Genomic DNA, 72,089 nt, shown 5'->3' on the forward strand with positions numbered 1-72,089 from the left:
ACACCTGTGTTACCCAAGGCTGGGAACCACTACACTAGTAGGTCAAAGATAGATGAGCTCTAGAGGTCCAATGCCCATGCTTGGAGAGCTGCATCCCCTTCCATAATCCCCAGCCTCCAAGCCATTTTCAAACAAAAATGGTTTGTCAGTTTCTTTGTTTAGTGGGAAAGCTCTCTTTTGTCCTCTAGTGGTCACATATTAAATGAATTATGATCTTTCAGAAAACCTGGACCCAAGTCATATTATAAGTCATAATCAACACTTTGAATTGTGCTTAGAAATAGACCAGTAGCCAATGAAGTTGTTGCGCCAGGGGAGTAATATATTCCAACTGGTCTGGCTGCTGGCATTTTAAATCAATTGAAGTTTCTGAACATGTTTCAAAGGAAAGTGCACATAGAGTATGTTGCAATAATCCACACAGGCGATAACTGAGATATATGTCACTATAGCCAGATGAGGCATTTTCTGGAGTGGGTGCATGTGACACACTAACTTTAATTGAACCAATGACCTCCTGGACATTTTTTTTTAAAAATCTGGAAATCCAAATTCAGCAATGAGCCCAAGAGTACACCTAAACTTCAAACCTGTATTTTGGAGGGAGTTTAACCCCATCAAACATCCCTTCAGGGAGTTTAACACCATCCAATTTGGGTTGTATGCATATTTCCTGATCTGTATTTCAACTGATCAGGATGAGTACTTCTTTTGTGTCCAGGTTAAGCCTCAATTTGTTTGATTGCATTGAGTACATTACGGATCATAGACTGTGGTTTAAAAGCAAAACAGTTTCTTCAGTTTTAGCTGCTGAAGCCCAAATCTGCATTCAACTTTCTCCATTGGATGGGGAGCAGACTTTCCAGACCTTTGTTTGCTCAGACCTGTTCCAAGTTTTCTTCCAATGTTACTGTAGTTCTTGTCCCATTTGTTTCATCACCACCAGCTCCTTGGTAAAGCAGGTGGCTAGTATGTCTTATTTTCATGGGAAGGGATATTTAATAGTGACGATCTCCATTGTTCTGGCTGTTTTCCTATTCTAGGTCTTCGACAAAATTGCCTGCCAAGGTTATGGTAGATTCCCCAAGGAAAGCATCTTCCATCTCAGTGAGTCTAAGCCCCACCAGATAGTGATTTTTCTATGAGATCACAATTGCTGAAAGATCCTCTACACTATCATCCCATTCAACACAAATAATCAGGGAGCCAAGGGACCAGAGTGCCAGGATAAATTGTGGGCTCCTCAGGAATTGCCCAGGGTGAAATGGGGTTGGAGGGAGCAGGTGAAAAGGAGGCAAAGGGTGGTGATGGAGGAGAGGTTTAGCAGGTAGTGGGCCCTGATGATTTGGGGTTGCTACAGGTGGAGTGTAAGGGTCCCAGCCTTGAAGACAGAGGAGGGGAGAGCTGTCAAGAAACCATTAATCCCCAAGCAAATTAGTGTAGTGAAGACAGTGTGAAAGAAAGTCCTAACAAGTTTTGTTTGTGAGTTCACTAGAGCCTCTATTATCTGTAAGGAGGTTCTGAAATTTTCAGGGATGTGTTTTCTCCCTATGTAGCCCTGTGTCTCAGCATGTAACAGTTCTGTGCCTCTGGCCAAACTGCTGAGCAAGCCTGAGAAATTTGGACATTAACTCCCACTGCTTTATTCCTTTACTTAGTCCACTGCGTGAATTAGGAGTCTGAATTTCCCAGTTTAAAAAAAGGAATTAATGAAAGAAAGGGGGTTGTGCCTTGAGGATGATAGACAGAGAGTAAGTAGACCACTCTGTAGTATGAATGGGGTCAGATGCTACTTGGGGAAGCCGAAGGATATCATGGAAGATGTGAGATCCTGAACCACTCTTAGAAGGATTATCTCCTCATGGATATTGAAGCCTCTCAGCACAACAAGCCAATGGGACTGTAGTGCCACTTCTAATACCAGTCAAATAGCTCAGGAAAAAATACTGTAGAGCAGATGGGCAGGTAGTACATCAATAGAAGCCCTCTTCTCTTCTGGACATCATATTTCAGACACTCAGACTCAGCAGACTGTGGTAGAGGCACCTAGTGATAGAATCATGGTGTAGATGAAATCATGGTAGACCATTGCAACATAACTTCCCCATACCCCAGGTCTTGCTGGCTGCCACTACACAGGTAACCTCAGCTGACGTAGGTGTGAGAGAGCTGAATCTCCTGTTTCATCTAGCTAGGTCTCTGTAACACAGGTCAGAAAGGCATGCTTGTCCAAGATCACATTATGAGCGACTTGAGGCTTTCCATTCAGCAACCGGGCATTCAGCAAGGACAGGAATCTTCTGCCAAGGTTACCCACAGCTATTTGAAATGGTGGATATTTGGGGGCAGCCAACACCTGGTTCCACTCCTTTCTCCAACTGTACTGATATGCCAATGCCTCATTTTGCATCATCCACCTCCCTCTTCTATTAACATATCCTCCCACTGGCAAGCAGCAATCTCAAACTATAGTGCTCCTTAAACACATAAAATCAGGCGTATACAGTATGCAAGTAGCAACACAGTTCTTCCTCATCTCTCCCTTCTATCAACTGTGTTGTCCCAAATGAGATGACACCAAAGGGCAAATGCAGTGATAGTGGGCCAGCCCCCAGAGATGCTCACCTTTTATTCCCAGGTCCAAAGTGATAGTGCAAACTAGGACTAGGAGTGGCTTGGCACTTGGCATTAGCCAAGAAATGCTCAGCCATACAGTCCATGGGTCTGCTCCACCAGTTTACAGATGCAGCTTATTGTTCCAGGACTCCAGGCAGTAGCAGAAGCTGGATTTCTGCCTTGCAAATATTAATCTGCAACGTCCTGTGTTTGCAAGGGTATTGTGTTAAAACAGAACATATAGCTATCCTTGGTGCAGGGTGCAGAGTGCAGGGTGAGGGAAGTCCTTTTTAAACAACGTGGTGGGATTCAAGTTTCCCTGACACAGACATTATGAGATGTTCATGACTGAGAAGCGATGGCAGTCCTGGGCTATCTCTACCACTAGGCATAGTGAGCTGGCTGCTTCAGGTAGCAGACGGAAGAGGGCAAGTGAAGCTAAACCTGTGAGTGATTCTCTGCCTCCCCATAAGCTATCCTAGTGTTCTCAAATGCAGTAAAATATTACTCCTTTTGCAGTGCTGAAGAAATATCATTCCTGCTTGTTCATATCATTTCAATGAGGACTCAAGGTGGCTCTCTAGGTTGACTTTTGTATGCTACTTTATCCTCTGTCTCATAAATCCAGTCTTGACTAGATGGACAGACAGCTTGTTATGTTGCACATACTGTCAAGTCCTTGAGGTGCAAACATTAATTGTGCTTGGAATCACAATGGGCAGCCCTCATAGCTATCTAATATGGCCCACCGTATCACATGCTATCTAGGCTTGTCTTCTGAAAGACAAATAAGGCACATACAGTATATCTTCCTTTATCTGTTTCATATAAGGTGTCTTGGGTCTCCCATTTCTTGTTAATTCTATGCTTGAGTCCTCCATTTCTTTTTATTAAGACTCCTACCTTGACACCTTCCTGGGCAGGAGGGCCCACTGTAATAAAAGGGCAGTGGGAGAAAAAGATGGAGAGCTAATCCTGGTTTACATGTTTATTTAGAGAGCTTTCTAGTTTAGGTGTCTATATGTGTTTATCTTTTTTTGATTTCTGTGTTAGTGATTACTCTGTATATTTCAAAGCCTACACTTTCTCCTTCGTGTTGCCAAGCAAAGAGCTTGGGAAACATGTGTTTTACATGCTAACCCCCAGCACAAATAGTGGCCTTACTGCTGGGAGTATTCAGGGAATTGTAGTTCTCACAAGTAATTTTTCCTGAGCTCCGGGCAAGAAGATTGGGTTTATTTACCATAATAATCAGCATTTGCCAACAATCTACTCACATATACATGTGCTATATATGACAGCCTGCATGCAGGGTTGGGGGACATGCAGGGAAAGGCTCAGAGATAGAGACATGCTTGACATAGAGGAAATATTAGGTTCAACTCTGACACCAGTAGCTAAAATGATCTGGTAGTTTCTGTGTAGTTTTGCATAAAGTATATGTATAATCATGCTGTCCAGAAAGTTTAAAGTCAAGATAATGTACAAAATCACATAAAGATATTAATACTGTATAAAACCATGAAATCATGTTTCTTACACAAGTAATTAGAAAGACCCCTCTAGATTTGAAACTGTGGGCAGCTGACACAAGTCAGAATAGGCACCACGGAGTTAGACAGGCAAATAGTATGACCTCAAATAGTAAGGCAGCTTCCTGGTTCCAACATGACAATGGCTTCCAAATCAGAATTGTGTGAGTCATGTTAAAGGGCCTTTTGTTGAATGCACATCTTTTGAATGTTGGAATGAGGGTGCATGGTGTCAGTGAACAGATTTGAACAGTGCACTCTACTGTGCTGTTGTATTCTCTTGAGGGATTTCATGTTGTAAAGGCTGGATAGAAGTAGAACTGTACCAGAAGTCAGAGCTTTGCCTTTCTGCTTCGAGGCTCTGAGGCTCCATAGTAGATGAGATGCTGTGTGACTGACTGGCTGAGGTGAATTTACAATAGGGTAGATGACTGGAAGAGATGAGGTGACGCTGTGGGTTAGCATGCAGAAGCCTCTGTGCTGCAAGGTCAGAAGACCAGGAGTCGTAAGATCGAATCCACGTGACGGAGTGAGCTCCCGTCGCTTTGTTCCAGCTCCTGCCAACCTAGCAGTTCGAAAGCATGTAAAAATGTGAGTAGATAAATAGGTACCACCTTGGTGGGAAGGTAATGGTGTTCTGTGTCTAGTTGCTCTGGCCATGTGACCACAGAAACTGTCTTCGGACAAACATTGGCTCTATGGTTTGGAAACAGGGATGAGCATCACCCCCTAGAATTGGACACGACTGGACTACATGTCAAGGGGAACCTTTACCTTTTACTGGAGATGACTGAAGAGATGAGAACAACACTATTATAGCTTCCTGGCAGCTTATCATTGCCTGGAGTCATTCTAATAGCAAAGCTTGTAGTCAGTGCCAGGCGGTGAGGGCCTGAAACAGAGATACTGAGGTCCCTTAAGTTTTACTGAGTCAGCAGGTGCTGGGAACAGTTGGCACTAGTAACTCTCATCTCATTTCTCTCTTCAAAAACTGTGGTTCTCTGCATGCCACAATGATTTTCTGTTTGAAACAAGGTAAAATACAGCATCTTACCCTCCATGTATACATGCAAACTGGGTTGGCAGCTGAATTCAGAATTAAAGCCCTTCAGATTCAGAATTTGCAATTTTAAAAAATGTGGAATTTCTCGAATACTATATAGCCATTATTTTCCCCTTTAAAAACACAAACAGGCACAATAGGTTTAAAGGATTTCCCTGTGCCCTATGATACTTTCCCAGGAATTGTGTCAAATAAGTACACACCAGCAGCCAGCATTGCCTAGGTATTAGGAAATGACTGCAGTGGGCATATTGATTGAACCCTGAACAATGGGAATGCCAGCAGGAAATGCCAGCAGCATTGGATAAGCAGAGGACAGGTCAAACTGGAGACTGGGCAAATACTCTGGGCAGCACTAGCAAGCAGATGGGAGCAGCAGGCAGCCTGTGGGGGGTGGGTGGGTGGAAACTGTGCCATCAACACAAGGCAAAGCACAGTTGAGTGAGTGAGCATAATCTTGGAGTAGCAGTTGGAAGAATAAATGAGACAGAAGGATGGGGTCAGCAGACTGAAGCATACCTAGCACTGTAAGCAGAGTGTGCCATCCTCTCTTACTTAAAGGGGGCTTCAGAGAAGCCCAGCAATAGCAGGGACAAATACATTTTGCTATTGATCCAGATTCCAGATGTGAGCAATGTGGGCTGTCAATGTCCCCTGCCTGAGAGGACACTCTCTCACTGGGCAAGACTGCAGTCCCACTTGGTCAGACCTCCCCAAACGTACTTCTTCTCAGCCCAGTTAGACAAAGAATCAGTCTCTTTTGGCTTGCAGGGCTTCTGTATGTATGCCTCTTCCTCTGCTTCTTCCATGTCATTTTTCTGGAAGGCAGGGTCTTGCCATGCTTCTTAAGACACCGTTCCAGAAAGCTTTCCCTGTTCTGACAGGGGTGAGAGATATGGATTCTAGAATACTTCTGGATGCTATGAACACTGCTAGTTTCTTCTTGCTGTTTTACCCCTCAGTGCTAGCTGGACCTTCTACACTAAATGCTACAGTATGTGATGGAAAATTGGCTGACATTATTTGATGAATTCCAGATATTTCCAAATCGGAATTCACATAAATAAAGAAATAGTGACAAATATGGCAGTGTCAAGGTGATTTTCTGTCTGAAGCAAGGGACAAGACAGCATCCTACCATCCGCATACAAATAAACACTAGATTGGCAATTGAAGTTTGCTTCAAGATGGCTGATATTCTCCATTGTACGGAGGGCAGCTGGTACCAAGGACACTGTTCACTGGGCTGATGCAAACAGCTTGGGGTACTCAGGAGGAATGGCTGAAGTCCAGAGTTCTGTCTCTTTTGCCATTTGAGAAAACTACCTCACTTTGCCTAATGAAAGGGCTGGTCTTGATGACACAGAGGAAGATTTGGATTTATCTATCTGACTCCATGGTGCCTATTCTGACTGGCATCAGGCATCCAGAGTTTCAAATCTAGAGGAGTCTTTCTAATTACTGGTTGCCAGATGATTTTAGCTACAGACAGCAGGGACTGAACCTGAGATTTGGGTTCAACAGAACCCAAAGGAGGCAGTCCTCATTTAATTTCTTTGCAAACCAGTGGCACTTGCTTCTGCTATCCTCTTAGAGTATGTTATAATTTTTTTTTCTGCATGACAGCACAACAATTTTAAAAACCTGAATCACTGAAGGTTCTTTTATTCTGAATTCTTTTACTTTCATCCTCAGCTAATATACAATGAAGTGAGTCAGTATGACGTGGGGGCAAAAAACAAAGAGGTTCAAATCCCAGCTGAGTGGGTACTAGTATTTACACTTGCAAGTTGTGACAAACAGCAAGTGTGTTGGTATTTTTGGGTAAACATAATGGCCAAAATCCTGTTCATGTAACTTTGCATGGCAGAGGCCAATGATGTCATCAGCTCCTGCTGCCCAAATTTATTTTAAAATAACCAAATGCTTCCTATCCCCTCATCTTTGGTTCCAAGGCTCCTTTTTGCCCTGGGGAAAGGTTTGAAAGCCTTGGGATGGAGGGGGAGAGAATGCTTTAATTACAAAAAATCCCTACTGGATCATTATCCTCAGGATCAGGACCACCGGGAGGGGCAATCCAGCAGTGGTTTTTGGTGATTAAATGCTCCTATTCCCGAGGCTCCCAAAGGCTTCTCCAGAGCAAACGGAGAGCCCTGAGGAGCCACAGAACCTAAAATGAAAGAACAGGAAGCATTTAATTATTTTAAAATAAATTTCAGCAGTGTAAACATTGCCACCTTCCACCACACAGAGTTAGGTGGATAGGGTTTGAAACAAGGAAGAACAAAGTTTTTTCCATCTGTTTGCTTCAGAAGATATTTATATTGGTCAGTGTGGAACAATCTGTGTACCTTTCCCTCCTCCAGTGTGGGCAGAAAGTGAGGGCTTAGAATCATAGACTCAAAGAACTACAGAGTAGAGAGGGATGCCCTGAAGGTTATCTGATCGATCATCCTATGGGTCCAGCAACTCCACAATGAGTGCATCCCTGGCAGATGGCCATCCAACTGCTCTTTAAAGCCTCCAATGAAGGGGAGTCCACTACCTTTTGGGTTAATATTTTCTACTGTCAGGAAGCTCTCTGAGCAATTCACACCCAACTCCCTTAAATGTTCTTCACAAGGATTAATTTCCAGACATTATCATCTTTGTTGCTCTACTATGGACATATTCCAGATTGTCAGTATCCTCCTTAAACTCTGCTGCCCAGGCTTGTTTGGCAGCTACATATATGGAGCCAGACGTATATACTTAGGGCCCTCTTTTCTATTAAAGCTCTTCTCCACCAACCTAGTCCACCTCTTAACTTGAAGGAAGGAATGTTGGCATGGTTCTTTGCTTGCTGAGTCCTCAGAACATACAGCCCTTGCTGAGGGAAATCTTGCCTTTCATTGCTTCTTCTGACCCACTCCAAACTAAACCAGAAAAAGGAATTGGTCTACTCCACTTTTCCCATTGTTTCCACAAATAAGGTCCCCTTTCTATTTCCAACCCACCCACAAAGTAAGGCAGACTGTCATGTAGTTGTTGTGAAGGTCTGCAGAGGCAACTGCAAAGCGCATGAAACCAAATGTACTTACAGTCCTTCCACGATCAAGAATTGTCCCTACTCAAGGAGTGCTATAAGGGGGTTCATTTGGATATGCTCATAAGCACCTCTACAGATCCTTGTAGAGCGGAAGATTTGTCTTACTTTTTGGTGGGGTGGGGATATGGGAAGCAGGATTTATATGTGCCCGCAGCATTTGTTTAGCTCCTCACTCTTTCGGGCAGAATTCAAGCCCAGAATTTTAAGGTCCATTTGTGTCTTGTGCCTAGGACTTCTCAATACTTCTCAGTCTTGGGTCCTCAGATGTTCTTGGACTACAACTCCTGGAAATCCTGGCCAGCACAGTTAGTGGTGAAGGCTTGTGGGAGTTTCACTTCTAGAACATCTGGGGACCCAAGGTTGAGAACCACTGGCTTAGATGAATGATTCTGTCCATTTCAGTGTCCCACACATTCTTCTTCTTTTTGTTCCTTTCCTACATGGCTATTTTGACTTTGGATGTAGCAAAAGTGATGGCCTAAAGCTGAAATGACATAAATGGCAACTGCAGCTACCACTTTCTCACTCTGAAGTAATAGATCACAACCATTTAACTTTAATGTAGGCCAAACAGCCTGCAAATGTTCCAGGTGCTGCTGTACATTTTGTTTACATTTTTCCCCCAATCTCCCTTCCTGTTTATCCACATAAAAGCTTGAAATGAAAGTCCAGCCTGTCGTTACTATGTGGATTATGAGCATAAGAAGTAATGCAGGTGTTTATGTGAAAGAGAACCTTCAGAGTTTATGAATTCACTTCATCTTGCTTTGCCCTGCACTTGAAATTAATTATTTTATATCTGCTAGTTTTTCACACTTCTGAATCTCATCTCCCACCCACTCAAAATCCAAAATGCAAACAGCGAGGCAGAGCTCAAGGGGGGGGGAGATTACATTATACGTATATAGCTAGTATGTGCTGTGGGTGTGTACATATTATATATATAAAATCTCCATAATATAACAGTACTCAACATAGTTGCTCTTTGTGTGTTTAGTCTTATTTATACGCCACCTTTCTTCTGATAAGGAGAAAGGCGAAAAACACATAACCATTCAATAATGATTGAATCCATGTAGTGGTTCCTGGTGCAACCCCAACTCTGCCCCTGTATATGGTGTGATGATTCCAGTCCAAACACTGTCAGGTTTCTGGAAATGGCAAGTGAGACACTTGTTGCCATGGTGATCCTTAATAGTTCTGACTCAGATGTGAGGTTGTCATGGCAACTGCATCCATAGCTCCAGGGAGGTGGTACAGGCTTCTTTTTCTATCAGTAGAAGAAAAAAAGGCTCTGAAGCCCCATCTGGTTTGCCACTTGCTGCACTGCCGTGACTAAGCTTTCAAGGCTCTTTCATTATTCAAAGACTGAGGGAAAGAGTCCCTTTTTGATCCCATATGGAAGAAACAGAATCTTTAGTTGAGAGTATAAATGTTTCCTCTGTATATCAGACATACCACAGGCATATTGTCTTCAGATTCATGCACCTCTATTCTCCTCTGTTCATACCTGTGCACACATACACATACACAGAAGCGTGTGTGCGTGCACACACACACACACACACACATACACACACACACATACACAGAGAGAAACATATACTTCATTATAGAAAGCAAATTGCTTTGTATTTTTCCTTTGATCACCACAGTCACTACCTGTAAGCCAATGAGAAAGCCTAGGGCTTACAACCATCAGACCTGCTGCCAGCTATCCATACTACATACAGAAGAATTTAATACTGACTAAAATTGCAATTATCTGTCCACATTATATGTTTGAAAGAGCTGTATTTCAGTGGATAAACATAACATATAAGAGACACCTACGTTTTGAAGGGGTTATGGAAGTGTGTGTGTTTCTCTGTACTGTATACAAGATGGTGGGTGAATTTTTTTTTGCAATAAGTGTAGAAAACAACATGTATGAGTAGATAGCATACGCAAAAGAAGATTGAGGCGAGTATTTCTGCATGAATATTCAGAGCTGGTAGTAACATCTGACATCCGTGGGGAAACTGACAGGGTCTCAGCATACTAGAAGGCCTGCCGCCAGAGATGATTCTAGAAATTTTGCTTCTTGAGGCAGAGCAGCAAAGGATCCCTTCACTCAATTCAGGGTGTATAATAGTTAAAGCTAGCCAAGATATTTCAGCAGACAATCCCATGGAAACTTCTCCCCATCCCTCATAGTAATGACACCATAATTAACAATTTGCTGCATTTTTGTGACACTTGATTTCTACTGCCTGAGGTGACTATCTCACTCTGTTTAATGGTATAGCTGGTCCTTGCCATGGTTGATGCCTGCTGTGGACTCTGTTCTAAGTTCTCTAACCCAGCTTGGCATTTTGAGGACAACCAAATGACTCAATGTTGGAGTCCACTAAACAGTTAGTTACTGAATTTTAATTCCATGTTATCTGCCATGGCTTCATCCTAATTGATACTGAGATTTCTGAGTTGGTGAGGACTCTAAACTCTCTGATGAAGGGTTATAGGGAACTTCTCTGATCTTCAACAGGGAACTGTAGCTACTTCACCATACTATAGCCCCCAGGATTCCATATGATGGCGCCAGGATAATTAAAAGTGGCATTGAATTCCTGTAACTTTGCAGTGCAGACAACCCTGTAGCCAGTTTTCCTTGTTAAACAAGACAGCCATATTTCTGAGAGCAAATATCCTCTCCTCAGTAGGGGAGAACATAAGAGCCTAGGCCAGGGGATGAGAAAAGCAGTTACTTTATCCCTCACTTTTGCTCCATATAGATATAATATGTTGATTTACATAATGAGCTACGTAAAATCAAGTTAGAAGGTGGCTACACTCTGATTTATTCCCTGTTCTGAAGCATTTATGAAGCATTTAATGAAATAATATTTATAATTTTCTTCTTACAGTCAATGAACTTGAATTCTTAATTTGGAAAATATTTACTGCCAAAGAAACTTCCTTCTGTAAGCCTATGAAAATGATTGATAATCATGAAATTGTTTATTTTTTGTGCTACTGAATTGATAGTGCAAGAGCCTTTGTGTTCTGTTTCTTCCATCTTGCAAAGCCTTGAAAACAATGTGTTTGTCTCTAGTGAAATCTTCTAGGAGCATACACTGTGGGACATCAGAAGGATTTCTGTTTATCTTCTTGAACAACTCATGCCATGATGTCTAATAGTTTCAATCTGCATTCCTGCAGATTACGAATTTACACTTCCTGGACTATGGTTCCTCATTTTTCATATTTCATCTTTTTTGAATATATATTTAAATATATTTCTAAATAAGCTGTACTTTTCTTTTTCTTCAGTGTAATCTTGACAGAAAAAATATTAAATCATCATCATCATCATCATCATCATCATCATCATCATCATCATCATCATCATCATCAAAACTTCAAAAAGAGCTATTTGCCAAAGCAGGCAGTTTATTTAAGACCATGATCATGGAATATCATATAGACGGCAAGTGGCAAAGGCATTTCTTCCTCAAAACCACAGTTATTCATGTCTTCGTCACAACACATGTCAGTCCCAAACTTCATTGGCTTTTCATGTGTATATTACCGAATTACATTGTGATCTACAAACTGGGAATTTCCAGCCTAAATTGCAATATATTTTGTGGTCTGTGGTTAACGTCACAATTCCGAACCTCTGTTACAGTTCTTCTTTTTCACTCCTACAGCTAGGATATTACTGAATATTGCTTAATATCATCTAGCTCAGAAGTTCAAGCTCCAGTCGCAACCTGAGACTTTTATGCTTTAATATTAAAACACTGGTATTATTTTATTGATTAAAATGATTAATATGGTTAACTAGCCTAGTGGTTTAGGTCTTGCAGAGCAAGAGGTTGAGAGTTCGATTCCCCAGTCTGCCTCCTTGACAGGGGCTGAACTCAATGATCCATAGGGTCCCTTCCACCTCTGCAGTTCTCAGATTATTATTATTATTATTAAAATTATTTTCTAACACTTCCTCTTCTTTGCTATTTATAATTAACCAACCATTCATATATTCTGTCTGGAAAACCAAGAAGAATATTGATACAAAGCCTTTACAGTGGTGCCTTGCAAGACGATGTTAAACTATTCCCCGGAAATCGCTGTCTTGCGAAAACATCGTCTTGCGAAACAAAATTTCCCATAGGAATGCATTGAAAATTAATTAATGCGTTCCTAGGGGAATTTTTTTTTTAAAAGGAACTTAAGGGGTAGGGAGCTGGGGAAGCACCATGAGAGGACTGGCGGGGGGGGGTCCCCTCGCTGCGATCGCCAGCTTTGGAGGTCCCTTGCCAGTCCTCTGATGGTGCAGGAAAAGCCTCCAAAGTGCTCTAAAGCCAGTGTGGGAGATTTCGCGGCACCCCTGCCAGGGCTCTGATGGTGCAGGAGAAGTCATCAGAACCCTGGCGGGGGTGCCTCGAAACCACCCGTGCCGGCTTTCAGGGTCCCCCGGGGCTTACCTTGCAGCGATTGCAAAAAAAGATCATAAAGCGATTTCATTGTCAAGCAGGGCAACCGTCTTGCGAGGCACCACTGTATATTGATGTTAAGCCTATACTTATAGGCTTCCTGCTCATAATCCTATCATAACCTATCCTATTACAGTGGTGCCTTGACTTATGAACTTAATTGGTTCCGGAACTCTGGTCATAACTCGAAATGGTCATAAGTCAAAGCACCATTTCCCATAGGAGTGTATTGAAATGCAATTAATCCATTCCAGCCAAAGAAAAAAATCACCCAAAAAACACAAAAACACTGCAAGACCCATTGGAAACACGATTAATCCATTCTGGCCAAAGGGAAAAAAAGAAAAGAAATTGTGCAAGACCCATCAGAAATGCAAAAAAACCAAAAAACAAAAAGCAAACAAACCGTGCAAGACCCATCGGAAATGGGGAAAAAAACCAAAAAAAAAAAAAAGACTGCAAGAACCATCACAGCACAGAAAAATAACCCCCCCAGCCCAAAAACACACTGCAAAACCCACCCAGAACCATTTTTAAAAAGCAGAAAACAGCACCTTACCTTACCAGGCAGTCAGAAGCCTCCTCCAATCGCATACTTTCTAACTGCTGGGATGAAAGTGCTACAAAGAAGCAGCCTCTTCGCCTACCAATGTTAGCAATTTGAATTCCCCGCCTTTTTCTCCTGCCTTTTTCTGCTTGTAACTCGAATCTCTGGCCGCAAGTAGAAGCAAAATTTTGCGGCCAGACCTGGTCGTAACTTGAAATGGTCATATTTCGGGACCTTTGTAAGTTGAGGCACTACTGTATTCTTGAAACACAAAACATTCCTCAATTTAAGCTTAAGAAAGGCACAGATACTTAGTTTCAAGAAGCATTTCCCAACTTAAGGTTGAAAAAAATGTACAACCACTCATTATGCAGAGTGGGTAATTTATAAATAGAGATAGACACAAACCAGCTAAGCATGAACCACAAACCATGAACCACCATAAACCCACAGAAATCCAAACTGGTTTGCAGTTCATTTTTCTGGTTCATGGTGGGTGGATGGGTTCCTGCTAGCTGCCTCCTCTGCTGCTGCCATGGGTGCATATGCTGAGAGGCAATGGCAGGCTCCTGGCAGGGAAGCTGGGCATTGCCTTTGACTGTGCACCCACCACCCAGTTGATAGACGGGTGCATGCAGAGAGGCAGCAGCTGGCTTCTGGCAGGGAGGTCAGGCCCGCTGCCTCTGAGGATGGCATCCACAGTGGTGGAGGCAGTGGTGGCAGGAGGAGCGGATAAGTGGAGGTGATAGAGGGCAGCGGGAAGGGGGCACATGTGCATCGCATGTTGCTGAAGCAAATGAAACCCTAAAGGGAAAAAAGTTCTGATTGCTATGTTGATTTTTCTTCCCAGAAACTCTTGTGCTGATTTGTATACATTTGGGAAATTAGACCTGAGTTATAACCTAGGTGGTCTATCAGCGAGCTCACTGAAGTATGCACAGCAGCATTTCTGTCCCTGTTTTTACCATTTGCCATCAAGTATTCAAGAAAGAGAACAAAAAATAACTACTATGTCTAGTAGGATAATGAGTGCATTAAAAGTGTAATGAGTAACTTAGGGTTAGATTTTTTTAAATATTACATTATGTCATCTATTTTGCCATTCATCAATAAGTACCCAGTCCTGTTCTATTTTTTTCTAATAACAGCAGAATAAACAAACTCTTCTGGCATAATGTATGCAAAGAAGCATGCTTCTTTAGTGGCTGGACAAAGAACACAACTGAAACTGAAGAGCAATGCACAGAATATTAAGTTCTAGTACTGAAGTCTTCAAGCGTCCTGTTGCTATGCATGATACTGTATATTTTTATCATGATCACTTCAGTAATTAGGGTGTATAATGAAATAATTAAAATCTAGCCTCAGTCAGGGAATGTTTTCTGAGGATCTTTCCAAATTAGACGTCTTGTGCAGTTGCCCTTCCTTATTCACTTATTTTTCCCCCATTAATTGCATTTTTAAACTGCCCCTGTTCTTTTAAAAAAGATACAATTCTTTAAATGGAGGTTGTCTTATTATGAATTAATACTGTTTCATATAAATAAATCCAGGCTGTGAGAGCAAAGTGTAGCTTGGGGTGGGGTTGGGGGGCTGTGCATCCATGTTCCCTACCTTGCCTAATGGGCTGAGTGTAGGTATCATTTTACATCCCCAAAGTGCCCCCAAGGTAGTGACAATTTGGAGTATAAATAGCAACCAGCAGCCGTCTATGTTGCTGGCTGCTCCTGCTTCTAAGAAAACCCACCAACAGAGAAAGGTTCAACCTACAGTATATAGGGCTGTTGAAAATCTAGAGCCAGCCTGTGAATACACTGTGCTTTACGTCCTGTCAAGTCAGAAGTGACTTTGTTGTTGTTGTTTAGTCATGTAGTCGTGTCCGACTCTTCGTGACCCCATAGACTAGAGCACGCCAGGCCCTCCTGTCTTCCACTGCCTCCCAGAGTTGTGTCAAATTCATGTTGGTAGCTTCGATGACACTGTCCAACCATCTCTGTCATCCCCTTCTCCTCTTCCCTTCACACTTTCCCAACATGAGGGTCTTTTCCAGGGAGTCTTCTCTTCTCATAAGATGGCCAAAGTACTGGAACCTCAGCTTCAGGATCTGTCCTTCCAGTGAGCATTCAGGGTTGATATCCTTTAGAATGGATAGGTTTGTTCGCCTTGCAGTCCAAGGGACTCTCAAGAGTCTCCTCCAGTACCACAGTTCAAAAGCATCAATTCTTTGGCGGTCACCCTTCTTTATGGTCCAGCTCTCACTTCCATACATCACTACAGGAAAAACTATAGCTTTGACTATGCTGACTTACAGAACTGACTTACAGTGACCTTAATAGGACTTTCAAGGTGAGATGTTTAAGGAATGGCCTTGCCAGTGCCATTCCTACTAAGTGATTTTTCATGGCCCAGTGGGATGCACAGGGGTGTGTGTGGTGGAATCTGGGCAATGTAGCTTTCTCTCCCCACTCTTTTCCCTTCTACTATCTGATTGTCATAGAGAAAGGACAATATTGCCTGAGGGAGAGCTGAGCCTTCACACTCTGAGGAGCTGAACAACAACAAAAAGTAACAGTAGATGGAGAATTCTGCTATTCTGTGAATTTGTCAGTTTCACACAGGTATTTTTTTAAATGTAGTATCTCTATAATCTTGGAACATAACATATTTTTGAGGATATGTTGTTGGTTGAAAAAGTCTGGGAAGCAAAGTGTCATCTTGGAGTGGAAAAGTCAGGTAGCGTTATCGGAGAGTTTGAAAAAGATTATGTTCAGTGACTTTGGCTTTTCAAAGGTAAATTCTGGTAACTGGTAAGCTTGTCGTGCATATTTCACAGTGGCTCACACCATGAGCTTGGGCCAAGACAGAGATTGCAATAGGTCCTAGAGAGAGAGAGAGAGAGAGAGAGAGAGAGAGAGAGAGAGAGAGAGAGAGAGAGAGAGAGGAATCATATTGAGAAAGAGGATTACAAAGCAGGAGTAGGTTTGCCAGGTCTCAGGCCACCTGCTGAAGTCTGCTGAGGTCCAGGCAGGAAAATAAACATGAATGTGAGCAGCACTAGAAGAGGAGAAAGAATGTTGGTTGTGTGCAAACTTCCTTTGAACCCATCAGTGCCCACTCATTCTTAGCAGATATCAGGGCTTACAAGCTCAGCATAAAAGTGTTTGCATGTATACTGTGTTTGTGCAATATCTGTGCACGCAAAAGGTGGGGGCGAAGGGAGGGTGTGAGGGGGACACTCTGCCTCTCTTTGTCAGGATATCTGCCCATGCCCCTCACCCCCTGGTAGACTTTATGGAAACCCCAATGACAGGATGGCATAAGACATAGAGAGGGAGAGGGAGGTCCCAGATGGGAGGAGGAGGAGCTGCCCTTAAGTGAGGGGATGGAGGCTGGGCTGAGCAGGCAGGATCCTGAAGAAGGAGGAAAAGGAAGAAGAAAAGACTGGTTCCTTTCAACAGACTCTGAGAGAGAGGAATGGGTGGAGGTGGCAAAGGAATCAGACCCTGTATCCTATGCCCTCAGGAAGGATTGGCTGCTGGTACTTGAGAATCCCTGGACTGGGGAACAATTCCAGCTTGCTAAAGGTGAAGACTTGGGAGAGGTGTGCCGCTCTTTGGTCTACTACCAAAACTAATCCCCCGGAGACTGAGACAAGCAGCTGGGTACCCCATCCTTGGCAGAGAAAGCAACAAAAAGAGTGCTTTCAGTAGCAGCAGGACAGACTTGGAAGACACAGGAAGCTGTGATACTGATACTGCTCAGCAGTATTGGCCCTCCTTGAAGGGTGTCAATTGGCTGAGATCAATGTGGAAAAATAGATCCCATCCACACATTATGGACTGTACTGGTCCAGTGATGGGACTAGGGCTCAGTTGAAAACTGGAAGCAGCACGAAGCTAGTGGAGTTAATTCAGTTCTCTCTGTGGATTATCAGGATGGGGTGTACCCCATTTCCCCACCTTAATAAAAACCAGTTTGAACAATACTCAGAGCCTTAGTTTCATAGGACCTATGGTCAAAGAGGCCTTTTTTGCTGCCCTCAGCTGAGGTGAGGATGACAGAGGTGGTAGTCACAGATGGACTAAGGAAAGAACCAGTGGGTGAATGAACTTCGACCCACCATGCAATTTGGAGCATTGCAGGGGGTGGAGCACCAGTGTTGCAAGTGATAAATTAGCTTGTTGCAGAAGCTTTGGTAGCAATAGCAGAAGGCTAAGGGGGAAAAATCTATTTAGGTTAAAATCCTTTTGGGCTATCATGGAAAAAGCATAATAGCATAATAAGCACTGTAGGCATTATCTATTACATACTGAGGCTTGATCAGATGAGCATTTCTCTTGCTAGTTGGTCCACTGCAGGTACAGTTTCGTTCTTTTTTTTTTAAGTGATGCAGTGCCTCCTCAATAGTCTACCACAGCCTTTAATTTTTTCCCCCACTTCCCCTGCCCCTCCTCTGAGGAGCAGAGGAATTGTTCAATTTTCCGATATCCTGAAATGACTCATTTGTTAAACCACTTCACAATATCAGAAGATGCCGGATCAAATACAGTCACTTGAGCTCCAATATGCCATTTGGATATGAAGATCACAACAAATGGCACATTGTACCCCTGTTCAGACCCAAGCAATCTTTTTAGGATGCACCAGCCTACTCCAAAAGAGCCAGTGTAGACTTTCACAGAATCATACAATTTAGCACATAAGTTTAAGATTTCTTAACTTACGGCAATTTGCCTCTAAAAGTTTCACCTTTTATATAACAGGCTTTTGGCCGTAGTTTTCCATAGCCCAAGCGGTTGTATAGGGCTTTGAAAGACAGCATATAAGCCATGTGTATTGTAACTTGTAAGGACTGTGGATTGACTTTCCAGCTCTGTGCCCCATTGGGCTCACAGCAGTTCTGAGTTACAAAAAGACCAGAAGTAATACTTTGTTTAGGGTTGTGATAAAGACCTTGGCAGATCTGGAAAGGAAACAGTTGTTGGAATGCAGAGTGCTGCAACAACAACAATATCAAACTAGCAAGAAAGGACACAGAGACTTGGCAATCCTTTTATATTGTTGTCTCTCTCAAAACTGGCAGGAAACCATAATATTCAACTGAGAGAAATTTGGAAACATGGCACATAAAGCAATCCCCTGCCAAAGTCCTAAATATTATAAAGTTGTTTTTTAAAGGGGGAAATGGCATTTAATAGAGGCTCACTGTAAATATATATATTTTCTAATTCCACAAATTCTGCAAACAGGCAAAGAACTTCCTCTTCAGACAAGCTTTCCCTTAATGAGTGGCTGCCTGAGTGGAGTTTTTTAAAGGGATGGTTGTGCCTTTCTGCTTTGAATGTGGTTTTGGTACTGCTTTTGTCTTTTAATAATGGTATCTGTTTGATCCTTTTTAGTATTTGTATACTTACTATTTTTAGTTTTTAATATTGTCTCATAGTGATGTTAGCTGCCTTGGGTCCTTTTTAAGGAGAAAAATAGGGTAAAAATTCTTTCTTTCTTTCTTTCTTTCTTTCTTTCTTTCTTTCTTTCTTTCTTTCTTTCTTTCTTTCTTTCTTTCTTTCTTTCTTTCTTTCTTTCTTTCTTTCTTTCTTTCTTTCTTTCTTTCCAAATAAACAAACAAAAAAATAAACAAACAAATGGAAGTTTGAGGCATTGTATCTCTGAGAGGTTCGTTTCACACACTCTTGAGATTCTGGGTTGGACCCAGACTTGGCTTGTGCAACTGGGCTAGCAGAAGCTGAACATCTCATCTTCTCTTCCTCAATCTAACCTCTAAAGCCTTGTTTTGTGTGGTAGGGTCTGGTCTGGTTGGAGATGTGTTCCATGGGCATAACCCTTGCCACAGAAAGTTTGTCATTCTATATTCAATAAAAAAATTATTGATACTGAATGAAGCTATTAGAGTTTGAGCAGGCCTTCTTTCTTATGCAAATATGTACAATTTGGAATAATTAATACAAAGTAATTCTTTTTGCAAGAACAAAGGCATAGTTGCAATAATGAAAGTGTAATAAAGTTCATTTGCATTACAGTTATAATGTAACAAAGGCGTAAATTCACTTCTTTTGTACTGTAACTAAACTGTTTCAGTTAGTTTTATAGTTACAGTTTTATAGTTATAGGTCACTTTTATGGTTACTTAGTTACAAAGTTATTTATCTTTCTATTCTCAAAGGTTTTCATGGCTGAGATCCTATGGTTGTTGTGGTTTTTTCGGGATGTTTGGCCGTGCTCTGGAGGTTTTTCTTCTTAATGTTTTGCCAGTCTCTGTGACTGGCATCTTCAGAGGACAGGAGTTAGAACTCTGTCTGTGTTCTGGTGTAGCGTGTGGGATAGTTGAGTATTTGTAGCTGTGGGATCAACTTTTTGTCCTTTCCAGGAGATTGGTTGATTATGGTGATCAGGGTGTTTTTTTTTTATGGGTACAGTATATTGTTGTGATAAGGGAGGACATGATCTGTCACTGTGATTGATGGGTGTCATTAGTTACTCTTTTGTGTGTAGTGATCACCAGTCCTTGTGACTGGGTAGAGTTCATTGACGTTTTTGCAGGCTGTATTTTTCAGTGCTGGGAGCCAGGCTTTTTGTTTGTTTGTTTGTTGAAATTGTGCTGATATTTGTGGATTTCAATGGCTGCCCTGTGTAGTCTAACATAATGATTGCTGGTGTTGACCAGTACTTCTGTGTTTTGAAATAGGATTTCATGTCCATTTTGTTTCAGAGCATGTTCAGCTACTGCAGATTTTTCAGTTGTTTTAGTCTGCAGTGTCTTTCATGTTCTTTGATTCTGGTGTGGATGCTGTGTTTTGTGGTCCCAATATATATCTGGCCACAACTGCAAGGTATCGAGTATATTCCTGCAGTGGTGAGGGGGTCTCTTTTGTCCTTTGGTGACTGTAACATTTGTTGTATTTTTGTGGTGAGCATGAATACTGTTCGTAGGTTGTGTTTTTTTCAAAGGTTTACCCATGCAATCCATTATTTAGCTTTATTTTCTATAATAGACCAGCAGCCTGCAGTATTCTGTTGTTGTTGTTAATTTTATTTGCATGCCGCATTTATTTATTTATTTATTTATTTATTTATTTATTTATTTATTTATTTATTTATTTATTTATTTATTTATTTATTTATTTATTTATTTATTTATTTATTTATTGGACTTATATACCGCCCCATAGCGCTACAAGCACTCTCCGGGCGGTTTACAATTTTTAATTATACAGGCTACACATTGCCCCCCCCAGCAAGCTGGGTACTCATTTTACCGACCTCGGAAGGATGGAAGGCTGAGTCAAGCTTGAGCCGGCTACCTGGAATTTGAACCCCAGGTCGTGAGCACAGTTTTAGCTGCAGTACAGTGTTTTAACCACTGCGCCACGAGGCTCATTCATTTCTCTCAACAAAGGGACCCAAAGTCCCTCACAGCATTAAAGTTCACACAATTAAAACACAATAAGTTAAATATTGAAAGACAAATTAAACAATATATGATTTAAAATTAAATTAAAAGATTAAAACTTAGAAACATGGAAAATATTTAAATTATCTGCTAAAATGGGGTTCAGGGATTCAGTTGTAATTGTTAAATGTCTGCCTGAAGAGATGGGTCTTTAGCTTATTGGGGGGAGAATAAAAGGGAAGGGGCCATCCTGATCTCCCAAGGGAGAGTGTTCCATAGCGTGGGAGCTGCCACAGAGAAGGCCCTCTCCCGTGTCCCCATCAGCTGTGCTTATGCTGACAATGAGACTGAGAGGAGGGCCTCCTCTGCTGATCTTAATCACTGAGAAGGCACATATAGGGATGTTGAACAATAGTGTAATGTAACAATGTAGTTACTTTTGATTAGCAAAATGGTAATGGTTACAAACTATTGCTTGAGGGTTGGGGAAGACTAGGAATTGGGTTGTGTCTTTAGTTCATTTATACTTTCTTAGTTTATTTTTTTTGTATTTTGTGTAAACCACCCAGAGTAGACATGTTCTAGATGGGTGTATAAGTTTAAATAAATAAATAAATAATAAATAAATAAATAAATAAATAAATAAATAAAGTCATTAATTTGTTTTTTTAATAAATTTCCAAAATTTATGGATATTATCTTACAGTTTTTTACATAATTGCACTTTCCTGTCATTCATATTTCCTTGACATCTTTTAGAAGAACCATCTTTTGTCCAAGTCCCCTGTTGTAGTTGGATTTCTTCCCCAAACAGGGATGCCCATAGAATTAGTTTTTATCTAGATTAAACATCTCATAAGAAGCACAAAATCCTTAGTAGTCATCCAGTGGTGCTATCAAATGAAACATGTCTTGTTTGCTTATCTGCGATTTAAACCTTTGCCCTCTGAAGGCTTGGCTGAAAAGAAAGGAAGAATGAGAATAATAGATATTATTGACCCATGGAGTAGATGCAGTAAATTAAATAATTGGGTTTGTTTGAAGCCCATTTAAAGCAGCTGGAGTGTTCAGCCAAACTGATCTTTTTTGCCTGTGAAAGATGACCAAGGTTTCTCTATCTGCAATCTTCCACTTGTATTTCCACATCTTTTCCCCCTCCCCCTCCTGGCTAGCATGCTGTAGGCAAACTTGACAGATAAAGACAGCCACCATCATTACAGACAAAATGAGATATCTCAGAATCTTCTCTCGCAGAATCTTCTCTTAAAATAAATTAAGAAAATCTTTTTCTGGAAAAGATAAGAGAAAACCAGCTTTCCAAAGACTTCCATATCTGGACATGGTATTTCAAACTAGTATTATGTGGAAAATTTCTCCCATGAGAATTTTGACTATTCCCAATCAAGGAAAGAAAGTCCATTCAAGAAGAATTCAGAGTAGGAAAATCTTTTGGATAAATTCTTATCCATGTGGTCCAAGACCTTTCCTCTTGTGTTTAGTGTATTATTTTATTTTATTTATTTATTCTATTTATACCCTGCCTATCTGGTCAAAATGAGCACTCTAGGCGGCTGAGCAAGTGTACTTATGAGGTGGCTGTGAAATGTTTGTGTACATGTTGAATCATCTCAGGCCCAGCTGAAAATGCCCCACTCCCACCTCTTTGCTCATGCAAAGCCCTAAGGTAACTGCTTTCACAGGACTTTTCCCATTTGGAAAGTGTCAGCAGCCAGGAAAGATGTTTAATAGAAAAGACACAGGCAGAATCTGCAATATTATGATAAAACTTTAAAATATAACCGAAAGAAATTCTAAAAGATTCTGGGAGTATGACAGAAAAAAAAATGAAGCTTCTTTCATTGGGAAATAAAAAAATATTTGAGGATATGGAGGGCAAAGTAAGGTAGGATCATGGAATAATGGAATAACTGAGTTAGAAGGGAGCTATTAGATCAAGTCCCGCCCCCTGCTCAATGCAGTAATCCAAATCAAAGCAGATCTGACAGCTGGTCATCCAATTTTTTCTTCCATGCCTCCAGCGCCAGAGCAATCACCACCTTTCAGGGTAATTGGTTCCATTGTCACATTGCTCTAACAGTTAGGATGTTTTTCCTGATAATCAGCTGAAATCTGGCTTCCTGTACCATCTGCCCATTATTACGTGTCCTGCACTCTGGAATGACTGAGAACAGATCCTGCTCCTCTTCTGTATGATTACCTTTCAAGTACCTGAAAAAGTGCTACCATGTCTCCCCTTAGTTTTCTTTTCTTATGTGTAGTTCTTTCAGTCATTCCTCATAGGGCTTGGTTTCCAGTCCCCGATCATCCTTGTTGCCTTCCTCAGAGCAACACGAGCGTCACTCTTTTCCTGGAGATGACTACAATCTTGTCCTCTTTATACTGACTACAAGGCTTATAGGGAAGAAGTTATATTATAAAACAAGATGAACCTGCAATGATGTTTGTGAAATGCAGAATTTGGGAAACCGGGAGAATGTCCTGGCTCCTGAACAGTGATGACTGCTAAGTTAAACTTTCTTACAAGAGGTCCTCAATCAAGAAGCAGTGTGATTTTTTCCCCTTAGTTCTGTGGAAACAGATAATTTTTGTGGCATTATTTCCAAAATGATTTGATCATTTTTATGGCTGTTTGCCCACACACTTACTATTGGGACTTTAAGTGACACTAGACAGAGTGCATTGGGGAGGAAGCAAAACAAAATGGTGTCTGAGCTGCCATTAAATGTAGTATTGTAGTAGCAGTGCAATAATCCATTGGGAGATGAGGAGAACAAAACTGATGGACTTCAGCATGTCATTCTATGAGATGATACCCAGCCATATTTGGGTGGGAGATCCCTCTTCTCTGATTCATGATCCTCCTGTAATAAGACTTCCCCATGTTTTAAGTATTGTTTCTAATAGATGAACATAAAGCAAATCTGAGAATAAGGAGAACAATTTAAAAAAGGTTGGGTTACCTCTTTTTGTCTGTGATGGAACTGCTACTTAACACTGCTAACTTAAACAACATCACTTTGAGGGGCATTGTTTGTGTTTCCAATAAAAAACTGAACATTGCTTTTCACCTGGCTGAAGATCATTTGCTAAAGGTTAGTGTGTTTCACCAGTTTATTTATTTTATTTTATTTATTTATTGCATTTATACCCCACCTATCTAGTTGAACGACTACTCTAGGTGGTGTAGTAGTTGAGTAGTTGACTACTCTAGGTGGTGTAGTAGTTAACCAGTGAATTAAATGGAGTTTACTCTCAGGAAATCATGCACAAAATTGTAATCATTCTCAGTAAAGTTCACTCTGAGATTTTGTTAGTACATTAATTGCATTAAATTTAGTGTATTAATTTTATCAGTATCCTAATTAGTGTATTAAAACAGTCTCAGCTCCTTTGAATATATGTGAAAGAAAGCCAGAACTACTCTTGTTCTCATTCTCTATCTCTTTCATTCTTGTTCTCTCTCAATACATATCCTTGGGATGCGACTGTGTGTGTCATTATGAACTCATATACTCCAAATTTAATACTACTGCTTTGATGTTTACTGGACAGTCCAAGAGATACATGAGGTTTACTACAATTAGGGCTTTTCTTGTAGTCCTCCAACTGTTGATTCTGCTTGCATTTATTGGACTTTTAATCTCTGTTGTTTTTACAGGAATACTGTATGGAGAATTTCCATTGAGTGAATATTTGTTTGTTTGTTTGTTTGTTTGTTTGCTAGATGTGTATCCCAGAAGTGGGGTTGATGGCAATGGGAAAACCATTTTTTTAATTTCTCACATACCTTGAAAAGGCTATTAGGGTTTTCATAAGTCGCTTGTGACTTGATGAGTCATAACAAATGTTGGAGAATTTGGTTAATTTCTTTTATAGTTAGCAAAGTAGGAGGTACAAAAACCATGACTGCACAGAGAACACATGAGAGCATAGCTTAAGTCTCAGTAGTTCATCCCTTTTCACAATGGCTGATCACTCTGGAAGCATTGTAAGTAAAAAGAAAAGGTATCTTACAGTTGCAATCCCTTGTTACGATCAAAAGAAAAATAGGAAAAATTGAGTTTCCATATGTGGAAGAGACATATTTCATGATTACCACGTGCTCAGAGGTCAGGAAAGGAGAGAGAGAGACTAACAAAGGAAACGAAGAGAACGAACGAGATGTCCAGTCTTCTCTCTGCCTTTCAGAAAGTCTGCATGGGTGCTGCATCAGTGTGGGCATATTGGAGGCCTAGGGTCTCGACAAGTTCAAGAGTCTTTTGTTTCTGGTTCAGCAAATATGAGCTGTCAGCCTCCCTTTCAACTTGAATGCCCAAATATTATGTTGTAGCTAAGGATCAATTCAAATGGCTTTTTAAAATGGTAAGATTAAGTAGTTTACTTTTAACACAGACCAGTGGGATCCTTGGGACTGTAACTGTAATTAACTACTACTTAACTCTGCATGCTTTGAATATAAGTGTAGGTGATGGGTATTACAATCCTATTACCACTTTCTAGGATAAAACAGATAAGAAAGCTTTGCTAGAGTGAAAAAGCTCACTGTTGGGCAGTTTGGTCATATGTAGAGGCTCGACAACATGTAGATACATATTCTTAATTTTAGATCCATGATTTTCAGTAAGCATCTACTAGAGACAATCCAGGAGGCAAAGAGAAAATTAATATATCTGGTTTATTAATTTTTTATTAAAAATTCTATGGTACTAGAAACATTTAGGACAGAAGAAAAGGAGGAGTTTTTAAAAAGTTAGCAACTTGCTGCTTTCTTACCTAATAAAACAGAACAAGAACACCTAGTTCCCCTAAACAAATATACAGTAAGTGAATCCACTTGAAGAAAAGGAAACTATCTGTAAATCAGATTGAATATATTGAACCCACAGTTAAACGCACAAGACACTTGAACTCAGTGACACTAAATCATGATAGAAACACAGTAAAAATTGGATTAGATTATATTTGTTCTAATTCAGACACACTAAAATGCATTTTTTAAACGCTACCCCCCCTCAACCTTCCCTTTCTCTGCATACAAGAGGAAACCTGCTGCTCATTCATGAGGAAAAAACGCTTCTGGTTTCAATGATGAAAGCACAAAGAAAAGCCATCAGAGACCCCAGAGACAGTCTTTGACTGATGTGATTTGTGAGAAAAGGACAAGACTACTGATGTGCTAGAAGCATTTCGTTCCTGTAGGTGGATTAAAAGGGAGGGGAAACCTTCTCATATATATACACATTTGTGAAACCTGCAAAATCTGTGACAAAACCTGGGCTGCCTCACTTCCTTTGGGTGTCTGTGAAATATGCCAGGTGCCTGATGTGGTATATCAAGTCCCTTCCCCCATTCATTTTGTTATGAAGTCAGTCAAGACAGATCTGACCAGTCTCAGAAGAGCTGTCATAAGATAGTCACACTTCACTGCCTTGCACAGGCCAAGAAGGAAGCTCTGTATACAACAGCTAGTGTCACTGGAGCTTTTTCTGGAAAGTGCCCTTGTCTTATTTGTGAGTTCTAGGAAGCCTGCCATGCAGCCCAGTTATGTGCCTGTTTATTTGGAAGTAAATCTCACTGAGTTCAGGGAAGTTGGTAGTCTATTCTGGTTCCTGACGGGCAGCAGTCTGGAGACTGTTGCACTAAAGAACCCCGTGACACCTTAAAGATTAACACGTTTTATTTAGCACAGGGTTTTGTTTTTTTTGGATTTCAGCTATATGGAATACAGCCTCATTGGACAGACTTGTCCTTGTCCTGAGGGACTGTTAACAATCTTATATAATCACTATTAAGAGTATCACCAGGCTGGACCTTTTGTGCTTCTACTATGTTACACATTCCCTTCCTCCCTGTGTTTGTATAAATATCAGTCTACTCCAGCTGTTTGCCATGCATTTAAAGTCATATTGAAAGTTCCCACCAAACAAAACTTGTTAGATACTAAGGTGTCACAAGGTACTTCATTGTTTTTGCTGTCTAAGGTGTGTGGCGTTAAGGTCACAGACTTACTGGGGAAGAGCTTCTAGTCAAGTCAGTTCAGCTTGCATAGCCAGATGATAAGAGGACAAGGCTCCTGCACCTGCACAGGCTCTGTATGTGAGTGAGAACCATGAAAAATCAGGGGACTAGGTTCTCCCATTTAAGTGTACTAGAACTGGGTAAGTAATTGCAGGATAAGGCTTATCTAACTTCAGAATGCAGGTAGGTTTCTTTGAAAGCCTCCTCACCCCCACCCCCACCTCTGTCTCTGCATCTCTTTCTATAAATCTTTCATCAGAGCGAAAGGACACTATACAAAATTGCTGTACCACATCAGGAACACATAAAAAACATTCTTTTATACATGGTGACAAGTGGAAGGTTACTTCTATAGTGTGTTATGAAATCCTTAATATGACATAGCATTCCCGGGGGAAAACGTTGTTATATCCTGTACTGAAGTTGGTATCACAAGGAATATGAAAGTTGCCCCCTCAGTATCACCAGCCTTTCAAGTATAGCTTGTTAAGATCAACCTTTACAACTGTGTATCATTGGTTTCCACAACAGGCTAGTACTAATTAGGACCTTTTTGCACTGAATGGTACATATCGATCACTAAGCTTTCAAACAGATGACAGCTCTTGGATTGTTGCTGTGCCCTTTTCTGCAACCGCTTGAACCCATTGTCTTATAAAAAGCAAGATGATGATACTGCTGCCCCAAATATCATGCAGCCAACTAAGAAGTAGAGCAAAGTGTCAGGGACATTGATGAATACTGTGCAGAGTGTGGCTATAGCTTTTTCTTCTTCTTCTAAAGGACACATTGAGTGGCATTTTGAATCCTAGCGATTTGCTGAACATGCTATTATCTGACTATCTGAAGGCCAACACTTCTGGAACTTCTGTAAAAGTGTAGAACTGTAGCAGCCCAGTCACAATATTGCTGCTACTACTGCCTCCAGAACAGTGAATCTGGAGAATACATTTGGTGTTGATTCACCACCCTCGGTAATAGGTGGCAAAGGCCCTTCAAAATTAATAATGCTTTAATGCTCCACTGCATTCTGTGTTCTACAACAATGTTCCACAAATGTCCTCCATCTGAGCTGAATATATGTATGAGAGAACATTACCTCTTACCAGACATCTGCAGAAAAGGAATGTACCGCTAACTGCAGTGGCAAAGCTTAAAAACATTCTTAAGGATAGCCACACCTGCTGACTGTCAATGTTAAGTCTCTCCTCTCCCTGAATGTTCCCCTTATTTTTTGTGCGTGAAGATTTGTCCTCCTCTTTTAAGTCAGAAGTTCTCCCTTGAGAATTTTTAGCTTGTTACTTACACTGTTCCATAATCATTCCACTCCAAATCAGACAGGATATGGTCATAGACCCTTAGAACTGTAGAACTAGAAGTGAATTCTGGGTCAAGTGCAGCCTCCTGCCAAAGCAGGAAATCCACACCTAATGCATTTTTGACAGATGGCCTTCTAATCTCTCTCTAAAAATCTCTAGTGAAGGAGACTGCCACCCCATGTCACTGTTGAAGAGCTCTTACTGTCAAGAAGTTAGGAAAATTTTCATTCTCCTAATCAATAAATTATGTTGAGTCCTTCCCTCTACAGAAAACAATCTTATTTATTAGTTTTAATCTTGTTCTGTCTTGCACATGACAGTCCTTCTAATATTTGAAGCTGGCTATCATATCACCTCTGAGTCTCCTTCCTCCAGGCAAAATATATCAACCTCCCTCAGATATGTATATAGGGCTTGGTTCACAGAACTTTTACCATCCTGATCCATCCTTTTCTGGCCATTTCCCAGCTTGTTGATATCTTTCTTGAATAATTTTAGGAGGGCTATGGTACAGAACACTACCTGAACCATGGATGGAATCCAGAAGAAGGAGATGTGCCATTATCTGGCTTCCTGCAGATATGCTAGACTAAAGCTTTTATAGTGGGAGTTATCATCAGCACAAATGGAGAGCATAAAATTGGAGAAAGCTGGTTTGAGATTCGCTCTAAGAGCTGCAGTAGCAGAAGGAAGAGGGTATGCCTCTCATAATATTCTAGTCCCTAAGCAGTATGAAATGCCATAGCTACTGGGCAATATGGGCCTTTATAAAGTAATATTTGGCATAATTTTCTTTATGCTTAACATCAATGATTATATATGCTTTTCTGTTTCAAAAGGAAGAGATAAGCTAACTATCAATGTGACACTATTTACATGAGAATCTGTTACCATTGTAAGCAGATTGCCAAACAGGTATTACATGCATGTTAGAACCCAACTATCCACCACACCCCTAAATGTTGGAAGGTTAACTGTATAAAGGATAAAATAAATTCTGAAAAACAGGTAAGTGGGAATGTTATTGTCTGGCAGTCATTTTATAATACACATAGCTATTTAATTGTGTTCCTGCTACACCCCTGGGGTGTGTGTAATAGCCTGGTTCATAAACACCTAATTTCATCTGTCCAGACAGGTAGTGAGTAATATTGCTCTTCCAGAGTGATGATGAATGGAAATCATTAATAAGGGTAGATCCCAGGGAATGCAGAGTTTCCTTAAATCTAAATTTAAACAGCGATGTCTTCCGTGGCACCAGGGAAGTTCTTTAATGCCACTGGTTAAAAGTAGCTTATTGAATTGTCATGTCTCCAAGCAGTAGAGAATCTCTTTATGTGAAACTATGAAAAGCAGAGGAAATGGGGTGGGTGAGAAAAAGTACAATGGTATTAGTCTATATTCAGCATTCTTCTAGTCAAAAAACAACTCATCTAGCAGAAAGCTATTATTATTATTTTACAGTTTATATAAATGGAATTAAATTAGTAAGCCAAAACAATAAAGCGCTGTCATAGAAAAGAAAAACAAAGGTCCCCGAAGAAGGTGTGTGATATCCAACTGATTTCAGTTATTAAGAGATATTAAACAGTTGGTGAAAAATTATTGAATTGAGACTTGATTCAGCTAAAGTTAATGTTTTATGGTTTTGTTTTTCATTTTTGCTAAACAAATTTAACAATAGTTTTGTTGAGCTGCTTTTAGACAGCCGCTTTGAATCCATGCTAAAAAGATGGGATGATCTTATTTTTAAAACAACAACAAATAAACAAATAAGAATAATGATAATAAAAAGAAGCACCATGTGATCCCAGGGGCCATCGGGCCAATAAGAAAGAAAGTCTCAAATTTGGAGGGCAAGATCTGATTTCAGAGCCCACAATCCTGCCCCCATGGAAAGATCAGCATCTCTCACCCCTCCAGGGTCTGAGAGAGAGAGAAAAGGGGGAGGAGTGGTAATTTTAGCATAACTATATGCCCAACCTGGAAGCAAAGTGGGAAGGGGAAAGGGGTTTTCTTGTTCTCTTTTTAAACTGGAGGAAAGAGGGCATGTGCTCCTGTTTGCTTCTATCCTGTTGAGAAAATCTGTCAGGGTATTTCATATGTCAGGGATATGAGCCTTGGAGTTTCCAAGCTTCAGCAATAGAGTAATCTTGTACCTGAATAAATAATTCAAGCTTTTCACTTTCAATGGCATGTTTTCAATAACCTGCCCAAACAACTATTCACTGACAATATTCATTCAGTAACATACACAATTAATGCTCTTATTTTCCCCATTCCCTCTACTGCATCCAGAAATCTTAGATGTTGATTTTCAAGCATGTAGTTTTAGAAGAGGTCCTATATCCGAGGAAGTGGACTTGATCCACAAAAGCTGGCATTAAAATATAGCATTTAGTTTTTAAGGTGCCACAATGTTTTTGTCTTTTTTATTTTTGCCTGGTTCTCAAGCACATCTCATTGAAATGAAAACAATCTGCAGGTGTTGTTTTGGCAACAACAAAAAAAGTATTACTTTTAACATTTAAAAAAGGTATTATACATCATATTAATGTCTTGTGAATTGCTTTGATAGAGCACAGGGAAAATAAATTTTAAAAAGACAATAAATGACAAAGCACCATGGTTATTTCATTAACTTCAAATTAGGTTATGTAATGAAATGTAAGGTAACTAGAGATTGTTTTCCATTTTGGTTTCTAATATTAGAATACAAGAAACATGCTTCTACGAGGTTCTCATGTGAAACATGAGCTTTGATGCTGAACTATGGGATTTAAAAAAATCTATATCTAAAGAAGAAACTCAGGAAAGTTACTTAATTTGGACTACAGTTTTCACAATCTCCTAGCCAGTGTGGCTGTGTAGAACAAGAAGGATTTCCCATGCTGTGCTTTTTTGGGGAAATTGATTTTAGGCTTCCTTTAGTCTCGAGAAACTATGGTAATGTGCTTTGTATGGAGGACATGGGACAGTGTCTAGTGCGGCTGAGAAGGCCAATTCGAGAGTGACAATCTCTTCCACGCTGAAGAGAAATACAATCTGTCCCCTCTCCAGCTTCCTGATTTTGCTGGTTTCAGGTCTGCCTCTTTGCCTTGGCCTGCTGGAAAAGATCTCTTCAGATTGGGAGAGGTCGTGATGCAATGCTTGCCTCCAGGCTGAACACTCCGATGTCAGGGTTTCCCATCTGTTGAGGTCCATTCCCAAGGCCTTCAGATCCCGCTTGCAGATATCCTTGTATCACAGCTGTGGTCTCCCTCTGGGGCAATTTCCTTGCACTAAATCTCCATACAGGAGATCTTTTGGAATCCCACCATCAGCCATTCTCACAACATGCCCAAGCCAACATAGACATCACTGTTTCAGTAATATATACATGCTAAAAATTGTAGTGCGTTCTAAGACTACTCTGTTTGGAACTTTGTCCTGCTAGGTGATACCAAAAATGCATTGAAGACAATGCATATGGAATCTGTTCAGCTTCCTCTCCTGCCATGCAAGAAGGGTCCAGTACTCACTGCAGTACAGGAGTCTGCTCAGGACACAGGCTCTATAGACTTGGATCTTGGTGGCTCTTCAAGCTAGGGAATTGATTAACATTTGCCAAAAACTGACTGCCTACACAATTGTATGAGGGCAATTATGCACGTTACCTGGGCTGCCCATAATGTGCCCAGTCTTCCTTAGATAGTGCAAATCATCAATGGAATGCTCACATGAGCAAGTTTGGTGTGGAAGCCCAGGCAACCACTTCTTTTCAGCTAGATTTCAACATATTGGTTCCAGAAAGCAAGAAACTTATTGTGAATTTAAGGACATTGGCCAGGAAATGAAAAATCTTTGCCTACATAATATATGTCCTGTTGTTTGCTTAGGGAAAAGGAGAATCCATGCCACTGTTTAAGCTTGGTGGATGTTATCTGATTAACATTGCTTATATTTTCTTCTAAGCAGCTACTCAGAGAAGATGAAGATGTAGATATAGGTAAGAGTCCAACACAGATATTTCAGTGTGATATAAACACATTTGTGAATTGGCTTATGTTTACCATCTCTGAGAATGATAGCAAAAAAGTATTTATTACCAACAGATTACCATTCTTAGCTAGGCTTTGCAAAATTGATCCTGAAGTAGTTTAACATCAATCCTCCTGGGACTAGCTTCATTAATAGTAGCAGTGGTAACTTTATTATGGTCAAAGACCAGTAAAACCAGAACAATATAAAATAAATACATATAATTATAGTTTCATAAAATTAGGCAAAATTATAAAATTTCCATTAAAAACATGATAAAACAACCCCTTCTTTCCAGTTAATAACATTGTATATCTTTAAAATAAGTAAAACCTCAGCCAGTGTTATATTAAAAGCATTATATTATCCATCCAAAATTGCAACCCAAATATCTGGTCACGAATAACTATTGCTGCAGGCCAGAATTTGGCCACTTGTCTTGTAATATAAGGGGTATTGTGAGAGAGTAGCAACTGTACATAATCCTCCTCTGCTCTCCCGGGAGATTTACAGATAATAGGAAGTAAAAGCTCCATACGTAAATCCTGATAGCAAGTACAATAAAGGAGAACATGACCAACTGATTTGACTGCATCACTATTACAAGGGCAGAGAAAATCTGATGGAGGCAAACCTCAAAATCTTCCCTCCAGAAGCTTAGAAGGTAATACATTGAGCCTTGCAAGTGTAAAAGCCCTTGTGGCTTTAGATGACATAGTATCGGCTAAATACGAGGAGGTGATAAAAGCAGATTTCTTAAGAAAGTTGGCCTACCTGGCCAACATGGTTCTGTAGTTCAATATCCCAGGCCCTTAACTTCACCACTTTGATGGCATTAGTGAGACCCATTGCTATAAGTGTACTGAGAGAAAAGCCAATTTTCGATATCTCTTCATTAATATGCTTCTTCCACTCTGACTGAAAACTATCTAGTAGCATCAGTGGGGCCAAGCTTTCCAATGAAAAAATAAGTTTAAGCCAGTGTTTTACCATAAGGATTTTAGCCCATGCTTTAATGCAGTGGTTCTTAACCTTGGGTTACTCAGGTGTTTTCGGAGTGCAACTCCCAGAAGCCTTCATCACCAGCTATGCTGGCTGAGGTTTCTGGGAGTTGCAGTTCAAAAACACCTGACTAACCCAAGGTTAAGAACCACTGCTTTAATGGATATTAACCCAACCTCTAAGTGAAGAGCCACATTGGAAGTACAAGATGGAATTCCAAGGATGGCTCTCGCAAATTTGGTCTGAACAATCTCCAGAGGTTGTAAATTAGCTTAGGTGAACAGTTGAGAGCCATAAAGCATTTGTGAAATAATCCTTGCCTTAAAAACCTGTATTGCCGATGGAACATGTTTACTCCCATCAGTATGGAAAAATCTGGTTAGTGCTGCAGTATTTTTCTGGGCGCTCATTGCTATGTGATTTACATGAGTAAGCCGGGATCCTGAAAAAAGGAAAACTATGGCGAGATATTTGTAGCATGCTACTTGCTCTATAGGGTGTCCATTTAGGGACCATTTATGCTTTATTCTCCTTCTACTAACAACCATAATCTTGGTTTTGACATAGTTAATTATTAGTTCTTTATTGCAGTAGAAGGAGAAGAATCTCAAAAGTCTTCTAAAGCCTACACACGTTGTTGACAGCAAAACGGCATCATCAGCATAAAGTAAGATTGAAATTGGGTGAGAGGCAAGTTTGGGTTGATGAAAGTTGGGGTTACTTAAATTTCCAATTAAGCCATTGATATAGAAATTGAACAAGGTGGAGTCTAGTATGCATCCTTGTCTCACTCCGTTATGCACAGGGACTTGGTTGGATAAGATTCCAGTTGAGTTGCATAGAACCTGCAAATGTATTTTCATGAAGTCGCTGCATCAACTGGAGAAGCTATTTATCAATACTTGTGGTCTCAAATATAGACCACAAGCTTTCTCTTGGTATGAGGTCAAATGCAGATTTAAAGTCTATAAAGGCTGCATATAGGGCACTACCTTTAGAGGAGGAGTATTTACATGCCAGGTGGTGTAAAATAAAGCCCTGATCTATGGTGGATCTTCCCAGCCTAAATCCGGCTTGTTCCACTGCAAGTATATTTTCCTCAAGGGGCCAGTCTTGTAATTTACCCAATAAATGCCTTGCAGATAGTTTGCTAATGGTGTTTAATAGACTTATTGGTTAGTAGTTAGCTGGATCCCCTCTATTTCCTCTTTTATAAATTGGGATAATGATGGCTAGGCCCCAGTCCTCGAGAAAACATGCTGTTTTATAAAGTGAATAAAGAGCCTAGTACTGGAACCCACCAGTTAGAGTTGGACATTATTAAGTCAGGTGGAATATAGTCAGTTCCGTGAGTCTTGCCTAGTTTGAGATGCTTAATTAGCATTAAGATTTCCCTTGGAACGACTGGGAGCCATTCAGGTAAATGATCAAAATCATTCTGAGAACTTAAAGTACTAGCTGAGTGAACTGTGTAAATACTTCAAAAATGTTCCTCCCATATGCTAGGCAATATATAGAAATCTTGTTTGGGAGTGTGAGTTAGCGTTCCCTTTGTCACTATCTTCCAGAAGGAGGTTGAGTCCTTCAGAATGGAAGCAGTTATCAAACATTGCCAGGTTTCCTTCTGTGCTTGGAGCTTTTTAGTTATAACCAGGGCTTTATACTTCTTCTTAAGCGTGAACCAATCTGTTGGGATTCTAGCCAGGTTCTGTTCTCTGTAGGCCCTATAGGAGACCAGTAACTCGTGTTTAGCTGCTTTACACTCAGAATCAAACCAGGACTTTGTATGGGGAACACGAGTAGATGAATTGCATGACTTTTTACATGCTAGATGAGTTTGCAGAGATTGTACCAAGTGTTTATAGGCCTCTAAGACTGGCTCCACTGAACTAAGAGAAGTAATTAAATTACAGTGGAACCTCAACTTACGAACGTCCCTACCTATGAACATTTTGACCTACGAACAGCTTCATTCACAAACGTTTGCATCAATTCGTAAACAGAGCCTCAACCTACGAATGAAAAAAAGGCAGGGGAAAGGGCAGGAAATAAAATTTTCCCCTTCCTTTTTTTTTTCATTCCATTCAAACCGTTGGTGGCAAAGCGGCTGCTCTTTTGCCCCAATAGTTTAGAAAGGGGACCCCCAGGAGGTCTCCGATGGTGGCGGGGGACCCCAGGAGGTCTCCCAGCGCTTCCCCACTGCCATCGGAGACCTCCTGGGGGTCCCCCACCACCGCAGTTAGCGCCTTCAGAGGTTTCCGGAGGCGTCCTGGGGGTCCAATCATGGTGGGACCCCCAGGAGGTCTCCAATAGTGGTAGGGAAGCCCTGCGAGGTCTCCCTGGGAGCAATTTTAAATTTCCCACCCTTTTTTGCCGCCATGATCAGACCCCCCCCAGGAGGTCTCCCAGGGCTTCTCCTGGCAGGCCCGGTCTACCCCCTGGGAAAGCCTGAAGGCGGTGATCGCAGTGGCGGGCGATCCCCAAGAGGTCTCCGATGGCAGTGGGAAAGCCCTGGGAGACATTCTGGGGGACCCCTGCCACCGTGATCAGAAGCAACGGTCAGCCAGCGCCGGGAGGCTTGAGCTGGCAGGGTGCTTGGCCGCTCGCCCCTGGCTGTGTTGGAGGCAGTGGAGCGCCAGGAGGTTTGAGCTGGCCGTGTTTCTTCGGCTGCTCACCTCCCAGCTCGCCTCCTGTTCACTCCTCACTGCCCTCCGCCATTTGAATTTCCTGCCATCGGCCCACGGAGGGTGGGGCGGAGCAAGTGGAAGGTGAGCTGGGAGGCGAGTGGCCAAAGAAAGCCGACCAGGCTCAAGCCTCCCAGCGGTGGCGGTCACAGGCTTCGGACGGGTAAGGTGTTCCTTTTTAAGAACTCTTCTGGGTGGGTTTTGGTGGGTGGGTTTGGACTGGGGGGGGTTATGTTTCTGTGCTGTGTTGTCTTGTTTTTGGATATATATATATATTTTGCAGTCCCAGTGTGGGACTTGCACTGTTGTATTTTTATTTTTATTTTTGGTATTTTTTTGAAATGCTGGAACGGATTAATCCTGTTCCCATGCATTTCAATGGGAAATGGTGCTTCAAGTTATGAACATTTTGACTTACGAACGCTGTTCTAATATGGATTACGTTCGTAAGTCAAGGTACCACTGTACTGAAATATAAATAAGGCTCTGAGAACAGCAGCTGTCTCATAAATGCATCTAGTTCTTCTGACCACTTAATACAAGCCCCTTTTGTATCAGCTGCAATGGGTGTTATAAGAGCAAGGTCTGCAAACACGTTGCAATTATTAAAATTGATCTTTAAAACCAAAGGTAGATGGTCACTTTCTGCATGATATACTACCTTAAAGTCATGTATTCGATCCATCAAGTCCATCAAGACCAAAACATACAGTAATCCATTGTCAAAGGTAAATTCACCTGCTCTGTCTCCAGTTATGAGCCCATTTAATCATATGCATTAAGCGTAGGCCAGCATAGTTACACCCACAATCTTTAAATTGCCTGTGATTGAGATTTGGATGTAGAATAGGTTCTGGGAAGGTCATATTGAACTGTGCAGAAAGTGTCTCCTCATTTGTACCTATCCTGGAATTGCAATCCCCAGAGACTATTATAGAAGCATCAGGATACAATGGTATTAAATGATCAATATAGTCCTCTAGGTTAACCCACAAGTCATCTGTCATCACACTAGAGTGTTGCAGAGGAATATAAACATTGATAAACAGTAACAAACATGTGGCAATCTACAGAATCAAGGCAGAAGCTATCATGTTGGAAAAATCTCATGCCACTACTGTTGCCTGTAGCTTTGTTGATATGAGAGTGACCATACCACCCTTAGGTCATCATCCTCTGTTGCTGGGAGAAGCATTAATGGAATATGCCGCATAACCATTTAACATCAGCTCATTTAAAGTCCACGTTTCTTGTAGTATAATATCAAAATTACCAATATATTCAATGAAGGCAGGATCTGAGGCCTTTGTCTGCCAGCCCACAATATTCCAAGACAAAAATTTAATTGCGGGCCTCTTATGTAGAAACACGGGGTCTTCCAAGACTAATAGCTGAGGAGGGAGAGCCATTATCTAAGCCGTGGGATCAAGATGGCTCCAAATGAAAGGGAGATGATGACCTATCTAAATTAAGATGAGTTTGCATGCTAACTTCATTTCCTGAGTCATTGGACATAATATGCTTGGCGCTACAGAGTTTCTCTCCAAAACCTCTATGTTCTAGGCCCAATGGGTTCTTCACCTGCAGAGAATAGCTCCCGTCTTCATGTCAATCGGTGAAGTAATAATCAATTTCTTGGCCAAAGGACTGTTTAGAGCACCCATAGATGTTAGTTTGCCCTAAAGTCTCATTATTCCATCTACTTCTCTTCTCATTAAGTCTTGGATTCAAGCCCTTATTTCTTATAATGACTGGTATTGGGTAGCCTACAGCCAAATCAGGATTCACACTGGATTGGTTGGTGGATAAAATACTCTTTGTCTGTAGCTGTTGTGGACCCCTATTGGAGGATTGAGCCCTCTGCTTAGAGGAGTGGATTAAATCGAAGTTATGGTGTCCTTGGACTGGTCGGTGCCACTATCCATAAGAGGCCTCCTGGGGTTACGTTTCTCTCTCTGTGTGTCTTTAGCTTATCATCAATATGCTGAATATTAACTCCTTCCCTTTTGCAATACACTCTGCCAATTCTAGTAGTTTAAATAAGGGTTTAAAATTCATACTTCTTTTTTTGGATGTTTGTTTCTGAGCCTCCTTTATCTTCACATGTTTGGGCTTGGCCTTCACCAATTGTAGGGCAGATGCCTTTCCATTGATCTTCGTGGAATCCTTTCCTGGAGGATGATGCTTTGCACTTGAAGAGTCCATTGCAGACAAAGGATTTAGAGAGTCTATTGTAGGTGGTGCAGCGCCAACAAGATTTTCCTGAACATCTGTCTGAGAACCTACACATAGAAGCAACTCTTCTAGAGAAAGCTTCGCAATTCTGTCAGTAGTGTTTGGAGACAGATTATAATAGTTCATCTTATCAGACACATACCGTGGATGTTCAGCCTGACTCTGGCTCAACTGGTCTACTGTATTCTTTGCAAGATGCATCTTATTTTCCATCAAGTGACCTGCTATAGTGGTCACAAATTGATTTAATTCCTTTAATATATCTCTAATTTATGATAAAAAGCCCTGTATTCTACAGCCACCTGGTTCCTTTGACGAAGTTGCTTTATCACAGTCCAAGAAGACTAGCTTACAAGATTGAGAAGACTCATGCTCCCCTGTTACTGGTATAGTGTCTTTAGTTTCTGGCGTCTCAACATTGTTGAGCTTCTGTTCTCTAAGGGTCTCAGACTTGTTTGGCAACATCAGACCGTCAGGACCCAAAACCAGATCTGATGCAAAATCAGACAGTCTTAACTTGCCAAAATTTACATTCACTTTGCTGTTTAGCAGGCTACCTATTGACTGGCTACTTTCTAGTATCTGACCATTTGTCAAAAGTCAACATGAGGAGTAACAGAATTCTCTATGTTGTTTGTTAAGGGTTTCAGAGAACTAACAAAGTCAGTTATCTTGGTTTGCTTCAGTTTCCTCGGAACCGCAGGGTAGACTTTAACACAATGTTTGGCACTAAAGTTCCTAAGAGGAGTAGAAGGCTTGGAAACACTGTGGTCACATTCCTGGGCCTGCAATGTTTTAATTGCCTCCACCTGTCCTACTGGCTCCCAAGTCTGAGACAGGTGTAATTGATATTGGGGTGTTGTAGTGTATCTGCCTTAACACTGGAGGAGATAGGGTAAGATCAAGTATTTCCATTTCGTCCAAAATGTAGAATATAAATATCATTAATTGTTATATCTTGGATCAACCTAAGCACCTAACTGCTACCTTCTTACATGCACTGCTTTATACAGCATAAAACTAGACTTCAGAGCCCTATTGCTGACTTGATTCGGGCCATGCTTATGATACATGGAAGTACAATTTTGTATTTAATGTAGAAACAACATTGCCATGGAAACTAAGTTTCCTCAGGCTTTAATTGGCCGGAGACTGACTCTCTCTCACTCTCTCTCTCTCTCTCTCTCTCTCTCACACACACACACACACACACACACACACACACACACACACACACACACACACATATTTCTTACTCAGTAATGTCAGAAAACAGCTTTAGATAGTCTGAATCCTTCTCACCTGTCTCTTTTGACTCATAGGCAAACTACCCTCTTTTATTTTACCCTGCTATCCTTGCCAGTAGTTTCAGATAAAACTGTTTTGTGTGGTGTTAGCTTTTGAACAGCTTCATGATGATGCTCATCAGGAAGGCCAGCCCACTCACTAGCCATAAGGGGTTTGCGAGCTGGGTGGAGACACAGGTTGCCAAGTTGAGCTGAAGGTATGTATGTCAGGATGAGGTCATGGAACAGGCTTAGCTGACGCGGTTGCCAGGTTGAACTTCTTCTTTCATTTTTAGTGTCCTGTCTAAAAAGTGGTTTACCCCCTATGCCTCCCCAAATGTCTGTAATACTTTCCAGATTTTTTTGGATACTAGCTATAAAAATGATCTTCCATGGTTTAGTATTAATGGCTATTTCTTCTTCAATTTTCAGTGCAATGTCTTGTGTGCTAGAGATAAGTTAATGGACCACCTAACTGATGAGAAGGATAATTAGATCCTGAATGCAGAACAAGAGATGCAGGAGAAAAGAGGGAGACAAATACACATAGGGGGCTATGGAGGATGCAATAAATGATGAAGGCTGAGGAAGCTACAGCCTGGAAAATGATAATATATAGTAATGCTAGGCCTTTAAGACTAGTTATACAACAGACCAGACTAGGCCTATGTTGGCCTATTAACTACGTTGAGTCTAGTGATAGAACTAGGGTGGTGGTCACAGTGGAGCTACCTTTACATCCTCCTTGCGACTTTCAGAGCTTATCACTGCTTCCTCATCTGCACTCTTTACCTGCTTTTCAGAACCAAAGCATTAAAAGACAAAACAAAAGAAAGCAAAGAAAAAAAAAAGGATCTTCACAGCCATTAGGCATATAACCAGCCAAGAACAGCCATGTTGTAGGGCCTGTTACCCTGTTGTGTTTTGCGATCCTGTACAAGCCATACAACTTGGTAACACTAGAAAAATTACAGGGATGCTCAGGAGGGGACAGCAGCAACTAGAGTAATTTGCTCTGTGCCCCTGTAAAGAAAAGACCCTCCTTGGAACATACCATTGACCCTGACTCTGCCATGGTGCTTGGCAAAATTCTTGGTGTTTTGTTCAAAAAGGAGTATACTGTAGAGTATATGATGACATTGCATCTCAACATACTATTGTGATATAACAGAACCTATTATGCTGGACCATAAAGAAAGCTGACCACTGAAGAACTGATGCTTTTGAATTGTGGTGCTGGAGGAGACTCTTGAGAGTCCCCTGGACTGCAAGGAGAACAAACCTATCCATTCTAAAGGAAATCAACCCCGAGTGCTCATTGGAAGGACAGATCCTGAAGCTGAGGCTCCAGTACTTTGGCCATCTCATGAGAAGAGAAGACTCCTTGGAAAAGACTTTGATGTTGGGAAAGTGTGAAGGCAAGAGGAGAAGGGGACGACCGAGGATGAGATGGTTGGACAGTGTCATCGAAGCAACCAACATGAATTTGACACAACTCCGGGAGGTGGTGGAGGATAGGAGGGCCTGGCGTGCTGTGGTCCATGGGGTCACGAAGAGTTGGACACGACTAAACAACTGAACAAACAAAATTATGCAGACAAAATCTCTCAAATGCAGTCCATGCTTGCACCTATTATTGCATGTGCTTCCTAATTTTGTATATACATGCAGGAGTTGGCATCAGGAACCTCAATATTACTCTTCTGGATGGTCATGAAAATCTGACCAGAGAGGTGGGATGCCACACACACTTTGTGCCCAGGGCACTGTCTATTCCATGGCTGGATCTGAACTCAGCATAAATACTAGGATGTTGATTGGGTTTCTCATACTATTCCTGACCTGGAGGGCAAAAACTCTTTGCTTCTTCCAGTATAGACCCAGTAATGAAGCATGCTAGAAGAATAGAAGTATACAAGGAACCTGTGTTAGAGAAGACTGTGCTAAATGAAGTCTACTGCAAAGATAAGACTGAGAACTGGACTTCTCAGTTCTCCTCTGGTCTTTCCGATAACAACCTTGTCGTCGTCATTTAGTCGTTAAATTGTGTCCAACTATTCGTGACCCCATGGACCAGAGCACGCCAGGCCCTCTTCTCTTCCACTGCCTCCTGGAGTTGGGTCAAATTCATGTTGGTAGCTTCAGTGACACTGTCCAACCATTTCATCCTCTGTCATCCCCTTCTCCTCTTGCCTTCACACTTTCCTAACATCAAGGTCTTTTCCAAGGAGTCTCTCTTCTCATGAGATGGCCAAAGTATTGCAGCCTCAGCTTCAAGATTTGTCCTTCCAGTGAGCGCTCAGGGTTGATTTCCTTTAGGATTGATAGGTTTGTTCTCCTTGCAGTCCAGGGGACTCTCAAGGGCCTCCTCCAGCACCACAATTCAAAAGCATCAGTTCTTCAGTGGTCAGCTTTCTTTATGGTCCAGCTCTCACTTCCATACATCACTACGGGAAAAACCATAGCTTTGACTATGTGGACTTTTGTTCACAAGGTGATGTCTCTAACAACCTAATTCCTTGCAACCATTTTCCATAATGTTAGAGTTATGGTGTCACATACCAGTTTAGCTGTTGGTGCAATTATCATACTGTAGTTGCAAAAGATGACTAAAAACTGAAAACAGATACACAAATTTAATAAGACAAACTACCACCACTAGAGGGTATAGCATTAATGATAATTACCTAAGAAGCCATTGCAACCTAATTGTATTCTGGTTGCTCCAGACTAGGTTTCAACATGACATGAAAGAGAGAATTACTCTAGATGACATGGCAATGTATTTCCGAAAGCATATGAAATTAAAAGTTTTAAAGTTTGATCAAAACTGCAATGTAATATATCATTTGGGAAAAGATTCATTTGTTTCAGTATTAGGGCTGATAACTGAGAGATAAAAGCATTGAAGCAATCTGTTAGAGCCTACAAGTAGGAGAAAATAAATCATGAAAATCGTCTAAAGACATGGCATTAGCTGTTTAAAAAAATACTCATAAAAATAATAGAAGCAAATTTTGGAACATTGCAGAGTAAATGGCAAGGAATGAAATGGACTATTTGGGAATTCAAAAGCACTCAATATCTTGGACTAACATAAAAAACCAAAAATGATAAAACTGAGTGAAAATAGTGCTGCTTTCATTTATGAGAAACTTCAAAAACAACCCAGTTCAAATACTATTTAAATAAAATGTATTTGTTTACAATATAGATAAAGATGAAATCTAAGGATATTCTGTTAGGCAAATACAATCACCTCATTTTTATTTTTATTTTTTGCAAAATTACAAAAAATAAAGCAAATATCAGTTGTCCAAACTTACTTGCAAAAACACAAGGGGCACAATCCAGTCACCCCTCAAAATCTCTCAGCTTCTTTCTGTGTGTGCTTCTGGCAGGACAAAGTTCCAAACAGAGCAGTCCTAGAACGAGCTGGAATTTTCAGCATGAATACATTACTGAAACTGCGATGTCTACGTTGGCTCGGGCACGTCGTGAGAATGGCTGATGGTCAGATTCCAAAGGATCTCCTCTATGGAGAATTAGTGCAGGGAAAGTGCCCCAGAGGGAGACCACAACTGTGATACAAGGACATCTGCAAGCAAGATCTGAAGGCCTTAGGAATAGACCTCAACAGATGGGAAACCCTGACATGTGAGCGTTCAGCCTGGAGGCAGGCGGTGCATCACGGCCTCTCCCAATTTGAAGAGACCCTTGCCCAGCAGGCTGAAGCAAAGAGGAAGTCACAAAAGCAGCAAAACCAGGGAGCCGGACAGGGGACAGACTGGATCTGTCTTCAGTGTGGAAGGGACTGTCACTCTCGAATTGGCCTTCTCAGCCACACTAGACGCTGTTCCAAGTCCTCCATACAGAGCACGTTACCATAGTCTTTCGAGACTGAAGGATGCCTAACTAACTCTCTATGAATAGGAAAATTAAATGTGTCTTAATGGCATATGTGTCTTAATGGCATTCCCCTTCATGGATCGCTGCCTTGTCATGGTGAAGGGGATTGAGTAATTCAGAGAAGCTATGGGCTGTGTTGTGCAGAGACACCCAAGACGGATAGGTCATAGTGGAGAATTCTGACTAATTCCGATCCAGCTGGAGTAGGAACTGGCAAGCCACTCCAGTATCTTTGACAAGAAAACTCCATGGACAGAAACAAAAGGCTAAAAAATATGACAATGGAAAATGAGCCCCTCAAGTCAGAAGGTGTCCAACATGCTACTAAGGAAGAGTGGAGGACAAGGACAAGTAGCTCCAGAGCTAATGAAGTGGTTGGGCCAAAGCCGAAAGGACGCTCAGCTGCGGACACGCCTGGAAGTGAAAGGAAAGTCCAATGCTGCAAAAAAAAAAAAAAATGCTGCATAGGAACCTGGAATGTAAGATCTATGAACCTTGGTAAGCTGGATGTGGTCGAACAGGAGATGACAAGAATAAACATTGACATCCTGGGCGTCAGTGAACTCAAATGGACGGGAATGGGCGAATTCAATTCAGAGGATTATCATATCTGGGCACGAATCCCATAGAAGAAATGGAGTAGCCCTGATAGTCAACAAAAGAGTGGGAAAAGCTGTACTGGGATACATTCTCAAAAATGATACAATGATTTCAATACAAATCCAAGGCAGACCTTTCAACATCAGAGTAACCCATGTCTATGCACCAACCACCAATGCTGAAGAGGCTGAAATTGACCAATTCTATGAAGACTTGCAACATCTTTTGGAACTGACACCAAAGAAAGATGTTCTTCTCATTCTAGGGGACTGGAATGCTAAAGTAGGGAGTCAACAGATAAAAGGAACAACAGGTAAGTTCGGCCTTGGAGTTTAAAATGAAGCAGGGCAAAGGCTAATAGAGTTTTGTCAAGAGAACAAGCTGGTCATCACAAACACTCTTTTCCAACAACACAAAAGGCAACTCTATACATGGACATCACCAGATGGGCAATACCGAAATCAGATTGATTATGTTGTCTGCAGCCAAAGATGGAGAAGCTCTATACAGTCAGCAAAAACAAGACCTGGAGCTGATTGTGGCTCTGATCATCAGCTTCTTGTAGCAAAACTCAATCTTAAACTGAAGAAAGTAGGGATAGTCAGGTATAATCTAAACCAAATCCCTTATGAATACACATAATTACAATACACGCCCCTCGGCTGTGGAACACACTTCTCACTGAAATTTGGCTGGCACCCTCGCTGGGTGTGTTCAAAAACCAACTAAAAACTTAATTATTCAGACAGGCCTTCCCCCCAGTCACCTAAGTTCTTTTCTTTCCTTTTTTCTGGTTCTTAATTTTGCCATCTTGGATAGTATTAATTCTAATAATTGCACTATGCTAGTTTTTTTAATGTGTTTTAATTTTTGTAAGCCGCCCTGAGTAGACATTGTCTAGAGGGGCGGGGTAAAAATCGAATAAATAAATAAATAAATAAATAAATAAATAAATAAATAAATAAATAAATAAATAAATAAATAAATAAATAAATAAATAAATAAATAAATAAATAAATAAATAAAATAAGTGAAGAACAGATTTAAGGAACTAGATTTGGTGGACAGAGTGCCTGAAGAACTATGGATGGAGGCTCATAACATTGTACAGGAGGCAGCAACAAAAACCATCCCAAAGAAAAGGAAATGCAAGAAAGCAAAATGGCTGTCCAACGAGGCCTTACAAATAGCAGAGAAGAGAAGGAAAACAAAATGCAAAGATATAGAGGAAAATAATAGAAAGGAAAAACCAGAGATCTGTTCAAGAAAATTGGAGATATTAAAGAAACATCTTGTGCAAAGATGGACATGATAAAGGACAAAAATGATAGGGACCTAACAGAAGCAGAAGACAACAAGAAGAGGTCGCAAGAATGCACAGAGGAATTATACCAGAAAGATCTGGATGTCCCGGACAACTCAGATAGTGTGGTTGCTGACCTTGAGCCAGACATCCTGGAGAGTGAAGTCAAGTGGGCCTTAGAAAGCATGGCTATCAATAAGGCCGGTGGAGGTTATGGCACTCCAATTGAACTATTTAAATCTTAAAATATGACGCTATTAAGGTGCTACACTCAATATGCCAGCAAATTTAGAAAACTCAGCAGTGGCCAGAGGATTGAGATCAGTCTACATCCAAGTCCCAAAGAGGGACAGTGCCAAAGAATCCTTGTGCAACTACCATACAATTGCACTCATTCCACACGCTAGCAAGGTTATGCTCAAAATCCTGCAAAGTAGGCTTCAGATGTATGTGGAGCAAGTACTCCCAGAAGTACAAGTTGGATTTTGAAGGAGCAGAGGAACTTGAGATCAAATTGCTAACATGTGGTGGATTATGGAGAAAGCCAGAGATTTCCAGGAAAACATTTACTTCTGCTTCATTGACTACGCACAAGCCTTTGACTGTGTGGACCACAACAAACTATGGCAAGTTCTTAAAGAAATGGGAGTGCCTGGCCACCTTATCTATCTCCTGAGAAACCTATATGTGGGACAGGAAGCAACAGTTAGAACTGGATATGGAACAACTGATTGATTCAAAATTGGGAAAGGAGTATGACAAGGCTGTATATTGTCTCCATGCTTATTTAGCTTATATGCAGAATACATCATGCGAAAGGCTGGACTGGAGGAATCCCAAGCTGGAATTAAGATTGCCAGAAGAAATATCAACAACCTCCGATATGCAGATGAGACCACTTTGATGGCAGAAAGTGAGGAGGAATTAAAGAACTTCTTAATGAGGGTGAAAGAGGAGAGCACAAAAAATGGTCTGAAGCTCAACATCAAAAAAACCCCAAGATCATGGCCACTGGTCCCATCACCTCCTGGCAAATAGAATGGGAAGTTATGGAGGCAGTGACACAATTTGCCTTCTTGGGCTCCAGGATCACTGCAGATGGTGACAGCAGCCACAAAATTAAAAGACGCCTGCTTCTTGGGAGGAAAGCGATGACAAACCCTAGACAGCATCTTAAAAAGCAGAGACATCACCTTACCAACAAAGGTCCGCATAGTCAAAGCTATGGTTTTTCCAGTAGTGATGTATGGAAGTGAGAGCTGGACCATAAAGAAGGCTGACTGCCAAAGAATTGATGCTTTTGAATTGTGGTGCTGGAGGAGACTCTTGAGAATCCCCTGAACTGCAAAGAGAAAAAAACTATCCATTTTTAGGAAATCAACCCTGAGTGCTCACTGGAAGGACAAATCCTGAAACTGAGGCTCCGATACTTTGGCCATCTGATGAGAAGAGAAGACTCCCTGGAAGAGACCCTGATTTTGGGAAAATGTGAAGGCAGGAGGAGAAGGGGACGACAGAGGATGAGATGGTTTGACAGTGTCACCGAAGCTACCAACATGATTTTGACCCAACTCCGGGAGGCAGTGGAAGAGAGGAGGGCCTGGCATGCTCTAGTCCATGGGGTCACGAAGAGTCGGACACGACTTAACGACTAAACAACAAGAAGATTTTGGACACTTTATATTACTGTAGCCATGCCTTATGCAGAATTTCTAGACTGAGACTAGAACAGACAGTTCTTAATATTTTGGTGATGATCATCAGCTAAGATCTGAATTTCCTCTTATTATGGTCCAGCAACTAAAAAGGTTCTTTGCAAGTGCATACACTGCCAAAGGGAGAAGATATCTTAGACCATATTGCCTATGTAAACATGCTTTCGTCTGGCCAAACCTCGGCTGAACTCCAGCAGCAATAATTTTGTGCATGTTTGCTGTCAACAATTTTCTAGCAGTTCCAGTTTCATTCAGCACCAGCTGCATCTGTTTTTCAGTATCCTCAGGTGACACAGGAAGAACTAGTGAATTTTGTGCAAGCCAGAATGTTATTTTAATTAAGAGAAAATAATGTCATAGATCAACTGCAATTATCCAACGCAAGCCTTGTCTTGGTTTTGCTGTCCTTTTTATTAAAGGTTTGGGGTGTTTTGGAATTTGAAATGCACTCAGCTCTAAGCCATCTGGGTTATCCAAAAGCCTGGATAATTCTGACACAAGCTCTGCAATAGGCACAGTACAATGCAGAGTTAAGCATTCTTAAGCTCATTGCATCAGTCTCATGATTGTACTTCCAATGAATCATTAAAGCTGAAGACATTATACATTTCAGCAACCACGTCAGTGCTGTCCCCAATGGACACATTGCAACCTCCTGTTCTTTCATTGGTAGGCCTTGATATTTTGAGCTCTCCCAAACTGCACTTACCAACTCTTAAACTCACATGTCCCTTGTCTACAAATAATTGAGCACATTAGATGACATAGCAGACATAGGAAAACAGTAGAAAGGATGGTAAATACCATGCAAACATCTAATTCACGTTTAAATGTCTGTAATTAATTCAGGAACATTATCAATAGCTACTAGAAGAATGGAATAATTCACCTCAATTGGATCTGAAATCTGGCAGGGAGCCTGCATCAAGATTACAAATATATGTCTACACACAGATTTCTTGGGTATATTAATTGCCTATGGACAGCCCAGAAACTTTCCCATATAGGCAAATAAAAGTTCTAATGTGTTGGCTAGGGACTTTCTGAGTACAATGCACAGCTACATCAAGAATCTGCCTCACATCATTGCAGTCTTAAGCTGGAAAGGAGGAAATGCTTAGGAAAAAGTTAAAGACAGGTGCTAATTCAAGCAAGGTTAACCAAGAAACAATTACTATTGGAAGCAAGTTCAGTAGTTACTTTCCATGAGTGTCTATTGGTTAGCAAATCATACAGAAGAAAGTGGGAATTTTTTTTAAAAAAGGGATTGATCCTGTGGCCCTGGTAAAGAGGAGAATAGTTAAGGACCTGTATGGGAAACAACAACTAGAAAGAGAAAAGGGCAGAAAAGATCTTATACAGTGGGGAGATGAAGAAACTCACCCAGTTTTCGATAATTATCATTGTAGCAGAGAGAATACAAGAAACTTAGGGGGCACAGAGCATAAGATAAAGAAGGAGTCACAGATATAAACTGGAAATTGCAAGAACAAGTCAATTCCTAAATGGATAAGTCTTCCAACTCAGATTCAAGGGAAGCAAGATTCTTCCTTACAGAAGGAATCTCTCATTAAGGAGGAGTTAGCCCTTATAGACTCCTATTGTGTTTTGCCATTAGTGGCACAAAATAAAATCATTGCAAAACTATAGATATTAAAAGTGCTATTGTTAGATAAGCAGTTAGATCAAGAGGGACAATTGGGTAAAATGGTTCTCATTCAGTGGAAATTGAATAGCTTAAAAATAAGCTAACACCAGATAGTGGGAAGGACAAAATAGACCTCAAGGTAATGGCAAATAAACAGGTAGGTTTAGATATGGCTGTGTTACCCCATGAATTATATTACAGGGAATTGTTTAAGGAAGAGAATGATGTTAATCAGATTGACAAACTCCCAGGGATTTAGGATGCAAGCTCAATACAGTATCTCAGTGGTCACCTCTAACAGCATAGGAGATAAAATAGTTTATTCAGACTCTGAGGAATAATAAAGCTCCTGGGGAGGATTTCTTAAACCCCCCCAAATTACAGTGGTGTCTTGCTTTACGACTGCCCCGTATTATGACGAATCTGCTTTACAATGATCTTTTTGCGATCGCAATTGCGATCGCAAAACAATGGTCTAAATGGGGGAATTTTGCTTTCCCTGTTTCGGGAACCGATTCTTTGCAAAACGATGATTTTTCAACAGCTGATCGGCAGTTTTAAAATGGCCACCAGGTAAATAAAATGGCTCCTCGCTGTGTTTAGGGACGGATTCCTCGCTATACAGGCAGCGAAAATGGCCGCCGTATGGAGGATATTCACTGGACATTGAGTTTTAAGCCCATTGGAACGCATTGAAAGGTTTTCAATGTGTTTCAATGGGCTTTTTATTTTTGCTTAAAAGTGATTTCCCTAGAAGGGATTATCGCCGTTAAGCGAGGCACCACTGTACTTAAAAGTAATTTAGATTGGTGGACCTCCATATTGTCTGGCTAGTTACACACACATATAAGACTGGCTGTATTCCAAAAGGCTGGAAACCAAGTATAATCATTCCACTATTTAATAAAGGTAATCAACAAGATCCCAACAATTACAGGCCTATTAGCCTAATTGATATCCCAGCAAAAAAATTATGTGAGGCAACTCTTACATAAATTAGAAGACTGGGAAGGAGAAAATTCCATATTTGTTGAAGAACAGTTGGGCTTTAGAAAGGGACGTTCTACCCTAGACAAGTGTTATATATTACAACATCTTATAAAATATATACCATTAAGGGTGGACAGTTATTTGCAGCTTTTATCGATTTAACCCTAGCGTTTGATTCTATAACTATAGATCACCTCTGGGAAAAATTGACTATGAGTGATATAGAGCCAAGATTATTACTATTGTTAAAAGCACTGTATACACAAACTAATTCGAAGGTGATAACAAGTTTAAATTTTGTGCTTACAAACTCTGTTCCAACATACGAAGGTGACCATCAAGGCTGCATTCTATCTCCATTCTCATTTAACTTCTCTATCAATGATGTGGTGATGTTTATACACAATCAGAGTTATCATATGCCTAAGATTCTAAATAGAGAAGTAAATATATTATTATATGCTGATGATATGATATTATTATAAACAACTCAAGTGGATATGAGGAGACTTTTGAAATGGTTTGATATCTATTGACAAGAAAATAATCTATGCATTAACAATAATAAATCTAAAGTGGTTGTATTTTGATAAAAAAGAAAAACGCACAAATGGTCTATAAATTCCAAAGAATTACAGCAGGTTAAATGTTACTGCTATTTGGGCATTAACTTTAAGACAACAGGATCTTGGACACTGCATTTAAAGAAAATTATTTTAAAAGTGCAGGCCAGTTTGCAGTCCATATACAAACTTCTAAGTTACAGTTATCCAGGTACTTTTTTAATTTTTTAGAAAATTTAAAGCTAAGATAATTCCTATGTTAATTTATGGTGCTGAAATATGGGGTTTTGCAGACCTTTTGAAAATTATTTAACAATCCCAATGAAAATGCAATATAGAAAAGCTTATACATGCTCAATATTTGAACAAATGGATACAATGAGGAAATGGGGTAGGTTACAGGTTTAGATGATAGATTGTGTGTTTGTGGAAACCCTGTTCTTGAGGACTTGGCTCATTATGAGATTGATTGCCCCCTGTGTATGGATATCAGAGAAAAATATTTACAGCCCATCTTAAAGAAAGTGGAATATAGAAGCATCCCAGAGAAATTGAGTGTGTTATTACAAACACCCAATTCACATACAATAAATAGAGTCGCAATATTTGCTTTTAAAGCCACTACAAGTAGAGCTAAATATTTGATAAATATTTGTGTAAATTTCTGTAAAAACTTAGATGCATGAAGACAGCCATATGGAACATAATTTAAATGTTATATTTAAGTTTTATCATTGCATTTTAGGAGGTTTTAGCTAAAATTGTTTAAATAAATAATAATCATATTTACAGCCCCATTTTAAAGTATTAATACTAGCATTATTTTAATTCATTGCATTTTTACTGATACTTATGGCATGATACTTCTGTTGCTCTAATGCAGTGTATTAATTTTTTAAAAAAATTTGCAATGATCTGTTGGTCATGCAATGAAGATTTGCATGGAAGCAAGTTCAGGAATTGGTCAGGTGAATTGTCTCATCTGAAAAATTTGTGAGTATAAACCAATTCGTAGAAACATATAAGTTATTTTTCAGGCTAAAAAAGCCTCTTATGATAATAATAATCCTCTTATTGAACATCTTTGTGGGACTGCTAGAAGACATTAACCAAAAATATGAGGGGCTATCAATGCATTGTTGACACTGAAAATGGATGTATTCAGCAACATCAGTCTTCCAGCATGGAATCATGAGAAATGATGGGTTGTTCTGAAAGACAGAGGTGTCATGTCTCAGCATTTGATTGTCCTGATGTATAAACTGTATTGTGGGCATGAAGCTACCATTAGGACAGAATATGGAGAGAGAGAATGGTTTCATACAGGCAAAGCTGTCAGACAAGGGTGCATTTTATCCATTCAATTTATACAGAACATATACATAAAGGCAAATTAGACATAGTATTCATTTAGATGGACATTTGCCCAGCTGTTTGGTACACTGCCAAGGTGGATTGATTCACTCTTTTTTCCCAGTGTACACACAATAAACATACTTTGGCATTTGCTCAATTTGCCCCTAGGGTACCCCATCACACACCATTTTGAGCCCATCAGGGGCTTTTACTTTTTTGACGCAGATCAGTGTGTTATAGTTTAATTCATTCCCATTATTGCACTCACTGGAAATGGATTAAAATCAAGTTCTGCAGCTGTCAAAGCTGCCAATGTTCCTTCTGGTTTTAATTTTTGGTATCGTGTCATGGCTTAATAAACTAGCTGCTTCAGGAGATTGGCAGCCCTCTGCAGAGGGATAGGAGAAATGAAATTATTTTAAAAAATTATGCCTTCAAAACCATTGCTGATGCACTTAATCACTTAAAAATTTGCCTTTGTGTGAGGCACTGATGTAAACTTTAGCTGTGTGTAGTTTCTTGATCACCATTACACACAAGGGAAAGGTCTTTTTTCCCCTCGTAAGTGGTTCAGTGCATTGGAGATGTTCTAGCATTTATTTTCACTCTCTTTCTTTCCTCTCCCTTCATTGATTCTGCTATAGATATTTTGCTGGAAGACACAGCGTGAAAAAGGAAGCATGTCAAGGGGATGCACACACCTGCAGATTAATAAACATCTTGCAACTTAAAAAAAAACACGAAGAAAAGCATGGTGGTTTTTTTCCTGATCTTTTCCCCCCTGTAAGGGTTTTATCTGTTGCATGCAAAAGAGAGGTGAAAAGGACAAGAGCGGCTAAAAATCAAAGTGTGAATGGAGAGATGATGTGTAGATCCTCAGTATGGTGTTAAGAGTCCCTTACTTTTACATTGACACAGAAATCCTCTTAGGGATATTTCTCATTCAGATGCACACATTCCCTTTCCTCTTAAATCTGCTTTGTGCTTTCCAAGCAATCCCTGTCTCTTCTTCTTTGTGTGTATGTATTTGACAATACAAGGTGTCTCCACTGAATAGATGGGGTGGTAGTGATGATGGGAGGTTGCACAGACTCCTCTCCTTGTCCAGTTCCTTTCTCTCTGCATCCTCCTCCTTCCTTAACATGGTGAAGGAATTTGAGTGTGTCAGTGAAGCTGACACCAATGTCTTCAGGAGACCGGACTCAGTTATGAGCCTGGATTCCAAGCAGGGTCACCCAAGGTGGAATGGTCATAGCTGGGACGCCAGACTAAGATGCATTCACTCACCTGAACTTGACACTGGCAGAGAAGGCAATGGGGGTGACACTCAAACTGACTTTTTTGTACTGCACAGAAGGTGGCAAAGGTAAACCTGTGCTGAATTTTCCTTACTATGAAATCCCTATTATCAAACAGTGCGAAATGAAACCTATATCAATAAGAACTCACAAATAGTTCCCATTAAAAACATTTTATTTCATGAGACGTGTTAATTTCATTTCATGTTCATTTCATGAGAACAGTTAATCCTTTTCTATTAAGTTTGCTATCACTGTGACAGTGTCCTAGTTGTTGTTTCCTGACTTCTCTGGATGTTCTTCTGTTGGAAGACAGAACTATGAATGTCATAGAACATAGCTGGGTCCATGCACTGGCCTTCTGTTTACGGGGCAGGGAAAGATACTTGTCCCATTACGAATGCTAAAGTGGGGTTCAGCTGCCAGTCAAGACAGCTTTGTATTGGAAGCAGAGAATGGGACAGTGGCCAGAGTTCTAATGCCGGTTGATGCTTGCATAAGAGAAATCATGTAAGTCTTAATGGCAAATTGACACTTATTAATAAGGCACTGATTGTGTTCCTGGGTCTAAGTCCAGGAACACAATCACATGATCAGGCATACACCCAGAAATACAATCGGCACCTTGTTAAGGAGCAGCAATTTTTCACCAAAGGTGATGTGATTTCCCTTATGCAAGCATCAACCAGTAATAGGATTCTGAGAGCCATCTTGTCATTTGCTTATGGCAACAGAATGTTTTGGACTGTTCTCATCCCTTCTGACTTTAGTATTAAATCCAACTTTTCTAATGAGAACAGACCTATTGAATTAACAGGATTTTGTTAAGTCAATGTTTATCCAGGTTCCTCTGATTCAATTGATTAACTCTGATTGGAATTAACTAGCAGATTTAACTCTGTGTATATAATTTCTTAGCTGGCTGGATAGCTCAGTGGTTTAAGAGAGCCAGAGGTTTGAAGTTCGATTCCCCACTGTGCCTCCTGCAAGTACAGCCAATGTTCGTGGCCTTGGGCAAGCGGCACAGGTCAAGGGCACCCCCTGAAAAAGGGAATAGTAAATCACTTCTGAATACTCTTCACCTGGAAACCATGAAAAGGGTTACCATAAGTCAGAACTGATTTGATAGCATATGATTATTGATTATATAATTCCTTATTCATCCTACAAATGTGGTTAGATGATAGATGCATTAAAAAAATGCTGTGAAGCAGCTGTAAGCTTCAGCAGGTATACTATTGTGAAAAAGAGCCTGTTCACACTGGCATACAGTTATGGCACATGGTTCCCTGATAGCACTGTTTGGCATGGGGAAAAAGACCTTGTCTGCTTGTGTTTCTGTTTAAAATGATCCATACTTCTCTATGAAGAGTTGGTCCATATCTTTCTGGCATAGGGCTAGGGTTCAATCTTTTTGGAATATTTCATTGAGATGCAAAATAGTTCATTGCTCTGCCTTTGCGGATGAGTACAAAGAGTTAAAATAGAGTATACTGAAGATATAGACCTTTTAAGCACTGTTCAGATAGCACCACATTTCATAGTATGCAGAGGCTTTGGAAGCTTTAGGTACATGCAGGGCTCTTATTTGAACCTGCCCTCTGCGAGGCAGTTGGGACTTGTTTTGTGGTTCTGGCCAGATTAGATGAATTATTGAACCTAGCCATTAAGCAAAGTGAGGCTGTTGTATCAGCCAGCTGATTTAAGGTGGCATGAAAGGAAAACCAAATTATCAATGAATTGGGTTAGCATGATTGTATTTCTGTTGCCAGACAGAAAAGAGACATACTTGTCAGGATTTCTGCCTCAGGTGTCAAAATAATTGGCCTTGGATACTATGGGCCTTGGCGGGTGGTGGGGTGAGCATTTGGTGCTTCATCTCATACAACAAAATGTATTGTGTTGTCTCCGTTTCTGAAGTTTAACAGGTCAGGGTGTCATAAGTCCTGGGTCAGGAGAGCAACTGGGGACTGCATTTTAGTTCTAGGGTGGAAGAAAAGGAGAATATACATATAATAAACAAACATTTTGTCTTAATGGTAGTGCTGTTCATTCTTCTTTACAAATGGAGCACAGTGATACACATATCTTTCACCTAATGATTTCAGAAGGTAAAACATACAAATAGAAATACATGAGACAAGCTGAACTTGCTTCCTTGTTTTTTTGGCTACAGGCCATTTTCTAAGACAATTTTGGATCCATGTGCTATGCTCCCCTCACCTTCTTCAACATCATGTGAAGACCTGGGAGGGGGAAGGGTGGAACTAGAGTCATCTATGCATCTTGTATATCCTAATGTGCTAGTGGCCATCTCTTTTCCAGAAGATGGATGTTTCTACTCTGAGTACCTCTCTAGAGAGCTAATTGCCGACATGGCATTATTACCAGCTTGCAATGTGCTCCATTTTTTTTATGATGGTAATTTGTTACATGGGTTTGCCCCACACCCGCTGCTTACTTGTTAATCCAATAATCTATATGAGAAAAGCAATTTGACATTCCTCCTTCCCATCTGCCGCCCATCACCCAATCTATATCTTAACTACCAGTGATTTATTAATGGCATCTGCATTAAGCACAACCTCCCTTGGTTGGCGTCCCCTCCTTCCCTTTCAGACACTCTTCTTGGCTATGTTTAGAGAGCAGAATCAGCAAGGAGATAAAAAGCAACAATGAGGTCAAATGGGCTGCTGTGATTTGTTCAGATAATTCACAGACAAGCAAGAAAGCAGGTTGGGTGGGGGGATGTATCCAGCCAGGCTGGAAGCTATTCTCTTAAAGCCTTTTGCCCTCCTAACTTCACTATACAGCCCATTATGGCAAGCCCAGACAAACTTTAATTGTTGTTCAAAAGGCTGCATATTGTTTTAATATTAGAGATGGCTTCTAATTTTCTGCCACATGGGCAAAATTTGCTGGATGTATACTGGAAAGATAAACAATAGAGGAGAATTTGAAGATCCTTGGTGTAGTAACAAGGAAGAAACAGCAGGGTGTTTAGAAGATTAAGGAGTGAGAACATGCCTGCAGCTGTTATTTATTTCCGTACTCTGACATGCAGTTAACTTCAGAGTTCAGAAACTGGGATGGGAAGGATGGCCACTTGCCACACTGGCTGTAGGATTCTGGGAGTTGGAGTCCAACAAGTAACATATTCAAATTCTGCATACCTCCTGTGGAGTTATCTGACTTTCATTTGTTGGATTAAAAGGAATTTTTCCACAAAAGCTCACATTGGAACGCAAATGTTCATCTTTATGGTGGCATGATGTTTTATTTTTTTACTTTGTTTTGTTTGTGTCTGGATATCCTTCTAGCAAATTCCAGAAATAAACTGCAGCAAGTGATAATCTAGATAACTTTAATAAGAGAGCATTGGACAATGTTTGCTAAGAACTCCCCAAGTCTTCAAAATAATCTATTCTTAATTCTGATACTAATCTTAGGTAAAGGTAAAGGTTCCCCTTGACAATTTTTGTCCAGTCATGTTCAACTCTAGGGGGCGGTGCTCATCCCCATTCCCAAGTCATAGAGCCAGCATTTGTCTGAAGACAATCTTCCGTGGTCACATGGCCAGTGCGACTTAGACACAGAACGCTGTTTCCTTCCCACCGAGGTGTTCCCTATTTATCTACTCACATTTTGCATGCTTTTGAACCACTAGGTTGGTGGGAGCTGAGACAAGCGACAGGCGCACACTCCGTCATGTGGAGTCGATCTTGCAGCTGAAGATCTACAGACCTTACAGCACAGAGGCTTCTACGGTTAAACCCGTAGCACCACCACGTCCACTGTCTATATAGAGCTCATATGGTGTACCATACAATGCGAAGGTTTCATTAATGGCTTCAAGAAAGACAGAAGTGAAGTTCAAGGCAGTAATTTGTGAGCAAAGTTGCCAGGGAACAGCAAGTATAACTTCATGACCTGAACTTTTATCAGACTCCCAGGCACATACATTCAAAACTTATACACATATAGGCATGCATGCACTTCTGTGTGTATAGTCATTTGACTCATAGTGCTTTAATATCTGTAAACGTAATGTAACAAGAACGATGCTTGATTTTTTCCTTCTAAAAAAGTAGGTAAAGACTGTTTTGCATAAGGAAAAAAAGAGAATGATGTAGTACTGCGTTAAAAAGATAAAACAACCCAGCCTCCAGCAGATTTTACTTAGTGAGTCATCAGTGATATTTCCTTATGCATGATCAATAACATATTTCTGGTTTGATTTCTGCTTCCTATTTTATAGCTAACCTTGTTTTTTCTAAAAGAATGATTGATTTTAGTATGCTCGCTTTTCTGATTTTTTAAAAAGTGTTTTCATAGCTGTCACATCTTTTTGTTACTTCTCGATAACTTTTTATTGTCTGTTCAGTGTTGCATCATTCTTTCTAACAGTAAATTCAGGTGTTGAGTGCGGATAAGACTCATGCCCAAACAGGGGCTGCTGTGGAACAGGAGGGAGATAAATGTCTGAGGAACTTTATGATTCAACAACCACACACACACACACACACACACACACACACACACACACACACACACACACAGAGAGAGATGCATATGTGCATTTGTAAAACTGAAAACTGTTTAAAAAAAAAGAGAGAGAAAAAGCCAAAAGAACATCCAACAAAGGTTATTTATGAGTACAGCACTACTCAGAGGTAGGGCAACTTTACAGCTAAAACCAGTGACTTGCAACTATGCTTTCAAGACTCAGATTTGTGCCATGGGCATAGCGATCTAGATATGTGTGTCAGGTGGTAGGGTGCTGGAAATGAATTCACAGGGAACTGCTATGCTTCCCTGAGTCCCCAGAGAAAGAAGCAAGGGTGTGTGGCAGTGGAGAAAGAATGTCTGTGTGTGAAATAGACTTAAAGCCTGGACTCCTTTTTCTGGCACTGTGGCTCAGTGTGACGGTATCTCTATGCATCTTCTCCATGTACAACCCAAGAGTGATGACAAGGAAGAGAATCGGCAGGTGTATGCACTTGAGCCCATCATGTAGTTTTCTGCAGGTCCCATGTCCACTTCCACAATCAGCTGGTGGAGAAGCTGTTCCATCTTGTCTCCTTTGCCTGCTCTGACTTTATAATTTCACAAGATATCATGGGGGCTTTATGGTTTGGCCCTGAAATATCAGAGAATGGGGTGCTGCTCACCTGGCAGCCCTAACCTTTTGGAACGTTGTTGTTGCATGAACTTTCATTTGGGTGTATTCTGTGACTAGGGAGCTGGTCACAGGATTCTCCTGTGTGTGGATTTGACTTCTCCTTGTTCTGACCCTATGCTTGACCATGAAGTTACCTTCAGATTTTAGTCCAATATTAGCTATTGCTAATTCATATGGGTTCTATTAATATGCTCCCTGAAACAGGACAAAACATGGGAAATTTGAAGGTGGTACACAAAGGTGCTTGCACTTTTTTCTATAGGTGAGAGAACATATATGTGGAAAATAGATTAAGACTCTGCTGTGTAGCAGCATAGGAGCAATGTTCCAATCCCATGCTGTTGATGTTATGTATATGGATATTACTGTCATGTATCTGGACTAATTGTGGCCTGGCTACTAGGGAGGACTAAGGAAAGACCACTACTATTGACCCTCCCTACTGGATTCTGGCATTTACTGCATGTGAATAATACAAGAAGGTTGTTGGGCTTTTTGCTTTCTGGCTGTTGCCCTTTCTTTTATCAAAGAATTGCTTGGACATAGCAGTATGATAATATAACACCACAATAAGGTGTCTCTGATGTCACTGCAGGTGGTGAGCAGATGTAGGTTTAGCACTTCATTTCAGTTACTGTACTACATTCAGTAAGTGAATATATTTGCATAAGTCAGCTATTAGTCATGGGATTTTATGCTATATAAAACCTCTTAGTCTTAAAGGTAACATAAGACATTGTTCTGTTGGTTTTGTTGCAACAGACTAACATGGCTACCCCCCTAGAAATCTGTGACGAGAACTAGTATTTTATACCCATTTTATACCCATCAGATATTACAGAAAGCTAGATTATTAATATATGGTATGTACAATGTTAAGAACCCTCATCTCTATTAGGGTGGAATTTCTTTATGTAACTAGTATCTACTGCCTCCCCCTCAGGTCTCTGTTTGCAATGCCTTTTTTCTACAATAGCCACTCTGAGATCTGTAACAAAGTGTCCTGGAATACTTAAGTGTTCTGAAACTGGTTTCTCTGTGCTGATATTCCTGATGCTAGATTTCTATCTATTCATTCTTTTGTGTAGAGCTTGTCCTGTTTGTTTTAGACAGAGGGGCACTGTTGGCAGAAGATGGCATAAATCACATCAGAGGATGGACATTTAAATAAACCTCTGATGTGTCTCACTTTGTTGGGACCCTTGATGTTGCTGCCAGTGTAGATACAGAGGCATTACTGGCACCTGGTTTTTTTTTTTTTTTTGACAGAATCTTGCTCCTGTCTCCATCTCCATGTTGTGTTGCCTGCTGTGCATCAGTTATTGTTTAAACTTTGGAGGTTGTCTGTAGGCAAGTCTGTGAGGTGGAAGTACAGTTGTGCAGAACGGGCTCCAGCTCATTAATATTACATCTCAGTGATCTCAATTGGGAGCTGTAGGTGACTTCTAATGGTATTCTGTTCTCTCTACTGGGACTGTCTTGTAGGAGGTTGTCAATCTGCTCTGCTTTTTCAAGTGTACAAGGAAATGTTGTCTAGGTAATACCAACCTTAAACTAGTGGTGGGTAAATGCTAAAGGTATGGGAGTCAGTTTCCACTAGGGCCAGACCAGCCACAAAAAAATTGAAAACTAGAATTAGATTTCCATAAACGTCTTGAGTTTTCTTTGGGTGAGTACAGTGAATCAAGGTGAGGGAAGGATATTCCTTGACTTAAGGCAAGATCTACACTTCCTGATACTTCCAGAAATCCTCTCAAGACTTCTAGTGAACACAAATGTATCCAAATCAAACTGCATCATATTCTTAGAGTCATGTTATTTTGGTACATGAGACATTACATTCCAATGTGTGCTTCTCCCCCTCCTTCTGCAATAACGACAATGTGCCTAAGAATTTGGTACTCTTTCATTACACTGCAAACTTGTTTCCTGTAGAATTTTATTTATTTATTTATTCCATTTATACACCACCTATCTGTTCATCGCGAACACTCTAGGCGGCTTACAACATAACATATAAAACAAGCATATATATAACATAATTAACATAATTAGAAAAAAGAAAGAATTTTTTCCCTCCAAGATGGCAAAAGAACAAGATAAATTATAATAGATTAAAAGGGAAGAAAAATTAAGAATTAACTGGAAGGGGGGAAGGCCTGCCTAAACATCCATGTTTTCAGTTGTTTCTTAAAACTACCCAGCGAGGGAGCCGCGCGAATCTCCAGAGGTAAGTTGTTCCAGAGGCGAGGAGCCACTGCCGAGAAGGCCCGGTTTCTTGTTTTTCCTTCCAGGTCTCCCTCGGCGTCAGGCTCCTCAGCCTCACCTCCTGGCTCGCGCGTGTGACACGGGTGGGAGTAAGCGTTCAGCCAGGTATCGAGGTCCTAAGCTGTTTAGGGCTTTAAATGTAAGGATCACAACTTTGAAGTCAAAGCGGAACCGAATGGGCAGCCAATGCAACGCGGCCAGGATAGGAGAAATGTGATGGTGTTTTCTCACTCCGCTAAGGAGTCTGGCCGCCGCATTCTGCACCACTTGGAGTTTCCGCGTTAGGCTCAAAGGTAGCCCCACGTAGAGCATGTTACAGTGGTCTAATCTCGAGATTACAAGCACATGGACCAATGTAGTGAGCGCCCCCACATCAAGATAGGGTCGCAGCCAGGCTATCCGCCAAAGATGAAAAAAGGCGGTGCGGACCACCGACGCCATCTGTGTCTCCATGGTGAGCGCCAGGTCCAGATGGGTCCCCAGGCTGCGAACCCCACTCTTTGCAGCAAGGGTCACCCCCCCCAAATGAGAGGGAGTCACCCAAGCCACCGACAGTGGGGTACCCACTCTTAGGACCTCCATCTTGTCCGGGTTCAGACTCAGCCCATTTTCCTGCATCCATTGCAGTACAGCCCCCAGGCAGCGCTGAAGAGACAGAACGGCATCACCTGCAGTTGGTAAGAAGGAGATGTAGAGCTGGGTGTCATCCGCATACTGATGACACGATGCTCCACATCCCCTAATGACCCCACCCAGCGGCCTCATATAGATGTTAAATAGCATTGGGGAGATAATCGACCCCTGTGGAACCCCACAATTGAGACTCCATGGGGCCGAGACACTCTTCCCAAGCTGTACTCTCTGGGGTCAGTCCCCCAAGAAGGAACGGAGCCAGGCAAGCACCAGGCCACCGATTCCCAACTCAGAGAGCCTCCCCAGGAGGATACCGTGGTCAATGGTATCAAAGGCTGCCGAGATGTCGAGGAGGACCAACAGAGATATTTTGCCCCTGTCAGCCTCCCTCAACAGGTCATCATACAGGGCGACCAATGTCGTTTCTGTACCATGGCACGGCCTGAAGCCCGACTGAAATGGGTCCAGGGCATCTGTATCCTCCAAGAGAGCCTGAACCTGGTCAGCCACCACCCTCTCCACCACTTTGCTCATGAAAGAAACATTGGCGGCGGGCCTGTAATTGCCAATTTCGTCCACTGCCAAGTTCGTTTTCTTTCTAATGGGCCTAATGAGTGTCTTCTTGAGGGCAGATGGAAACCTGCCCTCAAGGAAAGACCCATTTATTATTGCCATGGCCCATTCTGTTGTTTTCGGCCTGGCTGCTTTGATTAGCCAGGCCGGGCAAGGGTCCAAGGAGGAGGTGGTGGCTCGACAGCAGTCAGGCACCTTGGCCACAGAATCAGGAGTGACAGGCTGAAAGGTGTCGAAAGGCTTCCATTTTCTGCAAAAAAGCAAAGCACCCCTATTTACTTTGTTGTTTCTCTTAAAGATTTTCCTGGCTTTTGTGAGGCCTCTAATGGAAACATTTTTCTTCACAATTTTGGCCAGCTTTTTTCTTCAGTGTGAGTCTAAGGGATGGGGGTTCAGAAGGAGCTCAAAAAAGAGCCTGGGAAGGTCCATGCATACTATGTAGTGGTATTCTAGAAGGTTCCATCACATTCACAGGTGCATTTGGTGGGGACATAGGAGAGAATCTTCTCTATTGCTGCCCCCAGATTTGAATGTGTTTTTTGTGTTGTTTCTGTTCACTGTCTTTGAGTGCAGTATATGTTTGATCCTTTCAGTATTTGTTTGATCCTTTTTAATATTTGTGTACTTATCGTTTTTAAATATTGTCTTTTAATCATATAGTATGCCTTGGGTCCCTCTTAAGGAGAAAGGCAGAGTAAAAATATTTTAAATAAAAAAATGTTCCTTACTCTGTGTTAAACAATGCATTCCCAGAAGCCAATATCTGTAACTGAAAGCATTTGGTGATCATGATCTTTGCCAATTTAAAGAATCCTGGAGGTACTGTTTTTTATAACCATGGTGGCTGAAAGGCTTTTACTGCTTATCCTGGTTTAGCTCTGCACCGTACAAATTCAGATGAAGTTTTATAAGTTATATACAAATAAGAATTTTTCTCAATTTACTATAGAAAACACTGGGATCTGGGAAGCTAAAATCAAAGTGAAAATAGGAACTCTTCATAACAGACTCAAATATCCATTCAGATTATATTGCTTCATGGAAGAGTGAAGTCAACGTTTTGGCATCCTAAGCTTGCACAAGCACAGAACAATAGCACAGAGAGTAACTGGCTTTTCCATAGCTACAGTGGGGATCTGCAGTTACAGGAGCTTCCTGCTAGGCTGCCTGGGGGATACAATCACATTATGAAAGATTAATGCCAACTATTAGATACATACAGTTGCACTGATACAAATGGTTTTGTAGTAGCCAAAATTCATTCAAGATGCCTCATGGAAGATAAGACATCCTTATGTTTTTCTTTATTAAAATCATTCCATGTTTCTTTGTTTATTCATCAAGAACTGATATCCCCAATATTCATGTTGGCAAAAGAGAAGAAAAAGAAAAAAAAACCTCAAAATATTGTAGCACTTAAAGACTAACCACTTCATTTCAGTGTGAGTTTTCATGGATTAAAGTCCATTTCCTCAGACAGTTCTGGTGCTCCGTAGGAAGTGTGATAAATAAAGGAACAGACCGTAAAAGGAAACTTCCAGTTAGAAATGGATGAAAAGTTGAACAATCATTAAACAATGCAAGCATGCATGCATGCATGAATGCACATAGACTGCAACAACAAAGTGCATTGTCCTGTGAAGACAATTAGGAATCTTTCTCCCCCCTCCCTCCCCCCCTCTCACACACATGGGAAAAAAAACATCATTTAAAAGAAGCAGCCAGAAAAGGAGGGCTGCTCTGTCTTTATTGGGCACCAAAAGCAGTAGCTTTCATAGTCATGAAACGCTAGTGAATTTTTAGTTAAGCATTTGTTATGATTCTGTAATTCTGTAAAGAACACTTTGCCCCTTGAGTACTCAAACTGGGTACTCAGTTTACTGACCTTCGAAGGATGGAAGGCTGAGTCAACTTTCGGGCTGAACCAATGTTTCACTGGGGTTACTTACGCAGAGTATATATGGTGATAGGGCGCATACAGTCATGAATTCCACAACAAGCATCCTCATGTTAAGCTTTATATGGTGTACCTGCCAAATTTTAATGTAAATTCATTTCTGCCTAATCTGTTGCAAATTGTGTGGTAAATGGCCTTTGTTGTTGCCTCCTAAGGCTACCAGACTTGCATGCTAGAGGTTGCTCTTGGCTGAACAACAACAACAATAACGAATAAATAATAGGATAAGCATGGATTGATTCCCCCTGTGTGGCACAGGGCAAAATAAACACACCAAAACATAAGTAATTAGCATTCCGTAGGGGCCTTGTGGGTCTCAGGAGGGACCAGGGGGAAAAAAAGGAGAAACAACTGGTGAAGCACAAGGTGCCACCTCAGCCGCTGGCACCCCTTTCTTCAGATTATGAAGACTGGCCCAATAACAGCTCAATAATGAACAAACATAGCATGTTTGAGAGAGAGAGAGAGAGAGAGAGAGAGAGAGAGAGAGAGAGAGAGAGAGAGAGCCCTGGCCAAGAAGGCTGCAAATGCTGGTGTGTAGGTCTAGTAGAGCATCAAAGAGAGCATCAAAGGTCTGTAATACGTTGGACCTCAGACAGCTGGGTGACCATATGTTGTCTAGTATTGCTATCTTAGAAAGTGAATGTGAATCTGGACCAGCTGTGGCCATAAGCTCTGGGTTGCTGAGTGGGTAAGAAGTGCAGCACCAGGCGGTGGTGGTCATGCAGCTCCAAAGGTCAACCATCGGGACCCAAACGGTGCCTGTAGAGTCTGAGATGCATATTGAGGAGAGGTCACTGCCACAGTTGACTGGGCAGTGTGACAGCAACAAGTTGGTGGTGAGTCCTGGTTCCCAGGATGAAGCAGACGTGAGTGGTTGAGTAGTAGTAGTGCCAGGAGCAGTTGTGCCGGGGGGGGGGGGTCTGCTGCTACATTAGAACCTCAGTGGGTTTAGGCATTTGTCCATAGGGCCTGTCTAATCCACCAGGTTTATACACATCCATTAAGTGGGTGCCACTGGGCTCTAGTGACTAGTACACCCATTCCAAGGGGCATACATTCACCTAAACAATGGACAGTTCTGTATCCTCAGTGGTCTTTGCAAATTCAGGTACTGTACTGGGGTTCACTTCAAAGAAAGTAAATAAGTCCCCCCCTTCTTTCCTGGACACAGGATACAATACCATGCAGAGGGATGCTCTTCCCTGTGAGTACCAATCCTTGCCATTAGGTAACTACCTCCTTCCAGCAATGGTTGAGAAGATTTAGAAGGAAAGTTTGTGGATGTGTTTGAACTCTTGGATAGAAAGGTGGAGAAGAAGGAGTCAGAGAAGGTAGAAAAGAGGGAGCATGAGAAAATATGGCGGTGCAAGCTGGAAGATGCTGGGCCAACTGTCTGCCGGGTTTCATTATATATGCAAGGATGATTGTGTGGGTTCAGCCAAGCAGTGCCTTTTCCCTCTTCAAGTATCTATATGATTTATAGGGCATACATGGATTTACCAGGACATGCATGGCTTCTATATGATGAGAAAATAAGTATTTGTGCAGCGCTTCATACTAGATATGGATTGGGCCATCCAGCACAATGATCTTGTCTTGGGCACGAAGAAAACTTACATAGGTGCTGACTGACATAGGCCTCCTTAAAAAAAGTGCTAGATTTTTTAAATTTTTTTTTAAACTTTCATGGATGTTCAGTTTTACCAGAAAGATCACACTTGGAAATGTGATCTGATTACATGATTTTAACCATGATTTCAAAATTGCTTGTATGATTTGGGGCCAATGTAAATCTGTTCTGAACTACAGTCTGATCAGAAGTGGATCCATGAAGCCTCCAAATCTACCACAAAATAATGTATTCTAGCATTTGGTGGCTATTCTAGGGTGGTGATATAACATTTCCTGGCTGTGTCAATAAAAGAAAAAATTGACCACCAAATAGTTTATGAATTCCTTTGTTATGGAATAGGATAGAAAGGCATTCCATGTTGGATTGTTCCTTCTTCCTCAACTATTATTTAGTATTCTGTTTTCATATTTTCCTGTATGTCTTTCCCAGGAAATTTCTGGCAATTTATTGTATTTCATGATCTCATTGGATCATGATTCCACTTTCACATCAGCATTAGTAATTTAGCAGATATACTGTGAGTGCTATTTAAATAGCTCCAGTAATAATTTCCTCTACTTTTCTTCACATATTACTTTTCTTCCCCACCACTGTTGTATTCTCTTCCCTCATCATACAGTATATACCTGTGCTGTTTTAGAGATAAATACTTTTCTAATATATAGATCTGCATTTGTGTTACTCCCAGTACACTGTTAAAAGCTATCATGTCCACTACATTTTGAGCAGTTTTGGAAAAGAATGTTCAGGAACATAATCTTTGTGAATTCTGATACAAATTGGCCTGATCTGAACTTTAGGACTAATGTGCAAATGGGAATTAGAATACAGTACTATTATCCTTTGAATATTCTACTTCATTCAGAAATGGCTATTTAAATGCAAATTGCAAATTAATGCACAAACTATCTTCTGAATGAGCACATGTGAAAGTGAAACAGATCATAAATAGACTAATTCATCCACCTCTAGTTTTAAATTTCTTTGATTTAATCTTATGGTCTTGGGGATGCTATTCTTTATTCTTGGCTCTTTGCCTCTAACAATTGCATGAAAGGGAAAAATCCCTACAATTCAAATCTTTCCACTAGGTGTCTGGATAAAACTACACATGATCATCAAGACGATTAGTTAGGCATCCTTCAGTCTCGAAAGACTATGGTAGCGTGCTCTGTATGGAAGGCTTGGAACAGCGCCTAGTCTGGCTGAGAAGGCCGATTCGAGAGTGACAGTCCCTTCCACACTGAAGACAAATCCAGTCTGTCCCCTGTCCGGCTCCCTGGTTTTGCTGCTTTTGTGACTTCCTCTTTGCCTCGGCCTGCTGGGCAAGGGTCTCTTCGAATTGGGAGAGGCCGTGATGCACCGCCTGCCTCCAGGCTGAACGCTCAGATGTCAGGTTTTCCCATCTGTTGAGGTCTATTCCTAAGGCCTTCAGATCTCGCTTGCAGATGTCCTTGTATCGCAGTTGTGGTCTCCCTCTGGGGCGCTTTCCCTGCACTAATTCTCTATAGAGGAGATCCTTTGGAATCCGACCATCAGCCATTCTCACGACGTGCCCGAGCCAGCGTAGACGTCGCTGTTTCAGTAATGTGTTCATGCTGAAAATTCCAGCTTGTTCTAGGACTGCTCTGTTTGGAACTTTGTCCTGCCAGGTGATGCCAAAAATCCGTCGGAGGCAACGCATATGGAAGGTGTTCAGCTTCCTCTCCTGCCGTGCACAAAGAATCCATGACTCACTGCAGTACAGTAGTGTGCTTAGAACACAGGCTCTATAAACCTGGATCTTCGTATGCGTCGTCAGCTTCTTATTGAGCCATACTCTCTTTGTGAGTCTAGAGAACATGGTGGCTGCTTTGCCAATGCGTTTATCCAGCTCGACATCTAGAGAGAGGGTGTCAGAGATGGTTGAGCCGAGGTATACAAAGTCATGAACAACCTCCAATTCTTGTGTGGAGATGGTAATAGAGGGAGGTGAGTCCACGCCCTGGCCCATGACTTGTGTTTTCTTCAGGCTGATTGTTAGTCCAAAGTCTTGGCAGGCCTTGCTGAAACGATTCATGAGTTGTTGGAGGTCTTCAGCAGAGTGGGCAACAATGGCTGCATCATCTGCGAAGAGGAAGTCCCGCATGCATTTCAGTTGGACTTTTGTCTTCGCTCTCAATCTAGAGAGATTAAAGAGCTTTCCGTCTGATCTAGTCCGGAGATAGATGCCCTCGGTTGCAGCTCCAAAGACATGCTTCAGCATGACAGCAAAAAAGATCCCAAAAAGTGTTGGTGCGAGGACACAGCCCTGTTTCACTCCGCTTTGGATGTCAAAGGGGTCTGATGTTGAGCCGTCAAAAACTAAGTGCCTTTCATTCCCTCATGGAAAGATCTGATGATGTTAAGGAGACGAGGTGGACATCCAATCTTGGGAAGTATTTTAAAAAGGCCATCCCTGCTAACCAGATCAAATGCTTTTGTAAGGTCTCTGAAGGCCACTAAGAGTGGCTGTTGTTGTTCCCTACATTTCTCCTGCAGCTGTCGGAGGGAGAATACCATGTCAGTGGTGGATCTATTAGCTCGAAAACCGCACTGTGATTCTGGATAGACTCTGTCTGCAAGCACCTGGAGCCTCTTCAGCACAACACGGGCAAGCAGCTTCCCTACCACACTAAGAAGAGAGATGCCCCGGTAGTTATTGCAGTCACCCCTGTCTCCTTTGTTCTTGTACAATGTGATGATGTTTGCATCCTTCATGTCCTGTGGTACTTCACCTTCCCTCCAGCAGAGACAAAAGACCTCGTACAGTTCGGAGGTGATGATCTCCTTACAGCATTTCAGCACTTCAGCGGGGATGTTATCCTTTCCAGGTGCCTTGCCAGAGGCGAGGGAGTCCAAGGCCGCTTTTATTTCTGCTAGGGTTGGTTCGCTGTCCAGCTCTTCCAAGATAGGCAGGCACTCAATGTTATTTAATGCTTCTTCGGTTACTACATTCTCTCTGGAATATAGCTCAGAGTAGTGCTGTACCCAGCGTTCCATCTGCTGTGCTCGGTCCTGGATGAGCACACCTGTAGCAGACTTCAGGGGAGCAGATTTCTTCTGTACTGGACCTAAGGCCTGCTTGATACCGTCATACATTCCTTTGATGTTACCTGTGTCCGCTGCTAACTGTATCTGAGAGCAGAGCTGGAGCCAATAATTGTCGGAGCATCTCCTGGCAGCCTGTTGGACTTGACTGCGAGCAGCTCGAAGAGCTTGCAAGTTGTACTCACTAGGACAGGCTTTGTATGCTGCTAGAGCTCTTCTCTTATCCTCGATGGCTGGCATTAACTCCTCTGAATGGGCTTCGAACCAGTCAGCCATCTTTTTGGTCTTCTTGCCAAAGGTGGACAAGGCGGTGTTATAGACAGTGTTCTTGAAGTGTTCCCATCGTTCAGGTGCATTTGCATTAGCCGGACCTGGAAGGACTTCCTCAAGTGCTTGGGCAAATTCCTTCACTTTTCTTTGATCGCAAGTCTTGCTGATGTCAATGCGTGGTCTTCCTTCCTTTTTCGTGTGATATACTCTCTTTGTTCGTAGTTTTACTCTACTACACACCAGGGAGTGATCAGTATCACAATCAGCACTCTGGTAACTGCGTGTGATCGTAATACTAGGAAGGCTGGAACGTCTAGTGAGAATTAGATCGAGCTGATGCCAATGCTTGGATCTTGGATGCCTCCAGGAAACTCTGTGTTGCAGCTTCGTGTTAAAGAATGTGTTGCTGACACAAAGACCATAATAGCAGCAAAACTCCAGCAAGCCTTGGCCATTTTCATTCATCTTTCCAATGCCAAAACGGCCTAGACAAGTGGGCCAAGAATTATGATCAGCACCCACTCTAGCGTTAAAGTCTCCAAGAATGAACAGTGCCTCTCTTTCAGGGACTTTTTGGATAGTAGCTGCCAGATCGTCATAGAATTTGTCTTTCACTTCTGGAGTGGATGACAGTGTTGGTGCATATGCGCTAATGAGGGTTACTGGTCCTGCTGATGAGTGGAGCTGCAGAGACAGGATTCTTTCACTCCCCACAGTAGGTGGAACAATGCATCTCAGGAGAGTATTTCTGACTGCAAAGCCAACACCATATTCCCTGGTCTCATTCGATGGTTTTCCCTGCCAGAAGAATGAGAAGTTTTTTTCTTTGACAGATCCTGAGTCTGGCAGTCTTGTCTCTTGTAAGGCAACAATGTCCATCTGCAGTCTACTCAGTTCCATGTCAATGACAGCTGTCTTACGCACATCGTCTATTTCTTGCAGGTCGTTAGGAAAGCCGTAGTCAGGAAAGCCAGGGGTCATTGTCCGTACATTCCAGGTGCCCAGCTTAAGGGCAGAAATTTTCTTACGATTGTTGCATGGTGCACGGTTATCGATCTGCTTGTCGGGTTTCACCCTAAACCCCACGCACCCCGTGAAGTTAACAGACCGTGGCAAGGTAGCACCTTACTGGCTGGGGGCTGCCCAGCTTAAGGCGGGCAGTATCTACCTAGTGAGGTGCAATGACCTCTCCCACCGTCAGAAGTAGCCCCTGGCGTCCTGCTCCACGCCAATTGAGCAAAGACTTATAACCGGTAACTGCTACTTCCCGTGTTGTTTCGACGCTGTATGCGAAGCTGGAGTGTCCTCTCCAGAGCACGAAGCCTGGGTAAAATAATATGGAGGATAGGCTGTTACCCAAGCAGCAAATCCCCCCTCTCCACATCACTGAAATGGTCCAGTGGAGAGGCAAGAGCCAATACGACTGGTTCCAGCAACGTTGCAGGAGTTGGCAGAGTGACACAAAGTGCCTCCGGGATTCCGGCTCCGGATTTTGCCTCGAGGTTATCTCCTGAAGCCCTTTCCATAAGTGGATATAGCCACAAGGCAGTGGAGGTTTAAATTTGGAGTTTTCCTTCTCCTAGATGGGCTGCCTTCCAGGGCTGATGAGCCCCACCTACCCGGCCTGATCTCTAATAGTGTGGAAGTATGATCTAACCTTTAAAAGTATACTCCCCCAGGTGTACAAGATGTTAGTTGGTTTTCCTACTTACAAAATTTGGGTAAAAAGTAGGATTAGAGAGTTTCACATGACGTTAGACACACTATCCTGCACATCCTCCTTTAGAGCTGAGGCTCTGCCTTTGCTCAGGTGATTTCTATTTACCAAATTAGGATCGGAGGTGGAGTTAGAGTATAGGCGCGCGATCCAGCCACTTCCCAGACATTCAGCAAAACACCCATAGAGACGCACCTGGGCTTCATCCAGGCCTAAACCTCCTAAGGAAGTGGAGGCAAGGTCCATCCACTTCCCAGTTAAAACAAGCAGGCCCTCCCTCTTGGACCATGTGATGAGGGAGAAAACAGCAACTTCCCCCCCCCAACAGACAAAGGATTCAGCAAAACACCCATAGAGACGCACCTGGGCTTCATCCAGGCCTAAACCTCCTAAGGAAGGTCCATCCACTTCCCAGTTAAAACAAGCAGGCCCTCCCTCTTGGACCATGTGATGAGGGAGAAAACAGCAACTTCCCCCCCCCCCCCCAACAGACAAAGGATTCAGCAAAACACCCATAGAGACGCACCTGGGCTTCATCCAGGCCTAAACCTCCTAAGGAAGTGGAGTCAAGGTCCAGCCACTTCCCAGTTAAAACAAGCAGGCCCTCCCTCTTGGACCATGTGATGAGGGAGAAAACAGCAACTTCCCCCCCCAACAGACAAAGGATTCAGCAAAACACCCATAGAGACGCACCTGGGCTTCATCCAGGCCTAAACCTCCTAAGGAAGTGGAGGCAAGGTCCAGCCACTTCCCAGTTAAAACAAGCAGGCCCTCCCTCTTGGACCATGTGATGAGGGAGAAAACAGCAACTCCCCCCCCCCAACAGACAAAGGATTCAGCAAAACACCCATAGAGACGCACCTGGGCTTCATCCAGGCCTAAACCTCCTAAGGAAGTGGAGGCAAGGTCCAGCCACTTCCCAGTTAAAACAAGCAGGCCCTCCCTCTTGGACCATGTGATGAGGGAGAAAACAAGACGATATAGGCAGCAGTTTAAGACTGCAATTCTGTATGTACTTACTTGGGAGGTCAATCTCATTTCAGTCAATGGGGATCACAACACAGTAGATCAAAATAAGACTGCCCAGTAACTGATGTGAATTTTCATGGATACTATATAAAGTGCTTGTTTGTATTGGTTTATAGCTAATTAAGTGCCTCTGACTCATGCTTTGTTCTAGATTAAGATAAACCACAAATTCCAAATTTAATCAGCCTGATTTGGGTTTGTATAAGGTCCAGATAAAAACAAAATAGCCAAAAATAAATTTAGCAATTATATAACATTAGACTTGCATTTTCTTTGTGCTAAATATGGAACTTTAGTTTAGATTTTACACTATTCTATAGGACAGATCTGAGAGGCAAATCTAGAGACAAGACGGTGTTAACAATAACCTGGATTAAATTATAGGTGGTTAGATTCAAGTTAAGTAAGTAAGTAAGTAAGTAAGTAAGTAAGTAAGTAAGTAAGTAAGTAAGTAAGTAAGTAAGTAAGGAAGGAAGGAAGGAAGGAAGGAAGGAAGGAAGGAAGGAAGGAAGGAAGGAAGGGCTTACCATGCATGGTAAGAAGAGAAAATCAAATCTAACATGAGATGTTCTTGGTTTGCAGGATCTGAACAGAGCTGTTAATTTGGGAAGTCATTAACTCACATAGTCACCACACATCACAAATTGCTTGATTGCTCATGACATATTTGGAGTACTTTTAAAATTACGAAACCGTTGTACACTGATAAGATGGGTGAAATGGAGACTATGGCAAGAGATAGACTATAACAGGATACAGGCATCAAAGCTCTGCTAATGTTAAGTAATATCACTTCCAGCGACAAAAAAATTAATGTTATGTCTTAAATGAGTGAACTTTTGAATTCTTGTTCTGTATTTTTTTAAAAAATATAATGTTCCTTTTGTGTCTCCATTTTTACTACTGGTCACAGAATATCCATGAAATCATTATTCTGATAAGTCTGTTTGTCCAGGGAAGAGTTTAAAAAAAAGCTTAGAGTATGCAGGTTGGATCCTGATTGATTGGGTTAAGGGCTCAGATTGCCTGGAGCTGACTTCCTCTTTGGTAACTGTA

General features: G+C 41.3%; 1 long non-coding RNA gene across 1 annotated transcript; it reads left to right on the forward strand.

The window, feature by feature from the left end:
• The first annotated feature begins 32,047 nt into the window (after window positions 1–32,047).
• On the forward strand, window positions 32,048–59,949 carry LOC140705608 (uncharacterized). The gene is made up of 2 exons (XR_012085027.2): window positions 32,048–32,078; window positions 52,046–59,949. It is a non-coding gene; the product is annotated as an uncharacterized LOC140705608 (long non-coding RNA).
• Window positions 59,950–72,089: the final 12,140 nt, after the last annotated feature.

Source organism: Pogona vitticeps, chromosome 3 (assembly GCF_051106095.1).
Source record: "Pogona vitticeps strain Pit_001003342236 chromosome 3, PviZW2.1, whole genome shotgun sequence".
NCBI lineage: Eukaryota > Metazoa > Chordata > Lepidosauria > Squamata > Agamidae > Pogona > Pogona vitticeps.